The 72,089-nt window shown below is 44.2% G+C and overlaps 3 protein-coding genes across 3 annotated transcripts; 2 read left to right on the top strand and 1 right to left on the bottom strand.

Annotated features, from left to right (window-relative positions):
• Positions 1 to 18,242: 18,242 nt before the first annotated feature.
• On the top strand, positions 18,243 to 49,100 carry ITPKC (inositol-trisphosphate 3-kinase C). Its single transcript, XM_088450113.1, has 7 exons — positions 18,243 to 19,740; positions 41,216 to 41,315; positions 41,720 to 41,933; positions 42,216 to 42,420; positions 43,652 to 43,753; positions 44,122 to 44,193; positions 45,996 to 49,100. The coding sequence occupies exons 1-7, from the start codon at positions 18,292 to 18,294 to the stop codon at positions 46,197 to 46,199; spliced, it is 2,346 nt and encodes a 781-aa protein (XP_088306239.1). The 5' UTR covers positions 18,243 to 18,291; the 3' UTR covers positions 46,200 to 49,100.
• A 183-nt stretch (positions 49,101 to 49,283) lies between these two features.
• ACTMAP (actin maturation protease) lies at positions 49,284 to 62,605 on the bottom strand. Its single transcript, XM_088450114.1, has 7 exons — positions 62,451 to 62,605; positions 57,246 to 57,435; positions 57,087 to 57,155; positions 56,238 to 56,362; positions 55,272 to 55,401; positions 53,119 to 53,189; positions 49,284 to 53,011 (listed from the first exon to the last, which is right to left on the bottom strand). Exons 1-7 carry the CDS (start codon positions 62,452 to 62,454, stop codon positions 52,704 to 52,706), a joined length of 897 nt encoding a protein of 298 aa, XP_088306240.1. The 5' UTR covers positions 62,455 to 62,605; the 3' UTR covers positions 49,284 to 52,703.
• A 59-nt stretch (positions 62,606 to 62,664) lies between these two features.
• Positions 62,665 to 67,172, top strand: SNRPA (small nuclear ribonucleoprotein polypeptide A). Its single transcript, XM_088450115.1, has 7 exons — positions 62,665 to 62,824; positions 63,316 to 63,399; positions 63,624 to 63,796; positions 65,828 to 66,001; positions 66,077 to 66,256; positions 66,501 to 66,589; positions 66,739 to 67,172. The coding sequence occupies exons 2-7, from the start codon at positions 63,327 to 63,329 to the stop codon at positions 66,896 to 66,898; spliced, it is 849 nt and encodes a 282-aa protein (XP_088306241.1). The 5' UTR covers positions 62,665 to 62,824; positions 63,316 to 63,326; the 3' UTR covers positions 66,899 to 67,172.
• Positions 67,173 to 72,089: the final 4,917 nt, after the last annotated feature.

Here is a 72,089-nt window from a genome sequence, read left to right as displayed (position 1 = left end):
ACAGACACTCAGTATTATTATACAGTGCACAGCATAGTTATTATTAGTGTAACAATATTCAGTATAATTATATAGTGCAGCATATGATCCCTGTCATTGTACAGACACTCAGTATTATTATACAGTGCACAGCATGGTTATTATTAGTGTAACAATACTCAGTATAATTATATAGTGCAGCATATGATCCCTGTCATTGTACAGACACTCAGTATTATTATACAGTGCACAGCATAGTTATTATTAGTGTAACAATACTCAGTATAATTATATAGTGCAGCATATGATCCCTGTCATTGTACAGACACTCAGTATTATTATACAGTGCACAGCATGGTTATTATTAGTGTAACAATACTCAGTATAATTACACAGCACAGTGTATGATCCCTGTCATTGTACAGACACTCAGTATTATTATACAGTGCACAGCATGGTTATTATTAGTGTAACAATACTCAGTATAATTATATAGTGCGGCGTATGAACTCTGTCATTGTACAGACACTCAGTATTATGATACAGTGCACAGCATGGTTATTATTAGTGTAACAATACTCAGTATAATTATATAGTGCAGCGTATGAACTCTGTCATTGTACAGACACTCAGTATTATTATACAGTGCACAGCATGGTTATTATTAGTGTAACAATACTCAGTATAATTATTATACAGCACAGTGTATGATCCCTGTCATTGTACAGACACTCAGTATTATTATACAGTGCACAGCATGGTTATTATTAGTGTAACAATACTCAGTATAATTATATAGTGCAGCATATGATCCCTGTCATTGTACAGACACTCAGTATTATTATACAGTGCACAGCATGGTTATTATTAGTGTAACAATACTCAGTATAATTATATAGTGCAGCATATGATCCCTGTCATTGTACAGACACTCAGTATTATTATACAGTGCACAGCATGGTTATTATTAGTGTAACAATACTCAGTATAATTATATAGTGCAGCATATGATCCCTGTCATTGTACAGACACTCAGTATTATTATACAGTGCACAGCATGGTTATTATTAGTGTAACAATACTCAGTATAATTATTATACAGCACAGTGTATGATCCCTGTCATTGTACAGACACTCAGTATTATTATACAATGTGCACACAGCATGATCATTATAAGTATTTGCTAACTGAGTATTATTATACAGTGCATTGTTATCATTAGTGTATATATTTCTATTGCTATTATGCAGTATAATTGTACAGTATCTGTATATATGCTTATAAACCAAACCTTTTTCACAACATTTCAAAGTCCATTTCCTAATTCATTAGGAACATTATGTTTTTGAGGTGTTTATCTGTTAAATCATACTTCCTCCTGTATCATAGACATACGTAAGAGTCGTTGTTACTTCATGTAAATGAAAACTGCTTGCGTAAGACTGTGATCTGACTTAGCGGTATCAGGAAGTCATGTCTGTCACAGAAGTCTCTCAGCCGCTGTATGTGACCTGCATGTGACAGCTGTGTATCTTCACCATCGGGGTTATCCAAGTGCTGGTAACCAGTACCATTTCCATTCTGAATACCTTTAAAGTCACGGGGTTTCATGTAAAAGTGATATTGTGTCTCAATTTCCTATATATTGAGATTTTGCTAGGCTGATTGCTCTCTGTTTTGCTATTTTGCAAGAAGCCACTTTTAGTAAATATCTCTTCGGACATCAGAGTGTATGATCATTATCAGTGTATTGATGTATAGATATCACTATCGATTTTAAGCTCTGAGGAGCAGGGTCCTATTCCCTTTGTTTTCTTTACAGTATTATGTTAACTGCATACTATAATTCTGTATTTGTGTAAAATGGAATTTTATGTATCTATTTGTACATATAAACCTTGTTGTGTATTCTATCCCATTTGTGCTGCTCTAAGAAAAAAACAAGAAAAACATCCATTTGAAAAGCCAAACTTTGTCCAATACCATGTAGTGAAGTATTAAACTGGGATGTAGTTATATTGCTGGGGGACAGGATGCCGGCCGCCGATATACCGACGCTGCAAGATCAGCCCAAAATGCCGGAATCCCGAATGTCCACACTCAGGTAAGTATACCAGTTTCCTTGGGGATGGGGGGGGGTTAGGTTTAGGCATCCCCGGGAGGAAATTAGGGTTTGGCACCCCCTGGGAGGGTTAATATTAGGCTACGGGGAGGTGGGGTTAGGGTTAGGCACCACGGGGGGGAGGTTAGGGTTAGGCACCACCAGGGGGGAGGTTAGGGTTATGCACCCCTCTTGAGGGTTAAGCTACGGAGAGGGGGGTTTAGGGTTAGGCACCATCAGGGCGAGGTTAGGGTGGGGGCAGGAGAAGGTTAGCATACTTACCAGCCCCAGTCGGGATGTTTAGTTTTCGGGCTTCCAGTGTCTGTATTTCATACCCATTCCATTAAAACATCCACATCATAAAGTGTATGATATGCGTCAGAGTGTGAGGAGTCTTGTTAATAGCATAAAGTGCATAATGTAGCCAAGTCAGATACTTATCAAGAAGCAGCAAATTCATAAGTCCCCATTAAGTGTAATACTTCACTACACGGAATTGGATAAAGTTTGGCTTTCCAAATGGATGTGGTGGTTCGCGTTTTTTTTAATTAACATTTTATGTGCCCTGCACTCTGACATATTAGTGTGCGCTGCTGGTGTACATTGAATATATATCTATATATATATATTATCCACAAGCAAGAGGCGACACTCAGAGGCTACAAATCAGTGTACCCGGTCTCGGGTGTTTATTGCGTGATCGACTTTTCGAGGATCGCATCCCCTTCCTCAGGACAGTGGTGGTATATATATAAATATGTATATATATATATATATATATATATACAGTCAGGTGCATAAATATTGGGACATTGACAGAATTTTTCATATTTTGGCCTCTATTCACCACCACAATGGCTTTGAGATGAAACAAACAAGATGTGCTTTAACTGCAGACTTTCAGATTTAATTTGAGGGTAATTACATCCAAATCAGGTGAACGGTGTAGGAATTACAACGGTTTCTATATGTGCCTCACACTTTTTAAGGGGCCAAAAGTAATGGGACTATCAACTCAAAAGCTATTTCATGGACAGGTGTGGGCTATTCCCTTGTTATTTCATTATCAATTAAGCAGGTAAAAGGTCTGGAGTTGATTCTAGGTGTGACATTTGCATTTGGAATCAGTTGCTGTTGACTCTCAATATGAGATCCAAAGAACTGTCACTATCAGTGAAGCAAGCCATCATTAGGCTGAAAAATCAAAACAAACCTATCAGAGAGATAGCAAAAACATTAGGTGTGGCCAAATCAACTGTTTGGAACATTCTTAAAAAGAAAGAACGCACTGGAGAGCTCAGCAACACCAAAAGACCCGGAAGACCACGGAAAACAACTGTTGTGGATGACAGAAGAAGTATTTCCCTGGTGAAGAAAAACCCCTTCACAACAGTTGGCCAAATCAAGAACACTCTCCAGGAGGTAGGTGTATATGTGTCAAAGTCAACAATCAAGAGAAGACTTCACAAGAATGAATATAGAGGGTTCACCACAAGATGTAAACCATTGGTGAGCCTCAAAAACAGGAAGACCAGATTAGAGTTTGACATACAACATTTAAAAAAGCCATTACAGTTCTGGAACAACGCCCTAAGGACAGATGAGACAAATATCAACTTGTACCAGAGTGATGGGAAGAGAAGAGTATGGAGAAGGAAAGGAACTGCTCATGAACCAAAACATACCACCTCATCAGTGAAGCATGGTGGTGGTAGTGTCATGGCGTGGGCATGTATGGCTGCCAATGGAACTGGTTCCCTTGTATTTATTGATGATGTGACTGCTGACAAAAGCAGCAGAATAAATTCTGAAGTGTTTTGGGCAATATTATATGCTCATATTCAGTCAAATGCTTCAGAACTCATTGGACGGCGCTTTACAGTGCAGATGGACAATAACCCGAAGCATACTGCAAAAGCAACCAAAGAGTTTTTTAAGGCTAAAAAGTGGAATGTTATGCAATGGCCAAGTCAATCCCCTGACCTGAATCCGATTGAGCATGTATTTCACTTGATGAAGACAAAACTGAAGGGAAAATTCCCCAAGAACAAGCAGGAACTGAAGACATTTGCAGTAGAGGCCTGGCAGAGCATCACCAGGGATGAAACCCAGCGTCTGGTGATGTCTATGCGTTCCAGACTTCAGGCTGTAATTGCCTGCAAAGGATTTGCAACAAAGTATTAAAAAGTGAAAGTTAGTTAAATTGTTCTAGATAATAACATTAATGCCTAACTGAATACTGATAACGTTTAGGTTACCTAATATTTTGGACCAAGGTAATGGTCACGATGTCCTATATAATGTTAATATAACTATTCTCTATTTTGAATCATATATGTGGCTTAAAGAGATCTATTTTAAGTATTATCTAGAAATTTGCTTAGTTTATCAATTGATACTGGAAATGCTTAATGCTAATCTTTTTGTGTAATACATATTGTGTTCTTTACCTTGAAAATTAATAAAAAAGTATATTAAAAAAAAAAAAAAAAAAGTGAAAGTTAGATTTAGGATTGTTTAGTTTGTCCCATTAGTTTTGGCCCCTTAAAAAGTGGGAGGCACATATAGAAACTGTTGTAATTCCTACACCGTTCACCTGATTTGGATGTAATTACCCTCAAATGAAATCTGAAAGTCTGCAGTTAAAGCACATCTTGTTAGTTTCAGTTCTAAGCCATTGTGGTGGTGAATAGAGGCCAAAATCTGAAAATTCTGTCATTGTCTCAATATTTATGCACCTGACTGTATATATAAGACCCTTCTGATGCCTTATAAATAAAATAATTATCAATAATACATTATAATTAAACAAAACAGTTTAATGTCAGTGCCATACATACACTGATATAATCTCCAAATGTGCTGAACTATTAAATAAAGAGAAAAATACTTGGGGCTCCTTGTCAGTCTTAAACCTAATATAGCAGGGGAGATCGTGAAAACAATTGGCCTTACAGATGGGACTGCTGTGCTTTGGTTATGAACACTATTAACATGTGAGTGCTTTCTGGGGCTTAACACTAGCACACTGTGCACCAACGCATTACGGTATGGCCAAACCCTGATACAGTGTTGGCAGATGTTGTTTCAGATATTTTGTTGTTGTGCTTTTAATTTTTTTTACAGTTCAATAAAAAGGAAAAAAGTGAGTGACAATTCAAGTGGGTATGGGATCATTGGTAATAATTAGAGATGAGCGGGTCCGGTTCTCTGAGAACCGGACCCACCTGAACTTCCAGATCTCAGGAGAGAACCGAGCTAGGCTCAGGTTTTTCCGCGTGACTCGGATCTCAAAACTATACAATACGTCATCCTCCCGCTGTCGGATTCTCGCGGGTTTTGGATTATATATAGGTCCCCGCAATCAGCGCCTTTTTCACTCCGGCTGTAGAGAAAGAAGCTAGCAGACGTAGCCAGTCACTGTCAGTCACTCAGTGTGTGTGTTTCCAGTCGGGGTCTTGGCCTGAAGGCTGCTCCTGTGTTGCCCATAAAGGGGCTTAGGCTGCAGTATATAAAGGGGGGCTTCAGTGGGTGCTGCAGCTGCTGTGTCACTTGTCCTCTCAATTAACTGTGGCTGCTGCTGTTTTTTTGTCCTGCCCATCAGGCTAGGGCTGCAGTCCATAAAGGGGTGCTGTGTTGTACAGGGGGAGCGCTCTGTCAGTTAGAGTTGCTCTTCCCCAGTTTAAAAAAAGTGCTTTTTTTTCTGTATGTGTGTTAGCAACTTAGCTGCGCTATTATTGTACGGTGAAACTGCCACAGTTTATCGTCCACATATTTGTGACTCTGCATGTGGTCTGTCTGCACTCGGCAGGGGTGATTTGTTGGCCACCAAAAAGGGGTGCTGTCTGTGTTGTTCATTAAGGGGCTGCTGCCTCATTCAGGGGTGCTTCCTCAGTGTGAAAAAAATAAAAGTGAAATTAAATTAATAATATCAATATCCACAAAAAAATAAAGTAATTTTTTTTGTGTGTGTTAGCAACTTAGTTGCGTTATTATTGTACGGTGACACGGCTGCAGTTATCGTCCACGTATTTGTGACTCTGCAGGTGGTCTGTCCACACTCAGCAAGGGTGCTTTGTTGTCCATCAAAAAGGGGTTGCTGTCTGTGTTGTTCATCAAGAGGCTGCTGCCTCATTCAGGGGTGCTCTTCCTCAGTGTAAAAAAAAAACATTGTTCGGTGACACTGCCGGTCAGACCACAGTGTAAGTTTGTTGATATGGAGGACAATCAAATGAGAGGACTGCAGGAACCACATACCAGTCTTGCAGCTGCAGCTGATGCAAGCCCGTCAACATAATCTACGAAGGCCGATGGCCAAGGGCTTAAGTCAAAATCAAACAAGCAATGTTTTAAAGTGTTAAAGAAAAAAAAATTGAAAGCTACACTACCGTTCAAAAGTTTTGGGTTACCCAGACAATTTCGTGTTTTACATGAAAACTGACTAATATTTATCAAATGAGTTGCAAAATGAATAGAACATGTAGTCAAGACATTGGCAAGGTTAGAAATAATGATTTTTATTTGAAATAGTAATTTTGTCCTTCAAACTTTGCTTTTGTCAAAGAATGCTCCTTTTGCAGCAATTACAGCATTGCAGACCTTTGGCATTATAGCTGTTAAATTGTTGAAGTAATCTGAAGAAATTTCACCCCACACTTCCTGAAGCACCTCCCACAAGTTGGATTGGCTTGATGGGCACTTCTTGCGTACCATACGGTGAAGCTGCTCCCACAACAGCTCAATGGGGTTGAGATCTGGGGACTGCACTGGCCACTCCATTACAGACAGAATACCAGCTGCCTGCTTCTTCCCTAAATAGTTCTTGCATAATTTGGAGGTGTGATTTGGGTCATTGTCCTGTTGGAGGTGGAAATTGGTCCAATCAAGCGCTGTCCACAGGGTATGGCATGGCGTTGCAAAATGGAGTGATGGCCTTCCTTATTCAAAATCCCTTTTACCATGTACAAATCTCCCACTTTACCAGCACCAAAGCAGCCCCAGACCATTAGATTACCTCCACCATGCTTGACAGATGGCGACAGGCACTCTTCCAGCATCTTTTCACTTGTTCTGCGTCTCACAAATGTTCTTCTGTGTGATCCAAACACCTCAAACTTTGATTCTTCTGTCCATAACACTTTTTTCCAATCTTCATCTGTCCAATGTCTGTGTTCTTTTGCCAATATTAATCTTTTCCTTTTATTGGCCAGTCTCAGATATGGCTTTTTCTTTGCCACTCTGCCTAGAAGGCCAGCATCCCGGAGTCGCCTCTTCACTGTAGACGTTGACACTGGCGTTTTGCGGGTACCATTTAATGAAGCTGCCAGTTGTGGACTTGTGAGGCGTCTATTTCTCAAGCTAGAGACTCTAATGTACTTCTCTTCTTGCATAGTTGTGCATCAGGGCCTCTCACTTCTCTTTCTACTCTGGTTAGAGCCTGTTTGTGCTGTTCTCTGAAGGGAGTAGTACACACCGTTGTAGGAAATGTTCAGTTTCTTGGCAAATTCTTGCATGGGATAGCCTTAATTTCTAAGAACAAGAAAAGACTGTCGAGCTTCACATGAAAGTTCTCTTTTTGTGGCCATTTGGAGAGTATAATCGAACCCACAAATGTGATGCTCCAGAGACTCAACTAGCTCAAAGGAAGGCCAGTTTTATAGCTTTTCTAACGAGAAAACCCCTTTTTAAGCTGTGCTTACATAATTGCACAAAGGTTTTCAAGGGTTTTCTAATCATCCATTAGTCTTCTAACGCGCTTAATAGATTTTTAATAGATGTCCTATATTAGCAAACACAATGTACCATTAGAACACTGGAGTGATGGTTGCTGGAAATGGGCCTCTGTACACCTATGTAGATATTCCTTTAAAAACTAAACGTTTGCAGCTAGTATAGTCATTTACCACATTAACAATGTGTAGAGTGTATTTCTGATTAATTTAATGTTATCTTCATTGAAAAAAAACAGTGCTTTTCTTCAAAAATAAGGACATTTCTAAGTGACCCCAAACTTTTGAACAGTAGTGTATCTGCAGAGAAACAAAAAAAATGGCAATATGCCATTTACTACACAAAGTGGCAAGGAAAGGATAAGGCTTTGGTCTTTAATTATGACTGGTGTTTCTGCATCTTATTATGATGTAAGCCCTTCTCCCTGTAGAAGTGTCAATAAAATTTAAATCACTAAGGCACATGAAGCAACTGTGTGCTCAGAAAAGTCACAGATTCCCGAGGAGAGTCCAAGTGTGACTGCGGTTGCCATGTGTGAGCCTGACCTTTCTAATACTGTACTTGAAGAGGATCCTCCTTCCACCATTTGTGTGCCCTCTGCAACTGTGGGGATGAGCAGCACAAGTCAACATGCTGACGTAGAAATCAAGGATGCTTCTGTGGAATTGCACCAGGAGGATGAGGATATTTCTGTAGTTGTCGCTAACAAGGATGATGAGGATGTTGATGTTGAGGATGTTGTTTGTGAAAATCAGGCAACAGTTGTTGCCCATGGTAGGAAAAAGTAAAAGCCCATTGCTGTCACGCCGGGGCAAAAGACAAAAAAAATCCACTTCTCATGTGTGGAATTATTTCCACCCAAATCTGGACAACAGTTGTCAAGCTATCTGTAACCTTTGCAAAGCAAGAGTGAGTAGAGGTAAGGATCTTAACCATCTAGGAACCTACTCCCTGTTATGTCACTTGCAGCACATTCATCAAATTGAAAAGTGTGTTTCAAATTCAGAAACTTTGGCTAAAAAAAATGTAACAATCAGTCCAGTGTCAACTAGCTGCTCCCTTCTCTCTGTTAGATCCAAGTGCCTGCAATCGCCACCACTAACACCTGCATCATCAACATCCTCAATCATGATCTGAAGTAGTCCTGCTGCATCCAATTTCATAAGCATGACTCCTCTCCTATTCATGATTCCTCAGAAGGATCCTTGAGTGCTACGCCTGTTGCTGCTGATGCTGCTGGGGGTGGATCTTAATCCGAGAAAGGGACCAAGAAGACAACTACTAATAGTAATTTACAAAAAAAATTTACTATTACAGTCCTTTGATAGAAGAAGTAAGTATAACAGCTGTGACCCAGTTGCACAGCGAATCACTGAAGCCATGACGGCTGTGCTAGAAAATCAGGATGATAGTGTGGAGGAAGTGCAAAAGGAGGATGAGGGGGAAATTTGTGTCCTATCTGATGCTAATGTGGATGTTGATGATAAGGATGTGGTTTGCGTAAATCAGCCACCAGTGGCAGCAGTTCTTGCTCGTGATAAAAAGACAGAAAAGCCACGTCTTGGGTGTGGAATTATTTTAATCTAAATTCTGACAACAGTTGTGAAAGCATCTGTTCCATTTGTAACGCCAAAGTTAGCAGAGGAAGGGACGTTAACCATCTAGGCACCTCCTCCCTGTTACGTCATTTGCAGCGAGTTCATGTAATTTGTTTAAAAAAATTATAATAATTTGTAAATTAATAACAAGCAGTCCAGTATCAGCTACCAGCAGTTTGGACCAGCACATGCAATTTCCACCACCAACACCCTCATCATCAATCTCCTCCTTAATAATTGAAGGTAGTCCTTCCAAAAAACAAACCAAGGATTTCAGCCAGAAAAGTGTCAGTCTTTGTTGCTAAAGTGCTTGGTTTGTTAAACTGCATTTCCTTTTTAATATCCCACATAAGAATGTGTGGGAGGGCCCAAGGTCAATTCCATCTTGCCTCTCTTTTCTTTACATTTTGCACAATTTGGGGCATTGCCGACTGACATTATTATAGTTTATTAAACTGCCATCCTGTCTGCCACTGCTTTGTGGCAATGTTTAATAGATGTCCTATATTTTTTAAACTGCCTTGCGTTTGTGCCACTGCTCTGTTGCTTACTTTAGCCAGCTCGTTGCCAGGGCCGGTGCAAGGTTTCTTGGCACCCTCGGCATTTCTTCAGCCTTGCGCCCCCCCACCCTCGGATAGCTACACAAGCCTTTATACAGTGCCCCCAGTAGTGGCCCCCTATGCAATGCTCCCAGTAGTAGGCCCCCTTTGCAGTGCCCCTTATATAATGTCCCCAGTAGTAGTACCCCTATGCAGTGCCCCTTATATAATGCCCCCAGTAGTAGTTCCACCTACGCATTGCCCCAGGTAGTGGTCCCCCTATGCAGTGCCCCTTATATGATTCCCCCAGTAGTAGTCCCCCCTGTGCAGTGCTCCTTATATAGTGCCCCCAGTACTAGTCCCCCCTGTTCAGTGCCCCTTATATAGTGCACCCAGTACTAGTCCCCCCTGTGCAGTGCCCTTAGTAGTAGCCCCCCAGCAGTGCCCCCAGTAGTAGCCTCCCTCCAGCAATGCCCCCATAGTAATCATGCCCCCAGTAGTAACCTCCCCCCAGCAGTGCCACCAGTAGTAACCTCCCCCCAGCAGTTATCTCCCCCCAGCAGTGCCCCCAGTAGTGATCTCCCCCCCAGCAGTGCCCCCAGTAGTGATCTCCCCCCCAGCAGTGCCCCCAGTAGTGATCTCCCCCCCAGCAGTGCCCCCAGTAGTGATCTTCCCCCAGCAGTGCCCCCAGTAGTAGTCGTGCGGTGTCCCCAGTAGTAGCCTCCCCCCAGCAGTGATCTCCCCCCAGCAGTGCCCCCAGTAGTAGTCGTGCGGTGTCCCCAGTAGTAACCTCCCCCCAGCAGTTATCTCCCCCCAGCAGTGCCCCCAGTAGTGATCTCCCCCCCAGCAGTGCCCCCAGTAGTGATCTTCCCCCAGCAGTGTCCCCAGTAGTAGCCTCCCCCCAGCAGTGATCTCCCCCCAGCAGTAATCCCAATCACACATGTAAAAAATAAAACAAAACTCCACTAACCTAATCCCCGCTCCGACATCCGCTCCTCTGTCCCCCGGGCGGGCCCGCTCTGCATGATGGGAGAGACGTCATGACGTCTCTCCCATCAGCCTCTGCGACAGCCGGAAGATGGAGCTTATGAGTGAGCTCCAGCCCGGCTCCGGCAGTGGGTGCAGCAGCTGATGAGAGTCTGTCTGACGCTCATCGGCTGCTAAAACAAACACACTGCTGCCGGCGCCTGTGTTTGTTCTTAGTAGGTAGTGCTTATGTGCAGTCCACACTACCGCCCTGCAGGGCCGGCGCTCTTAGACAAATGCCTAAGTTTGCCTAGTGGTAGCGCCGGCCCTGCTCGTTGCAGCCTTGGGTATCACGGGTGTCACGGCCAGGGTTTCTCGGCATGGTAGTCACCGGGTATTACCTGTGAGATCGTTATAGCAGGGGGTCTCTGGCAGCGGTGCTGGTGTTTGGCAAGGGGCATTGGCTGCGCGTGGTTCTGTGCGGGCACATTGTCACTAGGCCTGGCGAGGTCTGGCGGTGTTTCCGTTTCGTTGGCATGGGCGCCGCCATCTTGCCTGCGGCCATGTGATCCCTGCTGTCCAATTCTGGTAGGTCATGTGCTCATTCCAGCCAGTCACAGCGCGGCACTGAGTATTTAGGAAGGTCCAGAGCCTTCCTTCCTTTGCCAGTGCAACGTGTTTCTCAACTGCGGCTGAGAGAGAGTACCTGTGCCTTATCTGCCGGCTTGTATACGCCCCTAGCCTGAACCTTGTCTGCTCCAACCTGCTGGACTTACCCTGCACCCTCCATATACCTTCTTACCTGCCTGAGTACCTGCTGTTTCCCTGCACCTTGCTTCATTTCACTCCCAGCTGGACTTCACTACCTCTGTCTGCATCAGTTACAGCTCACCAAACCTGCATTCAGTTACAGCTCATCATACCTGCATTCTGTTTTAGCTCACCATACTTATACTGGACTGTTCCTGTCTGTCACTATCTGGACATTTGTTCATTAACCCTCACTACAGTTATCAAGTGCACTGTAGTGCTATACCTGGACTTTTTGTTTGCCATTCCCATGTCTTCTCAGTCACTTATTAAAAACCCCACTCCTGTGTCTGCTTCTATCACCACCCCGGGTCCACAACAAATTCAGAAACTCACATTGGGCCTATATTGGTGAAAAATAGTGAAATCAATATTGTGAGTTGTGAGGTGGTTAAAAATGCTTGGAAATGCCTGAAATTTATTGTTATTAAGGTTAATATTACTGTAGGAACAAAAACAGGCCCAAATTATGTGGTTTTAGCTGTTTGTATAATTTTTGGGAAAAAAATACATATCCAAAACCAAAACACGCAAGGGTGGTTTTGTAAAACCAAATCCAGATCCAAAACCTTGAAGGAGATACAGATCCAATTCCAAACCAAAACACGGGGGTCGGCCACACTTCTCTAGTCATAATGGGTACCATTGTTCATTCGTCTATTGTTAGAACACGCTTTGTACAAGAATAAAAAATGCTACTAAAACCGCATGTAATGTAATGCCTATGGGCAGTGGATCAGTCGCTTGGTGGTGTCTTGTGCGAGGCAGAGATATTTACAGGCGTGATCATTAATAGTGTATTTGTAATGGAACTGGCACAATGCTGCCTACACTCTATATTTGGGGTAGAACATAACATCCTGTTGTATAATGATTAGGTGTCAGCAATGCATTGTATTGTCTTCCACTTGGGCAGTAGTGATACATCGTCTCAGTTCTATTCCTGGCAGTTGCACGTTTGTATGAATCACAAAGAAACTGCCTGTTAGCATGAAAGTCATGTCATCGTCACACACAGACACATTTGCCAAATCAGCGCAGCTACACTAAGTGCCCAGCTGGGATTGTGTCACTGGGACAAGTTCATACATAAAACAAGTTACAACATTAGTATGAGCATGAGGAGCTGACACATGGATCTATGCGTGTTTCCTTGTTTGCACTCCCATCATAGACTGATGTCTATGGTGTATCTCAGCACAAAATCATTTCATACAGCAGGGTTTGTTATTGATGCTTTATGATGCTTATCATAGTTTTAGCATGTTGTACCTGATCTCACTTTATGGTAAAATAAAGGGTTTTCCTCCTATGTCCAGTTAACCGTATACTTATTTTCCCCATAACCAGTCCTTGTGCTATTATTATGCCCAATTCCCAGAGCCGACCCAATTTGGTGCCCTAGGTAAGATTTTTGGTGGTGCCCCCTAGCAGGTAATCCCACCCCCAAGCACTAATCACAAAGGGCTGCCCTGATATGCCTAAGCTGCATGTGTGTAACCCAGAAGCCTGTCCATGAAATCAGTGCAGCACTTTCTGATTAACCAGCAGTAGAAGACTGATTGATATCCCCACCCTGATTGGATGGTTAAGTGTGACATCAACACAACATAACATACCTGAAATATAGCAAGAATACCCCTATATATTGGGGAGAGGGGTCAAGGAGATGCTTTAAACTGAATATGTGTTGACTGGCTGAGAATTACCCTGTAGAGGAGGACATAATCATCAATGGGGAATAACAACACTTTTCGCTAATATCCTAACACCATACTTGCCTACCCTCCCGATTTGGTCGCTCCCGATTTGGGTGCCGCTCCCGACCTTCCGGCAATGCAGGCAATTCTCCCGGCTGCCGCCCACCCCTCCTCTCCCCCCCGCAATAACCCCTGAAACCCACGCAGCGGGGGGGCTGGTGATGCGATTTGCGTCATTTTGGCCCCGCCCCCTGCTTCAGAATGCCTATTTTATCAGCATTGTGTAGCGGGGGCGGGGCCAAACTGATGGGATTTTTGCCCATTCCTCAAGGCAAAACTTCATGTTGGATGGTTTCCGCTTGTGAACAGCAATCTTCAAGTCTGACCACAGATTCTCAATTGGATTGAGATCTGGGCTTTGACTAGGCCATTCCAACACATTTAAATGTTTCTCCTTAAACCACTCGAGTGTTGCTTTAGCAGTATGCTTCGGGTCATTGTCCTGCTGGAAGGTGATCCTCCGTCCCAGTCTCAAATCACAGGCAGACTGAAACAGGTTTTGCTCAAGAATATCCCTGTATTTAGCACAATCCATCTTTCCCTCGACTCAAATCAGTTTCCCAGTCCCTGCTGCTGAAAAACATCCCCACAGCATGATGCTGCCACCACGTTTCACTGTGGGGATGGTGTTCTTGGGGTGATGGGATGTGTTGGGTTTGCGCCAGACAGCGTTTTCCTTGGTGTCCGAAAAGTTAAATTTTAGTCTCATCTGACCAGAGCACCTTCCTCCGTACATTTGGGGAGTCGCCCACATGCCTTTTGGCAAACTCAAATCGTGTCTTCTTATTTTTATCACTAAGTAATGTTTTTTTTTCTGGACACTCTTCCACAGCTCTATGGAGTGTATTATTGTGGTCACATGCACAGATACATCAGTCTCTGAACTCTGCAGCTCCTTCAGGGTTACCTTTGGTCTCTGTGCTGTCTCTCTGATTAATGCCCTCCTTGCCCGGTATGTGAGTTTTGGTGGGCGGCCCTCTCTCGGCAGGTTTGTTGTGGTACTATGTTCTTTCCATTTGATGATGATGGATTTGATGGTGCTTCGGGGGATCATCAAAGATTTGGATATTTTTTTTATAACCCAACCCAGAATTGTACTTCTCAACAACTTTCTCCCTGACTTGTTTGTAGAGCTCCTTGGTCTTCATGGTGTGATGCCTCTTGCTTAGTGGTGTTACAGCCTCTGGGACCTTTCAGAAAAGGTGTGTTTATACTGACAGATCATGTGACACTTAGATGTCACACAGGTGGACTTCATTTCACTAATTATGTGACTTCTGAAGGTAATTGGTTGCACCAGAACTTTTGAGGGGCTTCATAGCAAAGGGGGTGATTACATATGCACATGCCAATTTTCCGAATGTTATTTATAAAGATTATTTTTTATATATAGTTTTCTCATTTCACATCACCCACTTAGCAGATCCATCACATAAAATTCAGATAAAAAAAAAAAATACAGGTTGTAATGTAACAAAAAAGGTAAAAAGCCAAGGGGATGAATACTTTTGCAAGGCACTGTAGCTACATATATATAATACACACACTGGCCCAGTTACTGCCCAACTCACAGCACTCACTGACCCTCCTCACAGCACCACATACTGCCCCCTTCACTGCCCGCCTCACAGCACAGCACCCCTCTCCTAACACAGCACCCCTCTGCCAGCACAGCAGCCCTCTGCCAGCACAGCACTCCTTTCCCAGCACAGCACCCCTGGCCTCATTATGCACCTTTCAAATGATTAACTCCTTCATCCTAATCACTTATTACTCCCTGCATCATTAATAAATTAATATTCATTGACTTTCTCATTACCTCACTCAGTCTAATAAAATAAAAATCTTCACCCCCAATAAAAGCACAAACCCCTCCATCTTAACTCTGTTAAAGAGATAACCCGTTAACCCCTTCACCCACATAAAACGTATCCCTTTATACTTATCAACTTTCCTAAACTATAAACATTATCCCTCCTACTCAATTATCTCAGACATAGTTCTGCTCAACTTGCGGTCTAGGGGGGTAATTCAGCATCGGAGGGAATTGCAAAGCTGCATGCAGGCAGCTTTGCAATTCCGTCCTTACAAATATTATGACACTCCCTGCTTGGTCAGGCTGGCCAGCTTGCAAGGCCAGGAATCTGCAAAAGTCGACGCAGTCTCTGGCCTTGCCACTCCCGGAAAACGGGGAGGACACGCCCCCGTTCCTGGGAATGCCGGCCGCCCCTTAAAGCTTCTACCTGTCAAGCAGAGGCATCGAAGGGGCTGCGTTCGATTACCAGGACCCATTCTGCACATTCGCAGAATGGGTCCTGCGCACGCGCAGATTCCTGATAGTCGGGATTCTGCATTCAGCATTGCACTTGCGTGCAAACTTATTACTCTGTGCTCCTAACATATTATTGTCCCTCCTAATACTCACTTACCAGTTCCTCACACACCTGAAGGTCTAGCGAAGTGTGACTGGTGCACTGGAGCGACTGGTGCAGTGTGATGGGGCATTGGATGGGCTGGTACACTATAGTGGAGGCATAGGAGGAGTTGGCAAAGTGTAATTGGAGCAGAGGAGGGGCTGGAGTAGCATGATGGAAGCAGAGGACTAACTGGCAGTGTAATTGGGGCACAGGGGAGGCTGCTGGGGTCACAGGAAGGGCTGTTACAGTGTGATGGGAGCACAGGAGGAGCTGATACAGTGTGAAGGGGGCATTAATAGATCCGCACCACAGGAGTTTGCCGTGGCGCCATAGGATGGAGCTCCAACATAGCGCACACTGTGCTGCTGCTGACATTGCCTGAGTAATAAGGCAATAAAGTTCTCCTGGTTGTCTGGATCCAGTCCCATTAAATTCTATAAATAAATAACACTGCTGGACCTATATCTGAGGGTCAACCTGGAGCTGTAGCTTCACCAACTACATCTTCAATCCCACACTGGCTGCTGATCAGCTCCATTATTAAAACTTTCATTCACACACACACATTAATATTCACACTGACTGCCAATAACCAGACTTTCATCCCTAGGGGTAAATTTACTAAAGTTAGAGTTTTTAGAAATGGAGATGTTGCCCATAGCAACCAATCAGATTCTAGCTATTATCTTCTAGAAGGTGCTAGTTAAATGTTAAGTAGAATCTGATTGGTTGCCATTTGGAACATCTCCACTTCTAAATATACCCCCTACAGTTGTGAATGTATTGCTTAGAGTAATTTACCTTGCAAAACGTTTCCTCCATTCCTTCCACTTTGTGAAGTGACTACATTAGAGGTTACTTCTCTCCTCTCTGGAGACCTCAACAGAGCTACTTGCGTGTGCCCGGTCTACTGACCACACACGTGCGGCGGCCGTTAATTTTGCAGGACAGCCCATAGTCTACAGCGGCTTCGCCATCTTCAGATGACGGGCCTCATTTACTAACGAGTTTTATCACCAAGACGAGTGATAACTGTCACTGTGTATGATAAATGGTGCTCCAACCAATCAGCTCCCAACTGTCATTTTTCTAACAGATGACAGTTGGGAGCTGATTGGCTGGAGCACCATTTATCATACACAGTTACATTTATCACTCGTTTTGGTGATAAAACTTGTTAGTAAATGGGGGGCCAGTGTTAGCCGCCGGGACCAAAGCCCCCCTAGAATGCTGTCAGAAATGGATGGACCATGGCAGATATGGAGATATCTGCTGCGGTCCCTCCATGGTACATTGGGGGATCCTTAATATTTACGGGTATCCCCAGTAAATTGATGTTTTCGGGGGGATATGGTGCAAGTATTGAATGATAAATAGTCCTCTAGGCCCCTTAGTGCTCTGTGGAGTTTAGTGTTCAGAAACTTGATGGCAAGGAGGGGATGTAGTTAATAGAGCGGCGGACTAAATGCCGCCGGTCTATATCACGACACCTCAAGACCGGCAAGGGACAGAAGATAGACCCCTATCTTCATCCCGATGACGGAGTGCCGAAGGACCCGGGACCGATCGAGGTGAGTCCGGCCGTCCCTAACGGGGGGGGGTTAGGTTTAGGCACCCCCGGGGAGGGTTAGGCTAGGGGAAGGGGGGGATTAGGGTTTGGCCCCCCCGGGAAGGTTAGGTTTAGGGGTGGGGGGGGTTAGGTACCACCCCTGAAGTTTAGGGTTAGGCATCCCTAAGGGAGAGTTAGGTGGCTTACCTGCCGCTGTCAGGATTTCCTCTTGTCGGGACTATGCTGTTGGGATTTGACCCGCCGGCATTTCAATCCCAGCAGATGGAACATGTTTGCATGATAATCAGGATTCTTTAGCACCTATCAAATATTTGCAACATGGGACAATTGCTGTAAATAGTAGGACACTTGGCTTAATAGTGAACAACTTGTGCAAAAATAGACGTGTTTAGTCTGCGTTTTATTTTTCGCTCTTAAATTACTTCAAATTTCATTTATTACCTTCAGTACTTTCTATTAACAAAAGTTTCAACTTTGTGTCCTGTTTATGTCTCCACAGATAAACTGTTTGGATTTGTGTCTGGAAAGCATGCACAGAGCAGAGGAAGCGCCCACTAGAGAACAGAAGCGAGACCAATGTTTACATTTTCGTTGAGTCCCCACGGACTATTTCCTTTTTTAAGAGACAATTTTTCGGTGCGGATGTATCACGATCCCCAGCCGTACACGGGGACGTATCTCACCTCGCGCACTGATACCTTACCACACCATCCATAGTTGAATGCGTTGCCTTGGGGGCCCTTCCAGCGGCTTATGATTGGTCGGCTGTGAAGTGACGTCAGCAGAAGCAGGAGGGAGTCTCCGGGCGACAGGGCCCGCGATGGGACAAAACTATTCGAGTCGCGCAGCCGAGACTGCAGCTGGGTCCTCCCGAGCTGGGGAGTGGAAGAAGCGCATCACAGCACAGAGGAGGAGGCGAAGGAGGGAAGATAGGAGCCGCCATAAGACCGAACAGGGCAGAGTGCAGAGTATACAGCCGCCTGAGTTACAGAGATGTTCAGCAGAGGGCTCAGGGCAAGGTACAGAGCAGACTGCTGCACAATCAGAGCTATTGGTAGGTGCAGTGCAGGAAACACCATCTGACTCTGGCACAGCACCGAGTACAAGTGGCTTGTTGTCTGTTGAAGTTGCTCAGAGTAACCCATGGGGCACAGCACATTGTACTCCAGCTGATCTACAGAGAAGAGACCCTGGAACTGTTCTCTCATCAAACTTGCTGGAATCAGGAGGTGAAGAGAGTACACTGACAGCTGGCCAAGGCATAACCCCTGGTGCGCAAGTTGCCGCGGCTCCTGACATGAGACTGGAAGGGCAGGGGGTGCGGCTCAGAAGGGATATGTCCAAGTGTGATGCCGCCAAACCCGTCATGAACGCTAAAGAAAAAGTGTGGGGCGACGATGTTGGGAAAATTTTTTTGGGGTCACCGAGTGACGGTCTCAAAAAAGTATCGTGTGACGCAGAACCGGGAGACGAGCGGAGGGCGGAGGCGGCTAGTAGAAAGAGTGCCGATCTGGAAAGCGGGACCTTGGAAGACGGCAAGGAGACCTGGAGGAGAGAAACCGTGTTTCGTGGTAGTGTGGAGAAGCCGGGGATACACGGCATTGTTGGTATATGTACTGGTGACCAAGCTTCAGATCTGTATGAGATACCCTTGGATAGAGGTCCCAATGATATAATATCTGGATCCCATTGCACCAAAGTATTTTCACACACCAGCAACATCTCCGCAACCCCGTCATCAGGGACCGGCCAACAAATGGGGCCAAACTTTTATCCCCACCATTGTACTGTGGAGGAATTGTGGGGCAGTGACTTGGGAATTGCTGGCCTTAGACTAACTGTCACCCCACCTGACACAGAAAACACCCCAGGATCAGCTCAGAGAGGTGAGCACTCCAGAGAGACTCTATTGAATAGAAGAGGGCCTTTGCTAATGACCTCCGACACCCATAGCTATTCCATACCCAGACTTATTATCACCCGGGACGCAAGTCCCAAGTGCTGCTTCCCATCTTCATCATCTCCTCAACCCCATGAAATGGGCTTTAGCCTGGACGTTCCCCTCTGTGGAGACGCAGAGTCCCCTTGCTCAGATAGTGGCTGCGGTGGGTCCCCTGTCCCTTCCCTCTACCTACGCAAGTTGTCCAGCTCCTCTGGTCTGTCCAGTGCTTCGTCCTTTGAGGAATCTGAAGACGATTTCATAGGCAGCGATGTGGAACCCAATGGGTTACAGCTAATCATCTGCAGTCCAGATGAGCAAGGAGCACCGGTAGGTATACATGTATATGCCTTAGTGGTGTGTGTTTTTACTTGAGGGTAAACATTACATACTCTTTATTTAGTGCAGATTGTCTTTGTCTGGTTTAGTATAAATGATAACCCAACTCCATAGGGTACCGGAGAGCATTCCATGCCTTGTCTGTCTTTCTCCTGTTTCTTCACCTGGTATGTAGAGATGCAATTCTACAGAATAACATATGTAGTTTGTGTGTTATTTAGTCCATACTAAGTCTTAATGTAACTTGCATTTGCCATTACTCGCACTTCTTGTGCCATTTTAGCTTCTGATATTTACACTACTCACTTGATACATTGTTACATGCAGCTAGTATCCTGATTGGTTACACTAGTTGCCGTTCCTTCCTTAAACTGGATCGGCCAATCAGATTTCAGAGAACTTTGGTGTGTTTTGGTGGAAATGCTATACTCTCTTTTTGGCTTCTGGGTTCTGCGGAGCTTCTCCAGTGCAACCACCAGAACCTCTGACGTAAGCGCTCAGTATTATACAGTGCAGTGCGGACCGTATCAGTGTATAGAGGGTAAATATCTACATCCCATGATCACGCAGCTCTGCAAATAAAGAATCTCTATGCAAATCCGTATGATGCCAATATATAATTACTAAGGGTCTGATGCAGATGTTGGTCGAGATGGCTTTCACATTGCGAGATGCAGAGTTGTATGCATCCTTGCGGACTGGTCACCCAAGCTTGGTTTCATCATTATCGGTGACATCCTTGCGGACTGGTCACCCAAGCTTGGTTTCATCATTATCGGTGAGCACTTGCATAGGCCCAATCTTTAGTGCAAAAGTCTTAAAACAGACGACATTCTGCTTATGCAAAACTCTACAGAGTCCACAATTCCGGCGACACATTGCTTATGTGCGAACTCTGTGTTACAACCCAATTACGCCTCTTCAGTCGTGAGTGGAGATGTGAATAGCGTACGCCTCTGCGTCTCCTGTACTAACGTGTTCTGCTCCGGAACATGCGCAGTGCAAAAAAACACGAAAGATACGCTAAGCAAATGGGTTTGCGTTCAGCTCCTGCATCAGCCCCTAAATGTCTCTTTAAATGTTGTATGCAACTGTACATATTTTTGGATGGTGGTTACATGAGAGGAGCAATTCAATCTGTGGCGGCTGTTTTAGGAACCATTGATGACCAATTCTGTCTCCCATAAAAAACTTGAAATTCTAAAAATGCCTCTATTGTACCGAGCTCTCGCCAGTATTTTATATCATTCTCGTTTATTTGTATGGCGCCACCAAGTGACCGTAGTTCTGTACAGGAAAAGTTACAGTGATAGAGTTACAACATCAAAAAAAAGTCAAACACTCATTACATGAGGAAATATCAGTGAGATATTTAGACAACCAAGTGAGTGTCTGTTAGTAACTGTAGCTCTGAGGGGTCTATTTACTAAGCCTTGGATGGAAATAAAGTGCCAGCCAATCAGCTCCTAACTACCATGTCACAGGCTGTGTTTAAAAAATGACAGAAGCTGATTGGCTGGTACTTTGGTCTCTATTCAATTGAACACGAATTAAATAGCACCGGGAGGGAGTTCACGGAGATATTCAATTCAGCGCGCTGTTAGGTCGGAGAATGCCCGTTTTCTCGCGCCTTAAACAGGGTGTTTAGTCACGAGAACGGGCATTCTCCGACTAAACTTCCCGGTGCAATGCTGTTTCCGCGGCACTAAGGGCAGAAAACAGCATCACGCCTGTAGTTTTGTTGGCTTTCTGCTCGCAACCCTGCAAGAAAAAAATCCTCCCGACGCTATTTAATTTACGTTCAATTGAATCGAGCCCTTTATCTCCATCCAAGGCTTGGTAAATAGACCCCTTAGTGATTAAAGGATCACAGTTGCTGTGAGAAGCAAGAGGGTGGACGGACCTGTCAATGAGAGCTTACGGTCTAGGGCACGTCGCAAAATGTCGCCATTAACCACATTGCTCTATTTCGAATGATTATCATCTTAAGAGACCTTATTGAGGATTTATGTATGAGATACTGACTAAGAGTTCTAAATGTAAGTCTTTAATATTCCTGTACTCATATGGGGAGTGTGTAGATAATCTATATTAGAAACGCCTGGGCGGATATGTACTTTTTGCTCTCCTAACCACCACCCATGCTAAGTCACATGTTATGTGTACGTTCTTGGTTTGCTACCACCTAATGACTATTATTGTTATTATTTTATTTGTGACTCAACTAATCCGATAGAGTATTCCTGGAGCAGTTTGTATGTAGCTGATGTACTATTTAGTGCTGTCACGTTGTGGCATTTAATCTGCCATCACGTATGTGTCATATTGGCACGTTAACAGGTCTATGCTGCAACATAACTGTGCCCTGTACCTCGAGGAAGTATTAGCCCATTTGTTCTTGTAAATTCACAGTATGGATAATGGAAACGTTCTGCTTCCTGTAGTTCAGGTTTTAAATTCCACCAAACTAATTTCCCCTGGTTCCAGGAAACTCTAACTGGAGCATGGCTTGCAGAGAGAGATGTGGAGTACACACACTGCTGATGGATCGGCTGGCAGACCGACCGATTCAGCAAGAATGCGGCTATGCATCCACACTTGCCAATCGGTTCGACCGATATGTTTGGCCGCAGAAACCAGTTGTGACGTCATTGTTGCTGGTTCCTGCAGCCAGCATATGGGTCAGCCTCCCATACACACAGGCAGATGTACGGGATATATATCTTTCAGATATATTGCCTCTGCAGCACTGTGAGGCCAACGCAATATATCTGTGACCAACGTGGTTCACAGATCTATCGCGTGTACAAAATGGCCAGTGGTCCGGATGATCTATTGTTTGCAGGCTGTACGAACGATGTATAGTCCAGTGTGTACCCAGCAATACACCACAAGTACATCTAATTAAAGTCAACAAAAACTAGCCGTACATTCAGAGATGTTCGAAAGCCCAACTTGTTTACGTACATCTCCCATGGTGTGAGATCTGCGCAGATGCAGATCTTGTTCTGCGAGACCGCCCTGGACGCCACAGCCTGACTGACAAGCTGCAGTTCGTTTGGGGGTGGGGGGGGGCGACGACAGGCAGCGTAGCAGAAAACTGGGGCGTTCTGAAGCCTGCGGCGGCGTTCTTGGACGCAGCTTCACTGGCTTTAGCAGCGTGAATTTCCCCGGTCATCCTGAGTAACCTTAGAGCTACGGAGATGATCCGATTCTGCAGCAGCGGATCAGAGAAGCTGGCAGGAGGCGCCTATTTACTCAAGACTCCTCCCGCGACATAAGCTTATTATTGCACAGCCGCTGCGTTCAAAGACACTGCGGCTGATTACTGTACATCTCTGAATCGAGCCCTTTGTTTCTTGTTGGGTGGCCGTGAATCCGTGGAACACAATGAAGAGTTTTCAGAGTTCTGTCACAATTATTACGGGGTTCCTGGGTGCCATTGCTTGCCATTTAGTTTAATGACAGCTCCCTTTGTGGGTTGAGACTCTGTGTAAGGTGCAGTAAATAGGACTATATATAATTCTCATTTTTTATCTAATCTTCACACTGTAGGGTGTGCCACAAATGACTAAACTCTGGTTATAAAAAGACCGTCATCACGTGCTTCATGTACAGTGATTTTATTTTTTTTTCTTTAAGAACTTTCCATTAACTATAATAAAGATTTTTACATTAAGATGTATTCTGCTAGATCATTTAGCATCACATACGGTGGCAATATGCACTGGAATATTACAGCTCCATACAGTTATTTCAAGCAAAAATGGCCTTTATCATTGTTTACTTATATAGCACTGATAATATTGGGCCTGATTCAGCAAGGATCGCTATTCTGCTTATACGCGCACAATGCAGTTGCTAATATCAGCGGTGCTATGCAAATGTTTGCAATGCGATCGCAGCCTAACATGAGGACACCCACTTCCCCTTACTCACATCTGTATACTTTGGCAATATAGCAAAACAATCTGTAACATCGGACCCATACGAATAGATAAGGCAGGTCAGACCTAACTCAGGAATTGCTAACTTTAGCGCACGCTCTGAGGCCTCAGGCTGTGTATGGCATTGCAGTGGCTAATTAATGCACACCCAAGCAACGGCGTTGAAACGCACTGGCACGCCTATGTTCGCCCAACCACCCCCCCATCACCACCCACAAACGGCACTTCCTGTCAATCACTCTGCCATGGGTCTGCGTACACACTGCAATCTCATTCCCGATCGCATTGGCTAGTTTCGCATGCGCACTGCGATGCATGGGCAGATCGCGAAAATCGTCTTGGCACTTGGGATCCTTGTTGAAATCAGGCCCATTATGCGGTGTTATACATATATTTATTAATTACATCGGTCCCTGCCCCATTGGAGCTTACAGTCTATGAGGGGGAATTTACTTCCCGGCATCAACGTCTGCTGGTATCGCAAGTTTTCCCTGGCAACTCATAGTGTGAGGGGAAATTTGCGTTGTCGCCTCTACCTACAGTATGGGAAGAAACCAGAGTACCCAGGGGTATGCAAACACAGGGAAATCATACAAACGCCACACACAGAGGTATCTGGTTGGAACAGAACCCCAGTGTGGGAGGCAGCAATGCCCACCTTTGTGCCACCATGTCAGTTGATAACACATAAGTCCAGAGTGTTTTTGCACAACTATGTCCTATAATTGTAAAATGTCAATATAGCTTATTCTATGCTTTTAGCACTTATCTGTGGAAATATGATCATGTATATTCAGCTGTGTGGATGTAATAAAAGGGCACTTATAGTATTGAAGTATGTTAGAGTATTTTTATAGGTTGAGTATTATTATTTTTTTCTTCCTGAAGTTCTACTGCACAATAGATAAAAGCTGAGCTTAGATCACGTTACATGTGGCAGCTGAGTACAGTGCTTGATAATAATAGAGATGTATGGCCGGGCTTTATTGTCTAGTGAATGTTATTTACATGCTTCTAAAAATAGGCACAATAAATGTCCCTGTTCCTCACCTTGGACACTATTTTCAGAATAACTTGGAAAACCTGTTCATAAAGCATAGGGTGAGGATGTCAGTCGGTTACACCCCAAATCCACAGAGACCTCTCGCATACATCGGAGATGAAGTAACATGTTTTGTTAGCAAATATTGGGGCGTAAATGATGGAATTGAGCTTTTACATTAGAGTACAGCATCTGAGCTGTAATACAAGGCGATACAGAGGTGTGTGTGTGTGTGTGTGTGTGTGTGTGTGTGTGTGTCTGTCTGTCTGTCTGTCTGTCTGTCTGTCTGTCTGTCTGTCTGTCTGTCTGTCTGTGTGTCTGATCACCTCCATTTTAGTTGAAAAACTTTTTTTTGTTTCTTCCCCACAGTTTCCTGGTGTCTGGGGAACTTTCTGCTTAGCAGTAAATCCCACCTGATCTGCATTACGCAATCATTTCTACCTACACATGACTTATTGTCACTTTCTCCTGTTTCCTGTACTGCTCAAACTTTTTTTTTTTCTTTTTGTATTTCATGTTTTTCTGTGTGCTCTTTTGTTACTGTGCTGTTATTTCCCTCAGGCTTATTTTTTTAGTGAATGCTGGGAAAATCAGTTGTTGTTTTTTTTTTCTGGGTTATTCCAGAGATGACACAGGAGGGCGTGCCAATTATTGTGATGCCTCACTAACATTGAAAAGCATTGCACCCTGTGACAGCAGCCACTAAGCAGCCTACTGTTTAGTGACCTCATTGCTTATAATATAAAAATGCTGAGGGAAGGATGAGTGTTCAGTTTCTGCGCTGTCGACGTCTGACGTTACATGACATCTTGCTTATCTGTAATGGCAGCCATTTTGTGGGCTAAAGCCATGTTACTGCATGTTTGACTCATTGGGAACCATTGACGTTACTCATCTCTTCTCACAAAAGTATCTATTCTCTATTTTTTTTTTTTTTACCTCATTATTACATTGTGTTTTGTCTTCACAATAAGAGCAGTTCCTTATATTATTGGTACATATTGTTATAATTTACAAAAGCACCTTCTAGAAGATAATAGCTAGAATCTGCTATTAATTGCTATGGGCAACATCTCCACTTCTAAAAACTCTCACTTTAGTAAATTTACTCCATGGTGTCTTCTGAGCTCTCTGCAGAATGTTACAGAATACCATGCAGTGAGATGTTGTGCTTTGCTTAAGAGCTGACTAAAGGTGCATACACACTAGACGATATGCTCCCTGAGCGATATCGTCTAGTGTGTCCCCGGCAGGCTGTGCTCAATGTCGTTTATGACAATGAGCACAGCCGCTGAACGATATCATTAACGATATCGTTCAGCGCCGGGCTCTCTCCCCCATTCCCTGACATGCAGCAACCTGACAAGGTCGTCAGGTTGGCCTGCATGTCAGCCCGATGAACGATGATGACGAACGACCCGCGGGAACGCGCGTCGTCGTCATCGTTCATCTTTTTGGGCTTAAAAATGGTGTATAAAGTGGACGACTGAACGATAACGAATTCGTTATCGTTCAGTCGTCCACTTTATCGCCCAGTGTGTACGCACCTTCTGGCCAGGTACACTACCTGGTAGTGCTGCACGGTCAGTCAGAAGATATCGTGAACGATGTGGTGTACAAGGTGTAGTGTGTACAACCAGCCCGGACGACCAGGCGATATGTCATTCCGATTTAGCATCTAAAGACGTTCCCTTTTAAAGATGGTTGTTCTAGCGCAGGGGTGGGCAATAAGTGGCCCTCCAGCTGTTGTTGAACTACACTGTACAGGAGCAACAATAAATCGTATACAGCCAAATGACACGTTAAATTGTTCCGTCACTTCAAGGATTGTACAGTGTATACGCTCAACATCGTTTGTTCTGGGATGGTGGAAAATTGGAGCGACTGTTGCCTCGTTTTGGCATCGCTCTAACGTGTACCCGTCCTAAATTGTGGTTCTGTATGTGCTCCATGCAGGGAGTGGTTTACTTGTGAATATTTGTTCTGTCTGTTATAGTGTGTACTCAGAGTATTAAGTTAAATGAATGTCTCTTTCTTAAAAAACAAAGTAAATATATTTTTTATGGACAGTGAGTGTATGAGCTGAATATGAGAAACTCTTTGTGTGGTCTCTTTTTCTATCAGACTTAAATGACATAGGCATAGGTACAGTGAGAGACCAGGGACAAATACTCACTGTGCCTTACTCACTGAGGTACTTTCTAATCGATCTCAGTAGTGCAACTCTCCCTTTAGGGGTCTATTTATTAAGCCTTGGCTGGAGATAAAGTACCAGCCAATCAACTCCTAACTGCCATGTGTCAGGCTGAAAAATGACAGGAGCTGATTGGCTGGTACTTTATCTCCGTTCACTTTATCTCCATCCAAAGCTTAGTAAATAGACCCCTTAAGCTGGTTAAAATGACAAGTTGTCTCTGAAGTGTGATATTTTGCAATAGGACAACTTGTCAGGAACTGTGATTGGAGGATTACATGGCACTGTTGGGAAGACCTGTATGGAGTACTGACTATATGGATTATGGGGTAACCTAATGAGTTCCTATGGTAAAATAGGAGTACATATGGGGTCTATTGTTCATAGGCACTATGGGGGGGATTTGATTAGATGTGAACAGTACATTTCAGCCAGTAATATCTAGTGTTCACTCTAGGTCCGGTGCCGGGCAGGAGGACAGGGCGCTTTTTGCCGTTTAGAAATAGGGCAGGGCGCGGCGCCCTGCTAAAACTGCGTAGCGGGACTGCTAAATATCTCTAGTTTTCCTGCACATATCTATGGAGTGTGATGGAAAAACTAGCTCTATACCAGCAATGCGGGGATGCACATACCGTCAAATTGAAAAAAGCATTTGTACTTAGTACTATGTATCATCGCTTACTGCAGTGATACAGAGTGTTGTGCCACTGTCATTTATCAAATTATAGTCCCCTTGTGATTTTGTGAATTGGGGGGGAGGGGTCCTATGCGAAGTAATGACTACTTATAAGAAGAGGTTACAGAAATGTAGTGATTGTTTATGTACAATAACAATGCAATGTTTTGGTAGAGAGTATATGAAGTATTAGAAGATAAAGGAACAGGAAAGTGGAGTATAAATTGGATAAAGGGAGATGCTAATTAACAAAGCTCTTAGAGGTCATTTATTAAACGGTGGCTTTTGAAAGCAGAAGATTATCAGCATTTTTGCCCACAGATTTTAAAGCCGCAATACCTTTAGGTACAAAACCAGGTGCGTCTTGCATATAATATTATTGCTGTTTTAAATTCTGCAGGCAAAAATGCAGGTAACTGGCGACTTTTAGTAGCCGCAGCTTGGTAAGCAAACCCCTTATGGTGCGTACATACGTAGCGATTTAAATGATCGCTAACTATATCGTTATCGTTCAATTTGGTCATTTAATTTGTCCCTACCAATTTACCATCGACCAGCGATGCACGGCCACGTATGGACAATAGCGATATCGTGCATGTCGGTCAACTTGCTAGATAACGAACAGGTTACTATAGGGATCGGTCGCTATAGTCGTCGGTAAGTATGTGGTGTGCTGGGTGATCGATATAGTTCATCCAACACACCAGGGAGGGTGCATGACTATCGTCCAGCGATATCGTATTACTGGCTGATCGCTATGTGTGTATGCACCATTAGTATGTAGAGGGCTGTGCAGTATGTGTGCTATGTAAAGGGTGATGATAATGGCCATGGCGTAGTAGGAGGAGCTATGACGGGATGCACACATTGGTGTCCTCTCTGCGCCTGTTGGATGGAGCTGGCAGGAATTCCTTAGTTCTGTGTCAGAAATTCCTGTCCTTGCTGAACAAACAGCAGGGTGTGCTCTCTCCACCTTCCTGGGGAGGCGCATGAGTCCCCAGCAGCTGGTTCCCCAGGTCTAGCAGCAACATCTCAGCTATACAGTTCATGTTAACCCTTTCCTTTTTATATCATGCACCACCATATCTCACCTCCACCATGACAGTACTTCGGATTAGGCATTACCCCTGATGCTGGATAATACAGTGAGGGTCAGGGTAAAGCTATTTATCTTCTCTAGTCAAACTTATACATTATTTGTGTGAGGCAAGAAATACCTGCTTCTACCTGTACTTTTTATTTCTGGGCACCTCAATACCAATTTTACCAAGTTATTGGAAAAGTTGTGTATTACTATTAGGCCCACATGTAATCTCCTGCGATTTTGGCGAGTTAGTCGCCAGATTGAAAGCAGCATTTAGTATTCAGGTGAAACCAGGTTGCTTTTGCCTTCAAACGAATCCGCTGTTTAAACATAGCGGCAAAATCGCGCCAGAGCCCTCAAATTGCAAGCGATTGCATTTGGGCCTTCATTACTACTGTAGTTTACTTCTGGTTACAAAGCGGCTTTAGCCTTCGATGGTTTTCGGGATCAGCGATACAGATGTTAATCTGCATTTGTGAAGTATTATCTGTCTGTCCCGGTGAGAGTGTTTAATCTCTTCCAGTCCCCATGTATGCAGCCACCGCCTGGACACGCTCCCTGCTGATCTAAACATAACGATTTTCATTAAGGAACATTTTTCGTTCATCGTTGTAAAAATCGTTCATTACAATTCAAAAATCGGTCACTTTTTCAAGGGAAAATCTGACAGAAAATCGTTGGATACAAAATCGTTACGTGTGTGCACCTTTACTGATGGTAAGAATAGAATAACTTTTTTTATTTATTTTGTAAACGTGGCACCAATTAATAAATAGGTCAGTGATAATGTGACATCCTTCTGAAACCATTTGTCTATGCACAAATGTATCACACAAAGTATGTGCAAGTTTACAAGTTGTTGCTCATAGCAACCAATCAGATTTCAGCTATTCTCTTCTAGAAGGTGCTAGATAAATAAGTAGAATCTGATTGGTTGCTATGGGCAACAACTCCACTCCTAAAAACCCGAACTTTAGTAAATATTCCTAAGTGTCAGTAACCATTTATAATGTGTGGCATCAGTTGTCTCCCTCCGTTAATGCCAGTGGCATAGGTTCAATGCATTTTGTATGTTTATTTTTGTTCCTCCTGTCCAGTTTTTGCTGAGCTTTTTCCCTTACCCCTTCTTACCTCTCCTGGCCCTCTGCTTGCAGGGCTACAGGTCATGTACCTGAACCAGCAGGTCTGCAGGAGGAGGTCAGGGGTTAACCGGTTGCCAAACACTCATTTTCTCCTCTGTCATGGAAAAATTCTCCTGGGGGTTGCAGTTACTGAGCAACTTTACAACGTCAGCACCAACCCCTCCCCTCTGCCACCGGTTATTGTGTTTTCAGAGAGCATGCTGTAGCGGAGGCCAGTCTGAGAGGTGTAAGAGTGGTATGTCCTGGTTATTCATCCCCTGGTCACCTACCGTCACCAGTGTTACTCGGGCATGTCCGTTTATAGAGGGTGATTATTTTTGTATGGTGCATTTTAGCTGATGTCGCTCTTTTACCATTCATTGTATCTACCTGCTGTGTGCTGACTGTGGCGTCCCTTTAGCTAGCTGCAGTGTTTATGTACTAAAGATGGGGAGAAGGGGTTTGTACTTGCCTGCAGTGTGTAGTCTTTACCTGCCTGCAGTGTTTTTTTTACATACTTATAGCATGTGTGCCAATGCTTGACTGTGGGCTCTGTGCCCACCTAAAGTGAGTGTGCCTGGGTTATGTGTGGGTAATGCTCCATGGAGCCTGCAGACTTGCAGTTATTCATACCCTGGTAGGTTGCAAACCCCACACGTGACTGTGGTGCATGCTAGTGACCCATATCAGGATGGTTTTCCTTGCAGCAAGTACTACGTGCACTTGTTAATGTTATGGGGCTCGATGTTTGCATTTGCCCATCTGTCTGGCTAACAGTCTGGTTATATTACATCTACTTTCCAGTGACTGAGTCCAACAGATAGCCGTAAGATGTGGAGTTTTATCCCCCACCCGAAAAAATGTATGGAATTGTCTCTGCATATATAAATTATAGTGGCTGGCCCATCTTTTTTGATATTGGAATTTTAATGTATTTTTATTTTTATATTGCTATTAATTTAATAGAAGCAAAAAGCCCAATCTACAGCCAAATATTACTCTGTTCAGTCACGTGTTCATTGTAAGAAACCAACACAAAGGTCTGCACTGTTGGTGAAGTAACACAGCTGTAATACTCCAGCCTGAGTCACATAATTATCATTGCTCAGGGTATTAATGTGCAGATATGTGAAGTTCCCTGAATGCCAGCGATTATTAGGCTTCATGTGTACTGTTGCTGCTTATTCTGGTGAGGTAAAATTCTCTGTGCAAATTATGGTGGCCTACATAAATTCCATCTGTTGGGACTCTTATTTTAACCCACCAGCCTCCTAAACAATGACTCTAGCATTTAACGTCAGGGATTACCTCACTACCCCTCTCCTCTGGAACCAGCGACTGGAGGCGCCATCTTGATGGCATGAATCCTGAGTGTGTGAATTCTCATTATGATTCCAGTGCTCTCATAAGTTAACTCTTGTGTATGCTCCTAGCCTTTAACCCATTAAACTCAACTACCATGAGGTCATGTCGAATTTAGGAGCTATGCAACCAAATTTAAAAGCCAGCTGGTTCTTTTAAGGCGTCGGGGAAGATGTGCATCCATTGGCATTGATTGAAATGGCTACCAAAAGTCATGCACCAGCGGATATTCTTCTCAGGTGCATTGGCTGCTTGGCTCCTGGGAATTGTCTGGTCCTGTATTAACGTTGTTTTATTCAAACGTTGGATTCGTTACAGATGAGCAGTCTTATTGGAGTGATTGGTTCCCCTACTTTCTGCTGGGGGAATGTGTCCTTAAGTGTTCCCAGTCCTACCCTAACCACACCACACAGCAGATGAACAGACCGTCCTCATCCCATTTCTATTAATAGACTAAAGTTCTTGAAAATGTGAATTTACAAATACAATATGGATTTCCGCAGAGCGCGCAGTGTGTATCGCTGGAACTTCGCATCTCTGCAAACTGACCTTTTCCTCTGCAAAACTCTGTTTCCATCATCTACTGATCCATGTTCTTATAATTTGATTACTACACTATTATTGAGAACCAATGTGGGCAGCTGTGAAATTCACAGTGCATGCCAGTTAGTTTCATTTACATGTATGGAGCTTCCCCCATTAATCTCTGACACATGTAGCCAGGTATGGTGACACAAATAGGTGGTGGTTCTTTGGTTGGGAATCATATCTCTAAGTCATTACATACAAACGCCACACGTATAGGGCTTGGGTTGGCATCGAACCCAGTGCTGAGTCAGCAATGCTAACCACTTTGCTGTCCTGTTGCCCATACGGTATCATCTAGCAAACTGCATGATATGATAGCAGGAAAATATCTTAAATATAGACTATTTAAAAAAAAAAAATACCTAGGGGTATTTTAGGAGTTTGTTTTTTATTTTCAAAAACAGTATAAAAATACAGAATGGTAACATTCAACATAGGCCATTTGGGCAGCAGGAGAACATACATACAAGAGAGTTTGGAGATAACCAGGTGAGGAGCACAACTGGAGAATAACACACCGTAACAGTATGGCTAATGAAGAACCAACCTAAAATATTTAATAGTATAAGTACCAAAGGAAAAATAGAATTGGATGTGGGTGGGGATGAGAGACGTGGAGAACGAGAGGCAGAGTCTGGCTGTACATAGGAGAACGTGAAACGTCTGAGAAGCTCTGGGAAGGATCTTTGTTGGCTGTGGACCTATTGTAAATGAGCCAATCCCACCAAACTTGGATATATTTTATAGGACTTGTTGTGGAGGTAACATGATATTTTCTCCATGGTTGCCAAATCATGTTTAAAATCAGTCGTCAGGTGCACTGGGTGTTTCTAGTGCCTGGCCACCACGTTGAGAATTTGTTTGCAAAGTTTGTCTGGACTACGTTGTTGAGAAGATTGGTTTCAACATCCCAAAAGCATACAGACATTGAGCAGGACCACCAGATGTGGCTTTACTAAAGCTTTTATTATGGAAAAGTGTGTGTGTGTGTTGCACATTGCAACCAATTAAATTCTAGTTATTTTATAGAATGCACTGGATAGATCAGGGGTAGATAACCTGCAGCACTCCAGCTGCTGTGGAACTACACCTCCCAGCATGCCCTAATGGCAAAACTGTGGCAGGGCATGCTGGCCTGTGTAGTTCCACAACATCTGAAATGCCACAGGTTGCTTACCCCTGGAATAGATGATGGATAAAGTCTGGTTGCTATGGACAACAGCCCAATTGGTTTAGCCAAAGTTTTAGTAACTCTACCCACTATCTTGAGATCTATGTAGATGATGGGTCTTTATAGCGTTTCCATATACTAGTGAATAGGAAATGTTTTCAGTTCAACGTAGATCACTGTTTTAATATGTTTAGTGGACGCTGGGGGAGTATATTTAGATCTGGTGAGCAGAGTGTACAAATAAGTTTGACCACCAGTTCCTCCAGGAAGCTATGGTGAAACTACAGCACTGGAGTGAGTGCCCCTGTCTGCCCCTCGCGGTCTCTCCTTGCTCTCACAGCCTGCACATGCTGATTGGTAGGAACAGGGTTTTTATTCCTCTTTAGGGCACTGTTGTGAACAGTTGATAATCTGGAGTGATTAGTGGGGTTACAGGCCTGGCGAGGAAGCTGTCATATACACAGGCAGCATGCGGTGGGCCCATTGTCCCGTCTTTTCTCTATTATGCAAAGTACAACTTTGGTAGAGCAGCATTGTAACCGCAGAGCCCTAGGGACCTGGCCTCTAGGGCTGATACTTGGGCATCTAATGTCACCATGTTTGGTGAGGATCTGCATGCATCGCACACGTTTTCCCTGCTGTTATGTTTCCATCATACCTGAGGGTCATGTAAGGCGGTGTCATAGGTCTCTGTATTTTTGTTGCTGCCATGTTGTACCATAGAGATATATAATGATCCTGTGTGTGTGTCTCTCTCTCTGTACACAGAGTTCACTCATCACCTCACAAACCTCTAACCACAACCCAGCCGCAGTGGAAATAATCTCTCACAATGTGTTAGTTTGTTGTAGGGGGGGGAGGATTGTCCGCCCATCTCTGACACCTTTATACATTATTTGTGTTTTCTGTTTATACTTTATATTTGTACTGACTGTGATGGATTTTTGGACGGTGCTGATGTAGGGGTAAATCAGGGCAAGGCTGCCAGTCTCACAGCTGTGGTGTAAAGGATCTTTCCTTATGCCCTATGACGATAAGAGGGACTCACTCGATTCTCACTTCTCTATGTTATCTATGGGGTGTGTGGCCATGCCTCAGTGCTGCACATGTCAGCTAAGCAGCGCACAATCCCAGGTAATGGCTGCTTTCTGCATGTCATGAGCCCATATGAGCAATCCCAGCAGATGTCACTTGAAGGCTTCAGGAGAGAGGGAATAATCATAAATAGGACAATACTGCAGGAGGCCCTGGCTACAGAACCACCATAGCTTGTGGTGCATTAGTACTGTGGTGCCATAGGCCACCGCCTGTGCATCCTACGCACACACACACGTACGCTCCGCTCTCCGTGTCCCTTATCTACATAATCTGCAAATATTGAATTTGTATCGCAACAATCATTTAGACTCGCGCTGTAGAATTCTCTTTTTTTACTTCTATCAGTCTGCAAACACAGCCTTCTGTTTATCAACATTGGCTAAACCATGGGTGTTTAGTTAGGTTAGAGCTGACATCGTGCTGTGTAATAAGCCTCCGCTATTCCAGGCAGGAATAATACTAAGTGTTTGTTTCCTGCCTCCATCCTACCCCTATATTGGGCTGGACGGTCTGTTTCCAAAGTCTTCTCCCTCTATCACAATGCCTATTATTATACATCTCGTACAGTAACGTGAATTGGGTATATGACGCAGGTATTTCTGGGGCTGCTTCCATGTGACCCCGTTTTTAAGTCTTTCTTAACATTTGTTTTATATAGCACCAGTATGTAATGAATCCAGACTGGATATTAACGGACATACAGAGCGGTTACAGTGGCCTGCTCACATTCTGATAATCTATGGGAAATTAAATATGGTCACCAATCAAATTATAGCAATCATTTTCTACAATGTACTAATACATATAAGATGCAATCTGATTGGTTGCTATGAGCAACACTTCCACTCTTTTCTTTTTAGAAGTGTTCGTAAATCTACCCCCTGTATGTCATTGATTTGTGACTTGAAAGTGTCTAGTACTATACCTTTTTGTATAATATTATTTTTTCCTTTTGTGTATTTCTATATTAACATTTTATTTGCATTTCTGTGTATTGGGCAATCATTTAAAAGGGTCTAGGTTACAAGCATCTCGTGTTTATCGATATGGATCTTCCGTCCACATTACATTTGACCATGTGACTTCCATTACATAGAACTTTTCTCTCATTTAAATAACCCCATACTGACTGCAATCCCCAATGGAACCAAGACTAATGCAATATTCCTTTTGAAAGCGCCACGTGATAATGAGGCACTATACCAATAAATGATAATGATAAAACCATGGACGATGCCAGGGAGGCTGGAGAATAGGGTGTCTGTGTACATTAGTCTTCGGACAAGACAATGGCAATAACCCCCCCCCCTCACTCCCACTCAGTCTAAACAATTCACTCTTTATGTAAGAAATTGCTGCTGACTGAGATGCTGTTTCTTTAGCATTAATTAAATTCATTAACTAAGACCTATAAATAGACGGTGGAAGTTGAGACTTGCTGGTTAATGAATCCATGTGTGAGAACTCAAATCAATGTGTCATTTCATAATTTAATCCAATTAAAGACGATTTTTGGTATTTTTACCGAGGCAGTCCTCTGACTATACGAGTCATGGCAAGGTATCGCTAATTGATTTGCTTATAGTTTCTCAATGTGTAATTAAGCGAGGAATGTCCCTTGGTGTTTTTCTTTCCATCAAATAAAAGAAGGAATTGCTTTCCCTGATTTATCTCCGTGTTCAGACATGAAATGATTCCTTATGAAGTCTTAATTATAGATTAGCTGCCACTCAAAAGTGTAAGAGTGGGTCACGGCACAGCCAAACCCTCTCTATAAATCAGGCAGTTCCTGGGATCGCCGCTGTTAGGGTGAGTGACATTGTGATCTGTGTGACAGCCCCTGACGGTGTTTTGTTGTGAAATGTGGTATATCCTGCCATCTGCTGAATGGCAGAGGTGTATGGGCATGTAGCTCGATGATACAATTTTCAGGGCGGGGAAGGTTTGGTTCATATCATGCCCCCCTGGAACATGGCATGTGCAAGTTTTGACACTTGTCTCAACAAGCCCTTTACTTGGCGGTGTACAACAATCCCTTCATCTGATTTGGTCATGCGCTACCAAACTGGCCAGATCCCAAACATCCACATCTAAAAAAGTTGGTGATCTTGTGCCTACGTTTCTGAACAACTCAATCTCCGGGCCTGATGCAGAGTTGTATGCTATTGCATTAGCAGCTGTGATCACGTGCGCAATTTATGTGCCAACACCTGCCAACAGACTCCTGGCCTGAAATAGTGTGCGACAGACTGTGCAGATGTTGCTACACCCACTTTCCCCATCTGCGTTGTGTGCAGATCCGCCAAGGGTTGGGAGCACACCACCATCAAGTCCTACTCTGACGCACACCCCCTCCTCCAGTAAGTCCTGGGCTGCGGAGATTCCGGATCTCTAAAAATGACCTCTGAGACTGCAAAGATGCCCCCCTTGGAACTCCCATAACACGCACACTGACCGGCCACTTTTTACAAACCCTTTCAGCTCCCTCCCGGACTCCACCCAGGAACATCCATGGATCACAGAGGTCTACTCAGGACCTTGCGATCACTGAGACATTGCGAATGGCCGTCTCAAACTGCAGCTCGCACGTGTGCAGTGAGACTTTCCTTGGCGTCTCGCACTTGCACAGTAGCAAAACAATTGCTCAAATGCAAAAACATAGGCACAGCGTACAAGACTGAGTCGGGGCCCTCTGTGCAGCGGTCCAGGGGAAGTTGATTATTGGGGTGGGGAAGTGTTTGTTTGCTGAAAGAATAATGGATGCTTTATCGGCACAGGACAGCCCAAACCATAGAGCATAGGTGTATATGCTCAGCGGCTGACCAAAGTACTTGTTTGTCTTTCGGGCCGTTAGATGGAACATAGCGGCCAGCGTGATAAATGGCTACCTTTCACCGCTGTCTATAATTGTACCTATAGACGAAAGCTGCTCCCCTTTGTAACAAGTTCTTGGTAAACACTTCCCCTGAAGAGCAAACAGGGAACATAGGTCTGGCTATTTCCGTAGCCTTGTTTACTGATTAGATTTTTTCTTTTCTTTACTATACATTTTGTTCATTCCTCTCCAACAAAAGTCACGCTTGTATAACAGTGTGACAACCGTGCGCTGACCTGAGGAAGACAAATAAGCTCTGTATTTGAATACGTTTCAAGTGGATGAGTCACAGTTGGGTGTTCTAAACTGATAAAGAGTCCTGTACATGTCAGAAGTGGATTGTTTTTAATACCACCTTAATTTTAGCCTAGGGCAGTGATTTTCAACCTTTTTCAACTTGCGGCACTCCGAACAAGATTTTAAAATTGCTAAGGCGCAGCATCCGTCCCTCACGGGGGAAAAAAAACACACGGACATTGGCCCCCACAGAAAAAAAAAAAACATTGGCCCCCATGGAACAAAATCAAACACATTGGGCTCCACAGAAAAAGATATAAAACAAAATGCTCTGTAACGCCTCTTGCATAATGCATTGGCCCAGCCAATGTGCCAGGGGGCCACGGCAGAGTGGCACGGTGGATGGAAAAACGCAGAGTGCCAAGCTTATGGCACGTTGGGATAGAGGACCAAGACAATATTGCAAATGTATGTTAGGATATTACATTGTGTTTAATTGTAGTGTGGCTTTAGTCATCCCTACTCCGTGCTACCAGTAGAGAAGTGCTGACAGAATGAGTGTGCATGTTGACCGTATGTTAACTTTTTTTTTTCTTTTTCTGAAGTGGTTATTACAAGAAAACTTTTTAGCTGCGAAGCATCTTCCACCTCCTACGTGTGGACACTGCTGTGTGAAATGCCTGTGAAGTCTCATGCGTGCCCCCTGCACACCAGAAGCCTTGTCATTGGTAATGAAATGACCCATACGGTCGTGTACAGGAACAGGCATCCCTGGCGAGTACTCTGTAACGAAAGGCTGGACACTGGTAATGCCTGTGTAGGCCGAGCCTGTGATTCACGTAGGTCCCAGGACAAGCCGCACAAACTGGCCGTGCTGTGGAATGTAGTGATTTACACAAACTATGCAGCATTTTAGAGCAGCGATTTCCTCCTAGCTACACAAAATAAATATTGTCATTGCGGGAAACCTGTATTAGCTGAACGAGGCGAAACTGAATTTCATGTTGTTTTTGAACCCTCAGTCACTCGGGTTTCAGCCTATCTCCGGCACACCTGTGTCACACTTTGGTTGTGATGGGAGAGCTAGTCGGGACAGGGCATACAGGCGTGGTGGCCATTTGATCTCCCACAATGCTTTCCACCACTGTTTCGCCAGTTGATCCGGAATTACTGTTGTTTTGGTATCGAGCACTTGTTCGCGTTCCCTCCGCTTTTGACGGTAAGTAAAAGGCGAAGTGAATCTCGTGATTGGCTGGTCTGTGACTCCGCACACTTTCACCATGTACGTCTGCATTTGCATCACAGGTGGCTGTAAATGTACATTTAGCAAATACTGTAGCTGTTTCCACTGTTTATTTGGATGCCGTGTAACAGCTGCATTTTTATTCTTTTTTTCTTTTGCTCGTCCTTCAGAATGCCTCATCATATAAACAGTGGTGTTGAAACACACTATTCATTTTACGGATTTAGTCATCCTGACAGGAAAAATGCAATTATCAAACGCCAAAGCATTGTGTAACGGGGACTAGTCACGACTCCCGGCTCTGGGCTCCGGATACACTCAGGAAGCTGGAAATGGAGTTGGAGACTCTCCACATAATTATACACAAACTAGAATGGAGACTGCTGAAGAGCTGTGTGATTCTATGCAGCAGCTTGTCTTGTAGCGCTGGGTTTTCTGTTTTTTTTTTTTTTTTTGTTACGAGGAAGTTTCTATTATGGCAAAAGCTTCAAATGGAAAAATTGTCTTACTCTGTTTTCGTATCTGTTTTTTTGTTCTTTTTTTTTTTTACCTATATGTATAAGCTTTTAGGAAGTGCATAAGTTCTTCTGCTAAGAGTTTCCCCCTGTACTGCTGACTGGTGGCAGGAGTGTCCCTTATCTCCTGTCATTTTATGCCTGTGTGCTCAGCGCTGGACTTTGTGCAATCACTGCAGTAAGTGACCCAGCACGCAGTCACGTGACCAGCGTACAGCCCTTAGGCGAATAGGGATAATCATAATTTCCCTCCTACATCTCTCTTTTAGCTTTGCTGACCTAAAACTACTATTTGTGTTTTGTTAAGAGGGAAAATAATTTATTTTTTATTTTTTGTGGGGACTTTTATCTATTTTGTGCATTGTGCCCGACTAGTTAGTTTGCTTCCAGTCAGGGCATCGATGGCTCTGCCCCTTGTTCTCAAGCAGGGCTGGCAGTGGAGTTAGGACTTTGCCCTGCCATGACACAGTCTAACACTTGGAGAATGCATGTTTTCGGCTTTGTTTTTTTACTCACACGGACGCTATGTCCAGCTCTTCTTCAGTGGATTGTGCTAAGCTGCGGCCATCTGATTACCGCGGCCAGATACCCATGTAGGCGTCCTGCTGATGGATTTGTCCAGTGATGAGGTAATAGGTTGTAGACGGGTCATGTTCTGCAGTTTGGGCACGTTTATGCTGCAGCTCATGTCGTAACTTTCCCCTTTTTGTTTTGTGTGTGTGTGTGTGTGTGTGTGTGTGTGTGTGTGTGTTTTATACGCCTCTCACAAGCTCCTACATGTTGCTTGAATTCATTTGAATCTAGTTTGAGTAAATGATTTCACGTGCAGCCCCCGCATTGTTCCTGTGTTGATGGCTTTTGGCAATGAAAGTGTTAACAGCCAATCCATAAAATGCCCACAACAGTCACCTGAGTGACTGCAATCCTTGTCCATATACAGAATCACCGGTTCTGGGATCCTGTTTCTTTGGTCATAGCTGGACCACTGTATCATTGTGTATGTCCGGTAACATCTGACTGACTGGGGTGGGGGGAGGGAACTAGAAAGGGTTAGGGGCAGAATGATAAGAGAGCCCACTGGTACCTCATTTTAAACATCACCTGTCGTGGAAGCAGCCTTTGCCTGTGCTTTGAGTCATGAGACTTTTACTTCATAGAGCCTGGTTGCCCATGAGGATAGGTGTGAACCTGGTCTCAAGTGGTATTGTTCTAAGACAATGCCCCCAATATGCCTGGTGCCTTATTGCTCTGGTAACTGAAGGTGGGAGCTCCGTGGCTGACCTGCTGACAGGAGTAGTGACTGGATAGGGAGATGCAGTATCTTCCATTGCTCCTCTCTCTTGCGTCAGTCCCTGCTCACATCTGCAGGGTGTACAGGGCTGGAATAACCGGGGATAGTAGCGTGGTGGAGTATTAATGCTGGAACACCCTTTGTACATCGTTACAGGTGCAAATGATGCATCCATCACAGTGTAGCTCGTGGCTGAGTAATATATACACATAGCTGTTACCATCATTATTTCTTTTATACCGATAAATGCAGTATGCTGGAGGGGCCCATAGTGTACGTTCCCACCGGTGGTTAGAGAGCCACCAGTAGGACATTGCGTTGATCACTATAATGAATGTATTTACTTGCAAACCTAATGGAAATACAAGACACACAAAAAAAAAAAAAAATGAAGCCTGCTGCTTCCAGTATTTCAGCCCCCAAGCATGTGGTCCCCTTCGCTGGTTTGAGGAACGCTCTGACTGTGTTCACCTCCGGGTGGACCAACCAGGAGGTGACTCTATAGCGCACTAAACAGCATGGTATGAATGGGGTATCCTGTATAGCAGTCTTGGCACATGAACGCTGCGTCTGACATGTTGTATGTATATTGTGACCAGTTGCATTGTTTTAAATGTCAACAATCCACAGATGCCTGGCTCAGCGTGCACATACCTCCAGTGAGGGCTTGGGGACCAGCCAAACACACCATTGTTCTCTTCATTTGGAAGTGTTTCCAGCCGTTTAACTTATTTGCAGATATGTATAATAGGATCTTGCGGCCGTTTCCTCCTGCCAAACACTGCTCAGCCCCAGGTCACAAACTAATTAGAAGACTTCCAAATTGTCAGCCACAACATCTACCCTTATGTGTTCCTTCTCAAATTCGTTGATGTTGCAGAGGCCATTACACAGTCCATAGCGTCTTCTAGTATATGTAATGCAAAGCATAATTCACCTTTCCAAACTATACTCGTGCTTGTGTATACAGATTCCTGCACTGATCGGGCTTAGACATCTATTTTTTCCCCCCTGTCTTTCAGAACACATCCTGGAGGAAACTCAAGAACATGGTCCACTGGTCACCATTTGTGGTGTCCTTCAAAAAGCACTATCCATGGGTCCAGCTGGCTGGACATGCAGGTAACAGGACATGACTGTTCAAGTCCCACTATTTCAGATGCTGTATGCAGTTTCCTTTTATGCTGGTGGCAAAAATTATGGCCCACTTCCTGTACACGCTACGTAAATAGTCTCCCCAGGAAATGAGGGTTGAGAGGTCATTTGCATTCCCCAAGTTAATACAGTAAAGTGACTGTCTCAAGACGCATCAAGGTTTTTCAATTATTCGTAAATGTCCTTTCAAAGAAAAGTTTCTGAGAGATGAGTATGCGAACCAGAGTCTTTTCTGACTAATGACTGACTGCAAACTCATCTGGTGAGCAGTAAAATATTGTCTGTACAGTGTAGATTGACTATAATAAAACACAGGGAGCTCAGTGTACTGGGGAAATGTGATGCCATGACTCACAGCTGTTTCCCTGCAGGTAACTTCAAGGCTGGAGAGTATGGGAAAATCCTGAAGAAGTTCTGTCATTGCGAGCAGCAGTGCTTAGAGTGGCTAAACCGCGACTCGCTGCAGCCGTTTGTCCCCGGATACTTTGGTGTGGTAGAAAAGGAGGGACAGACCTACAACCAGATGGAGGATCTACTATCTGAGTTTGATTCCCCATCTATCATGGACTGCAAAATGGGCATTAGGTGAGGGATGGATGAAAGTCTGTACTGTGGTGTTTGTGTTTTGTGCACCAACCATTGCAAAAAAACGTCGTATTTATAAAGGCGTTTTTGTTTCTTGTACCAGTTATCATGTAGGATATGCAGGTTGTCTTGTTAGGTGGTGGTTTACAAAGTAGTTCTCTGGCATGTGGTGGGAATGGAGAGCCACGTGCCCAACCTGTTATCAGACTAGAGATTCGTGGTTGTTTTGGGGAGGTGGAGATATTGGACTCGGTCTCATTTGTTTCTTCCCCTTAACTTCAGGACATATCTAGAGGAGGAGCTGGTCAAAGCTCGGGAAAAGCCCAAGCTCCGAAAGGACATGTATGATAAGATGATCGCTGTAGACCCTGAAGCACCCACTGAAGAGGAGCACAGACAGAGGGCAGTCCTGAAGCCCCGATACATGCAATGGCGAGAGACCCTGAGTTCTACTGCTACCATGGGCTTTAGGATAGAGGGCATCAAGGTGAGCCAGGCAGAGTCCCTGAACGGAATTCTTTCTCCGTAAAACTTACAAAAACAAGCCAAAACACAAACCTGTGGAGAGCAACACTGCATGGCTGTCTCCCTATGATTGGTACAGAGCTAGTGTGTACCCCGTGCCTAGGAGATGGATGGGAGGCATCACAGTAGCGAGGTCGGCACACATCCCAGATCATATAGTATAACCTAAACTGATCAATGGGCGGATATGATGGTGGTAAATATCACAATTAGTGAGGAAAGGTTTAATAAAGTCATACCTAAAATAAGTTAGGACATGGGGGTAAGGACTTGCCCACTGGGCCATGTGTAGGAGGCCTCTAGAAGGGAGTAGTACGCTGGCAGCTCATGTAGCATGGGCAGGCAAGGAGATGTGGGTCTAATGAGCATCTAGGATCCTTGAGATTACAGGGCTCATTGTATCATGCATGAGCTACAGGACATGACCATGGTGTGTGGATAGAAGTGGTGAAAAGTAGTCTAATAAGTTGGTCTCTTACATAAGGGGATTGATGGTTTTACTATTAGTATATAGCAGCCATATATCATCTGACGTTGTGTCTATCAACTTTAGGGCATCTAGTAGATACTCTGCAAAACTATTTTACAAAACCAGGTGGAAATAAAAATCTAGAAAGGGAGGATTCTTGCTAACAACCCCTCCTAGGTGCTGATGGCAGTTACACAGCACAGCTGATTGGGGAATATTTATTGTCTTGACACCAGAACCGCTACTTTCTTAGGATATATATATATATATATATTTTTTATATTTAGTCCTGTTGGGGAAGAGTAGTCTTTGGTGACTGGCAGAAAATTACTCCATGGTGCAATTAATGCATTACAGCTACAGTAAACTGTATCTTACACTCCTCTGTTACCTAACCACTACCTGTCCTTTGGTCCTGACACTACAGCACTAATCGCTGCAGTGAAGATAATCTAGTACTACCCCCTGCGGAGAGGGCACCGCTGGGCTAGCCCCTGCGGAGAGGGTAATGAAGTTTGGAGTGGAAAAGGGTGGAGTATAGTTCTAAGGTCACATATCATTGTCAAATGTGTATATTTGGGCCTGAAGGATCTGTTTTTTTTATTTTTTTTTTATTGTTTCAGTCCCTCCTTGACCAAAAGGCGCATACTAATGACAACATGTTTAGTGAACTATTATACCGATGAATGTGACATGTACGTTAAATATTGTTTTTTCCATGCAGAGAGCTGACGGAACATGTAACACAAACTTCAAGAAGACCAAACAGCGGGAGCAGGTGATGAGAGCGCTGGAAGACTTTGTAGATGGCAATAAAAATATTTTGGTGAGAACCGTTATGCAGAACTTGATTTGTTGATCGTATTGTGTGTGTGTGTGTGTCCTGACTACTTCTTGTGGTGTGTTGCCTGTTGTGTGATCACTGTAAAGAACATGTCTGTACTCGCTTCAGTTTTATAATAGCTAAATGGAGCAGCAGTGACCAGGGTCCGTCTGGTATTAGAAATAGTTCAATGAGTACAAACAATACGTTTCTCACAGTGATTAATAGATCACTGTCGGGCGGAAAGGCAAATCGCCAGTGAGACCAATCCCTTAAGCCGCCTACATCAGTTAGCGACAAAAATAAAATGGATTGTCAGTTGAGATCAGAAGAGATGTGTGACCATGTTTTGTCCTCTCGTTTAATTGCAGAAAAATTACTTAACGAGATTGAAAGAGCTTCGGACAGAGCTGGAGAAGTCTGAGTTTTTTAAGCAACACGAGGTATTTATCATGCAATAGAATTATTCACACTCCCTGCTTCCCTACATATTACCCACATGGATCAGCTTCTTGATGTCCAGCATTGTGTTCTAGAATCTGCCCACAGTCTCTGGTCTCACTAAAGTAAAAACAAAACGGGTGGTTCAATAAGCGCTGTCTTCCAAGACCATACGAAAGTCCATACGAAAAGTCCTTCTTGATTGGGACTGTCACTCAAAAGATAAAAAGAAAATACACGAGCAAAATTTTTGCTAATCTTGTTAAATATTTCTGTTGATATGGAGTCTTGATTCCACGACTCACCTCCTTAATAAACAATGCGTTCCTATCAAGGTATCTTTGTATTCACAATTTTCTCATACACTATATTGAGATGTTTTCATGCATTCCCACCAGGAACCCTTCAGTATACCAACTCACCTGGAATCAGGCATCGATATCCACATAAAGGTATCTTTATTCAGGATAGTAGGTGGTACTTGGCAATCAGAAAAAATTCTTTGTCCAAAATCATTCAAAAGTATGGAATTTATTGAGACAAAACCATGTGAAAATAGTACATGCGTAAAACACAGACTCCACTAAAACTAAGTGGAAAGTAAAATAACAAGAATAAAAAATGGAAGAAATACCAATAGTCTCAGTAAAAGCAAACACCAACGCGTTTCTGACATAACGTCCTTCCTCAGGGTGTACTGAGACACAATACCTATGGGGGTATATATACCACTCAAAGGTCACATGACCTCTATGGCCTGGAGAAAACCCGAAATGGATCCAATTATTCTCCATCTTATTACAGCAATAATAACATAATGAAACTCTAATATAATAAATGCATAAAAACATCCAATAATACACATATGATTATATTGCCACATATTAACCACATCAAGGGAAATTAGCAAGTATAGTAAGTAGATCCAGTCCATATATTCAGAGGAACCTCCAATCCCAAGAGATTTTGGCGCCAACCACAGCGATCCTCATTATACGGGTGAATACAAAGATACCTTGATAGGAACGCATTGTTTATTAAGGAGGTGAGTCGTGGAATCAAGACTCCATATCAACAGAAATATTTAACAAGATTAGCAAAAATTTTGCTCGTGTATTTTTTTTATCTTTTGAGTGACAGTCCCAATCAAGAAGGACTTTTCGTATGGACTTTCGTATGGTCTTGGAAGACAGCGCTTATTGAACCACCCGTTTTGTTTTTACTTTAAGGTTTGGAGTTGTGGTGCACTCTGGGTGTGTGACTGAGCTGCAGTCTGAACAGAGGGCGCAGGTTGCCTCTACAACATTGTATTTTGATATCGGGTCTCACTAAGTTTCCTAGCCCACTATCTATCAGAATAATGATTCATGATCTCGTCAGGGCAGCACCTTGTAACTGTCCACAAATCTAGTTCCCATGTGAGGTCCCGAATCCCACATTACTGCAGTCACAGTGAATAATTGGAGGTGGTTACATGCATATATTGCTCTCATCCAAGTAAGCATCTGCATACATAATGCTTCTATGAGCAATTTCCAGACACTGCTGCCCAGTACAAGCTGTAGAACTCGGCAACGTACAGTTTCGGCAGTCTTCTAGGTAGGGCTTCGGTGATCAGTGGAAGCAGCTGTTTTGTGGCACAATAATGAATATAAATTTACTAGGATCAAGTAACCTCACTGCGGCATGAGACCTGCTCCTTCACCCTCCCAAATTAGAGACCTGTCCCCCTAAAAGGAGTTTTCCCCCAATTGCTTGGCTCCCATAATTTCTGATCTTATGTTATCCTCTCCCCTTCCCCCAGGTGGTTGGAAGCTCTCTACTCTTCGTCCATGACTCCTCCGAGCTTGCCAAGGTTTGGATGATTGACTTTGGAAAGACTGTTCGATTACCAAACAAGCAGACACTAAATCACCGGGTGCCTTGGGTAGAAGGTAACCGGGAAGATGGCTACCTATGGGGGCTGGACAATCTCATTACCATCTTCTCCGATCTGGTGCACGACTAAGAAACTGATTAAATACCCAAGATTGGCTCCATTATTCGAGCATAAAAGGGCACCAGCATCTGGCACTCCGGCAGTGGAATTACTAGCGAAAGACAATCTCTGGATATTAGATTTTACGCCTCATCTCTAAAGACTAGTATCCACTTCAGTCTAATGTATTATAATTGTATTTTATTTATGATTTTTGTAGCCTCATAGAAACATAACACTGGAAATTGTGTACAGTTTAATGCTGGGTGATGCACATAGCTCCGTTCATTTTATAATTTGTATGCGTGTGTGTGTGCGCGCGTGTGTGTGTATATATATATATATATATCTATATTTTATTACATATTTGAAAACTGGTTCTTTATATTAATATTTTTTTTATATTTTTAATAAGGGGAATATTTTTTTTATCTCCTTTTTAGGATGTGAGTGTTCTGGTTTTGATTTTTGTTAACCAAAGAAATGATAGTTCATGTAAGCTGTTGCCCTTTCCAAATAATAAGAGCCCGCAATTGGCCATCCACTCGGGTGAGGTCAAGTGTTTCTACTTGCTGTATTTTCATTGGTTGTCAGCCCCTATAAAGCTGTACTATCACCTATAAAAATATCTCACCGACCTGCCCCTTGCACCCCCTCAGCCAGTGACCCGAGGACAAATTTCTCTTTGGACCCTGGGTAAAAACTGGAAGGGTGCAAGTGGGAGGACCAATCACAAGCAAGAGATTGCTGCTTGTGATTGGTCTTCCTGCTCACAGCTGCCCTCCGTCACCAACTAAACCAAACAAAGCCATGTAGGAGCCCCCACCACGACTGTGGCTAGGCTGAGGGAGCACATTAAAATGCAAAGGCAGCTTTAAGACATCTTTTCCCCCCTTTTCTTGGTTATGTAGAATGACACATTTTTAGGATTTTTGAATTCTCTAAAGAAAATCGTTCATACAGTTCCAGCAGAGATTAATGAGAGCCTTCTGTGGAGCCCATTTGAAAAAGTCGAAATATGCTAAAGAAAAACAGTCTGTGGGGACAGAGCCTTAATTATATAGATGGGGAATAGAGATTGGCAAGTGGTTTAGTATTCACAACACACATACTTTCTGCATAGACCTGAGGTCTTGTATCTGATCTTTGCACTACTCTCCTCCTGGGTCATGCTGCTCTTTGTAAACTAGGGGGAAATTTTGGCCTGGAATTAAGGGTTTTAGCTTAACCTGGCACAAACGTGTCTGAAGGAGCCGAACCTGTCTGATATTTACTGTAATCACAGCTAACTTTGGCTAAAACTTCAGAAAATGGAAGGAGAACCTTTGCTCTATGTGCTTGGGTCCTTTAGATGACATTAGAGTGTACCCATTGCCCACACGCAGATGTGGGAGCATGTTTGTGGGCTCAGTCAGTATATAACGTGTGGCCTTCTCTCTGTGTTCTGGTTGTACTCCCAGGCCAAATAGGTTTGGTGCAAAGTAACTGCATCCATTGGGTCCACTGCATTCTACGAGATGGATCAACTGCATAGCAGGAAGTCTCCAATAAGGAATTTTAAGTAGCACTCCAGATCAGTAAGTGATACACATCTTACAGTGGACCCGTCGCCTATACACCATGGAGTTTGGTGGCTGCAAAACAAGTATTCTGGAAAAGCCAGTGGGCCAAGTAACTCCCCCCAACTTGGGATGTCGCCAGTTTCTTACCACTATAGGTTCAGGCAGATTGGCGGCGGGCTCTACTGTAGGTGTAGAAGTGACTGTCGCACCCTTGGGGGTGTGTACCACTTCCTGATTTTGAGTAAAAGCTACATTGCCAACTTTCTGCCCTGTTTTTTTTGTTTATTTCACTTGTGATCTAATGTAACGATTGCTCAGGTGCTAGTTAAACTTTAGCATGACAAATTACTCTAGATCAGTAACCATAGAAACACAGTTCCTACCCTCAGGACTCCTCTCCACCACAAGTTCCAGTCCACCATGTTTTGGATACTCCTGGCATCTGTGATTCTTCATTTGGGTGGATTTTGTCTCTGTAGACCAGTGGTTCTCAAACTCGGTCCTCGGGACCCCACACAGGTCACGTTTTGCAGGTCACCCAACAGGTGCACAGGTGTATTCATCACTCACTGTCACATTTTAAGAGATCCACAGGTGCAGCGAATATCTCACTTGTGATTGTGTGAGGAGACCTGGAAAACATGCACTGTTTGGGGTCCTGATGACTGAGTTTGAGAACCTGTGCTGTAGACTGAATGGATGGGAACAGTGGCTAAGCCAATATGGTTGTAGAGAGTCAGTCCAATCGGGTTCATTTACCTTTCCCAGGGGAAACCTAGGTTGTGTTATGCTGGGTACACAGCCGATGCAGGTCCGATGGGCGATGGCGCTGACGACGCGTGGGTACACACTGCCCAATGTGAACGATATGATGTTCGATCCGCCGTATCGGACGACTTATCGTCTAGTGTGCGCCCGGCTTAAGTCTCCCAATCTGCATATGTTTTCTGTTTAGCAATAATTACCATACAATACAAATTGGTTATAGTGTAGTGTGCAGACATGAGTTACCGGACGTAGATTCTATTTCCAGAACAGAAGAAAGTTTTACTTGTAGCCAGTCTGTAGCACATCACGTTATTTTGCATACAGCGTCATCACCCATAGCCCAGGGTTGACCAACACCTACGGATCTCCTGCTGGTGTGCCTGGCAGGGACTGGCAGCTCCTTACCAGCGGAAGATACGCAAGTTGTCTACCTCTTTTCTAGACTAAAGATATTACTGATCTAGAACATTTCATCATAATATTTGTAGTTTTATACAAAGTAATATGACTGATGCAGGGTGAAGCGACGGCTAGGCTCAATGACTGATATATATTTAGATCTATTTTTTTTTGTTCCTTTTTAATGAGAAATGACTTTTTACACTATTCCTGTAATGTGTTTGGAATATATGGTTTTTATAATAAACAAGACCCTTAAAAAGGACGGACTGCGTGGAACTATTTATACGCGGAAATTGTCCCTTGCACATTGTTTGGATACCAAAAAAAAAAAAAAGTTTATACTGTGCAAAATATCACAACTGCAAATAGACGTCAGCCGTGGTCATAAAAAAAAACTTTTTTGTTTATTTTTAGTTTTTTAACTCCATAACCAAATTGAAATCTAGTTTAACAGAACAGATGACATAGGATGTGCTGCGGCTGTAGTATCTGAACAGGAAACTGCAAATAGACCAACATGAAGTGAAACGTACAATACAAAATATCTTCCCCCAGCTTCTTAAGTCACTTTTATATATACAGTATTCTTTCTATGCTTGGAAACCACAATGTAAGTGAGTACAGCAAATGATAAACACAGAATGCATTGCTATGGCTGGTGTTTGTATAATTATTGGCTGTGTTTCAGATGCCACAGACAGGTTCAGCCATGCCGGGTAGTGCCAGGTCAGCAGTTTCTGCCCTGCCCGACTGCAAATGTCTCCATGTATTCTGAAACTAGAAGACTCACTGCCCGCTTGTCAATGTCACTATGTATTCTGACACTAGAAGACTCACTGCCCAACTGCAAATGTCTCCATGTATTCTGACACTAGAAGACTCACTGCCCGCTTGTCAATGTCACTATGTATTCTGACACTTGAAGACTCACTGCCCAACTGCAAATGTCTCCATTGTATTCTGACACTAGAAGACTCACTGCCTGCTTGTCAATGTCACTATGTATTCTGACACTAGAAGACTCACTGCCCAACTGCAAATGTCTCCATGTATTCTGACACTAGAAGACTCACTGCCCGCTTGTCAATGTCACTATGTATTCTGACACTTGAAGACTCACTGCCCAACTGCAAATGTCTCCATTGTATTCTGACACTAGAAGACTCACTGCCTGCTTGTCAATGTCACTATGTATTCTGACACTAGAAGACTCACTGCCCAACTGCAAATGTCTCCATTGTATTCTGACACTAGAAGACTCACTGCCCGCTTGTAAATGTCACTATGTATTGTGACACTAAAAGACTCACTGCCCGCTTGTCAATGTCACTATGTATTCTGACACTAGAAGACTCACTGCCCAACTGCAAATGTCTCCATGTATTCTGACACTAGAAGACTCACTGCCCGCTTGTCAATGTCACTATGTATTCTGACACTTGAAGACTCACTGCCCAACTGCAAATGTCTCCATTGTATTCTGACACTAGAAGACTCACTGCCTGCTTGTCAATGTCACTATGTATTCTGACACTAGAAGACTCACTGCCCAACTGCAAATGTCTCCATTGTATTCTGACACTAGAAGACTCACTGCCCGCTTGTAAATGTCACTATGTATTGTGACACTAAAAGACTCACTGCCCGCTTGTCAATGTCACTATGTATTCTGACACTAGAAGACTCACTGCCCAACTGCAAATGTCTCCATTGTATTCTGACACTAGAAGACTCACTGCCCGCTTGTCAATGTCACTATGTATTCTGACACTTGAAGACTCACTGCCCAACTGCAAATGTCTCCATTGTATTCTGACACTAGAAGACTCACTGCCCGCTTGTCAATGTCACTATGTATTCTGACACTAGAAGACTCACTGCCCAACTGCAAATGTCTCCATGTATTCTGACACTAGAAGACTCACTGCCCGCTTGTCAATGTCACTATGTATTCTGACACTTGAAGACTCACTGCCCAACTGCAAATGTCTCCATTGTATTCTGACACTAGAAGACTCACTGCCCGCTTGTCAATGTCACTATGTATTCTGACACTTGAAGACTCACTGCCCAACTGCAAATGTCTCCATTGTATTCTGACACTAGAAGACTCACTGCCTGCTTGTCAATGTCACTATGTATTCTGACACTAGAAGACTCACTGCCCAACTGCAAATGTCTCCATTGTATTCTGACACTAGAAGACTCACTGCCCGCTTGTAAATGTCACTATGTATTCTGACACTAAAAGACTCACTGCCCGCTTGTCAATGTCACTATGTATTCTGACACTAGAAGACTCACTGCCCAACTGCAAATGTCTCCATTGTATTCTGACACTAGAAGACTCACTGCCCGCTTGTCAATGTCACTATGTATTCTGACACTGAAAGACTCACTGCCCAGCTGTAAATGTCTCCATGTGTGCTCACACCACAGGGGGGTAATTAAAGTCCCAACATCAACGCAATGTGCCATTCTGTAACTGCATATCACGTCCTGCATGCAAGTTTTATGGTCCCACCTCCACAAGTAAACTTATGATGTTGGCACTACCGTAGTTAGCTGCTATGCCTGGCGGCAATTCATTCTGAACTAAATTCCTCCCCTATAAGACTCGCTGCCTGGCTGGGTGCAGTTAAGTCACGTCACTTGGGTGTTTTATTTCTTCACCATTTAAATATCTCAAGCCTTTGGGTAAACTAAAATCTTTATATAAATGATGTCTATAGCTGCAGGTCTGGTTTCTGTATTCTTTAAATTGATGGTTCAAGTAAGAGAGCTGCAGCTGATGTACACATCACAGTGTACAATGGGCAGACACTTCTCTTTAAGGGAACACTAAGAAAAGTGAAGGAACAGAAACCATTTTGGCATAAGGTTTCCATATACTATGAGGAATAGTTTTGAAATGCACTCGGCTGGCAGGGGTGAAGATCCCGACTGCTGCTAAAGGTAAGTAACCCCAATCTTTTCCCCCAACCCTCCCTTAGAGGTGCCTAACACTAATCCCCCCCCCTTCCCCGCTGCCTAAATCGAAGGGGGGGGGGGGGGGTGCCTGGCCTTAACACCCCCTAGCCTAAACCACCCCCCCACCCTGGCTTACCTTCGATCGGGATGTCTGGCTCCCGGCGTAGGTCTAATGACAGGCGTCGGGATTTTGATGCCTGTCATTAGACCCTTGCCGGGATTAGACAGTCAGGAAGCTGACTGTCCGTCGGCTTCCCACTCAGCCAGAGAGTTGAACCTAAAATGTCTCATTAAGTAGGATTATTCCTGTAATTGCTGTGGGGAACTGTTGCATAGTAAAAGCCTTCGCTGCTTTCAAGGTATGGAAAGCTATACAATAATATTTAAACTTTGCAAATTCTGTTCACATTGTATATTCGATAATCTGACACAACCAATTACCACATACAGTAATTGCCCAGACGTTACATATAGTGTGATACTAGCAGCTATGCATAGGAGGAACACAGACTTAATAATCAAATCCGGTTTACTTTATATAAAATCGCTACTAACACTATACACTGATGTCCCAGGGGTGCGTTACTGGAGTTTAGGGGACGAGGTAGTGATCCTGGAGTAGGCACTTATTCCTATGTACTTCCAGTCCCATATACACAACAATACATGAACATTTCTATGGCATAAATAGCCGATAAAGACCATAAATTGCAGTAAATTAGACATGTCCCCATATAGTTACAATAAACCCCCCAATTTTTTCTTCTTGGGTCAAATTGTATTTTAGGGTTGTTTGACCTGTATAAAAAGTCAGCCCAACGCTCTTCAGCTTTCAATTCTCTGAGCATTTTAGGAGCAATACTCTACCACTTAGCCCGTCTTGCATCCCACCCTCAGGAATCACGTAGGTATTCCCATCACAGGCTCTCTTAGGATCCAGGTGGAGAAGCTGGATGTTACTGCGGGTCACACACCCATATTCCCACAGCTGATAACGAAGGCTCTTGCCCTGCTTGGCAATGAGGTATATCTGTTCTATGTCATCTGAGTGCAGGGCAGGAGGGTTGGTTGGTGGATAATACAGTCCAGGAATTTCAGGATCTGGATGTAATGAGCCGTTCCACGTGCCAAATAATACACCTTAAAAAAAATGGAGCATATTCATTAGATACTTAATAATATCTATATAAAATTCAGCTTCTCAAGCGATTGTGCCAATTCTGGAGACTGGCATCGTATGTCTGTACCTGAGATAACCGCCCAATGTGCTCGGTACCCATGTCTCTGGCATGGCTCATGGTTAAAGTCCTCATCATATCTGCACAGCTTGTTAAGTAAATGGCTTTTCTGTGCGCCTGCTCAATGTACAGAACTTGTTGTGATCTGTTATGTGCACAGTGACACAAACGTGGCAGCACAGAGTGTGTGGAGTTTGTATATTCTCCCCGTCATGGGTTTCCTCTTGGTACTCTGGTTACCTTACTCCAAAAATATACCGGTAGGTTAATTGGCTTATGACAGAAGAAAAAAATATTCCTAGTGTGTATGTGTACATGTGGTAGGGAATACAGATTGTAAGCTTCACTGGGGCAGATGTGAATATGTGTGCGCTATATAAATAAATGGTAATAATAATAATAAATAGTGACCCTTCGAATATGGTGCACCGCTATTTATATTCTAAAGGTGCGTACACACGTAACTATTTTTTGAACGATTTAACTATAACGACGTCAGTTAAAAAATCTTTCATTTTTTTTGGGGGGGACGATAATCGTCCAAGCGCGCTCCCCTTTGTAGTTCATTGTCCATTCTGACTGTCCAATATAATGATTTTCGTTCAGAAAATCGTTCATGTTGTACAGAATGAACGATGTCCATTCACTGTAAACTTGATTAAAAAATTGTTCATGAAAATCATTGACAAAATCGTTCATTAATTTAGTAACCAAAGATTTTTCTAAACTATTTTCGTTCACTTTTTCAAGGTAAAATCTGAACGAAAATCATTGGTTTCTAAAATCGTTACGTGTGTATGCAGCTTAAACGCTAACCGAAACTATACCAACTAGTGTACATTCAGCATATGGCTACTGCCACCTGGTGGTCATTATACAGAATACATACATTATGTTCCCCAATGGCTTCTACTCATGTATCTAAGGGGTCTATTTATCATTAAATACTTGCAGCATATTCCCCCAAAACACCTGCAAATATTAAGTATCCTGCAGATGTACTAGGGAGGAATCGCAGCACATATCTTAGATATCTGTTGCGGACCCTAAATATGATGCTATCATATTTACCAAGCTCTAGAATCCAAAGCATATGGAGTTTCACCTGCACAGCTATCTGGAGATGGCAACTGCCGCTGTACCCTATAAATTTACTGGGACAGGGTTCTCCTGGTACCCTACCTGGCAATGGCCGCCGCACATGCCTGGGCAGTAGAGCGCTCATGTGCAGTAGTCTCCATAGACGAGTGAAGAGACAGCTAATGAGACACTAAGCACATCTCAGGGAAGGGCTCCTGTGTTATTTCATACATTCTGGCGGTATAATCCCATATTGAAATGCAGTTTTGGTCACTAATATCGTGCCCGGATCACGTAGCGTATGTTATTGTAGATAAATGGGCCCCAAACAGAGGTGTTGGCTGCCACATATACGTTTTAGCAATTGTACCGTTTCAACATATAGTCAGTTAAAAAGAAAAGGCACCATTGCTAGGCTGCTAGTACATATAGCTCCCATTCACTTCACTATACCAGTGTTTTCCAACTCCATTCCTCAGTGCATGTTTCCCATACTGCATGCTGGAAAACATGTGTAGATAAATTACTGACTGACACATTATAAATGATCCATAGGTAATACAAATTATTTCACTTGTGGTTCAGTAAGGAGACCTGGAAAACATGCACTGTAATGGAGCATACTCACGGTCAGATTTGTCAGATCAACGATTTGAACGATTTTACCAAAGATTTGAACGATTTTTGACTCCATTAAAATTAATGGAATCGTCCAAGTCTGACTGCAAACACATCAGATGTCAGATATCGTTATCTGACCATCGGGAACGCGCATCGTTCATCTGACAGATATGTCAGATTTTCCGTCAGATATGAACGATTGAACGATTTTTTAAAATCGTTAGCGTTCAGATCTGAAGAAAAATTTGACCGTGTGTATGCACCATTAGGGTTCCTTGAGGGCTGGAGTGGAAAATATTGCCCTATACAATGTTATTACACTGCCCCAATTTGTTTTCTTTCCTATGCAGATATTTAGGCGGAAACGGCAGCCTCTTTATTACACAGCGGTGCAAGGATCATCATCATCAACAACCATACCAAAAGGAGCTGTAAAGAGAATACATTATAGGAAAGGATACGGAATTAGAACGGGCAGCCCGTCAGTCAGGTGACGCAGGATCCGCTCTCTGTTCTCTCCTTCCATACCTCCTGTAAGGAGCGCACAGTGACAGCCGTACACCTCTTCTGCCAGGCAGGCCATATTAGCAGCTAAGATAGAGTAGTAAGGGTTAACATTCCAAGTTACCTCGGCCGACATAGTGATCTGTTCAGGGACTGTTCCCTCAGCTACAGCAGTGACCTCCTCATTATAAGGCATCAGATGTATTCTGTATCGCTGTACAATCAGGAGACTACAGACCGTGTCACACACTGATTCAGAGGGGCAGGTTATTGCAGCGTGACAGCGGCTTTATGCTAATGCCCCAGCATTATGGATTTCGCTGATAGACGCCAACTGGCTGCGGTGCTTATCCGCCGATGTGCGTATTAGGACGCACTATCAGAGATTGCCCCAGCCCTGCAGTGGTGCAGAATCTCCGTCTGAACATGGCAGCCAGTGTCAGTGCAACTGCAGCAAACATGCCCGCATCTTGCTAGCCACCCCGTTACCACCCAGAATCTCCCACTGCAATTGCCTCTCTCTGCGTCTGTTAGTGGTAACCATCAGGATGCTTGGTGCAGACTGAAAACATCGGCCACTTGCGTATGGCATTCACACTGCGAGCACCTCTAACTCAGGCCCACAAACCCTAGATGCCCTACCACTATCATAGATTGTACGTACAGGGTCGGCGCTGGGTTTCTCTGCACCCAGCACCGTCCTACTGCCCCCTCCGCCCCTTCCCTCCCCTGAGGTTATATCCTAATAGCTCCAGCTTGTGGGTGGAGGGCGGTGTTCTGTTCTCCTGGAGCCAGTTAGGCTGTGGTCCTGGAGCCTTTGTGCGGCCTAACAGACAGAACATCCCATGAGCTGACGCCACGTATGTAGGTGCAACCTGAAGGTGTCAAGTAACGTGTTGGGTAAGGCTGGATTGTGCACTCACCTGAGAACATTTCCCCCAGCTTGGTGTATCCTCTAGACATGGCTATTTGTGCAATTGTGTCCAGGGGGACCTCATGTTTAATACCCAATAGTCCTCCCGCCATCCATAGAGCAACCAGACCACACCTGGGGGGGAAGGGGGAGGTTAGAAAGTTTGGTACAGATTTTATTTTGTTACATTTTTTCAGGTGCAAAACATTAGATGAACAACATAACACCTGGAGCTTATTCAGAGTTACAGGCATTGTATGTAGGTCTTCGCCCATATTCAGAGCAAGGTGCACCACCTCTATCCTGCCGCGTGTAGAAATAGCCATCATCATTATTAGTGCGCATTTATCCATGGTGCAAGAGATCTGTCTGAAATGAGACGATTCTCTGCAAGCACTCAACTCTAAATAGCCCGCAATTGCGCCTACATGCCCCCAGAACACTTTGCATATGTGCAAATGCCTTGTTGCCCAGTTAAACCCATTCGCCTGCAAGTGAGATGCGTCTGTGATGCGTACAACTCAGAATCGCTCGTAGATGCCTGCACTTACTATAAATTGCAAGATCGTCCTCAAAGCGGACTTGCTTGCGACTCTGCCCCCATCTGTCCAGTGCAAGTAGGACGATGAAAGCATGTGTTTGATAGGTAGCAAAAGGTTACTATGCACAGGAACCTGAGTGCACGGTTTATAGTTCCAGCCTTGAAACCAACATACGAGATGAATCCACATTTTTATTAAAAGAACGCTGGTACTGGGGTCATTTTTTGGAGTACAAGTGAATCTGTACTTTCCTGCTGCCATCTTTGTGCCCCACTTGTGTTCTATATACAGTACACTGTGCATGTGTTTTTACTTACTGCGGCCCCTCCTGTATCAAAGATGGTATGTGCTGGTTATACAGGATCCACTTTAACTTCTCGCAGCATCTGAAACAGAAAAAGAAAGCTCTAACTATCCAAGCTCACAGTCACCTTCCCCAAACTACTACCTACTATATGTGCACCACAGAGATTTACCTGTCCTGTAGTTTCTTTATCAACTTTTTTAACTCTTCACATCCTCCAACCGATGGGTCGCTGCTGTCCGCCACCTTTTTAAAGAACTTGCTCTTCACCAGCGATGGAGGTGGGCAGAGGGTTGGCATTGGCGGTGGAGGTACAGGAATGGCAGGGGTAGCAGCATTCGACCCACCTTCTGGCATGAGTGCTGCAGAAACACCATGTACAAACTATCAGCCTCAGACTACAAAAATCGGATTTGAGCACCTCCACATTGACCTGCCAGAGAAAGAAATGTGAGTCTAACTATAATATAACAGTCGGCCAATCAGCTGATCATTACCAAGAACTAGCAATCTACAGCTCCGATTGGTCGATGAAATCCAACATGTTGGACAACTTAATTTACAGATTACAATCACTTTTTGGTCGAAATCGGTAATCGGTGTTCCCATACATTGGCGATTTTTTTTTTCTCCCAATCATCTGCAAAACGGAACTGTGCTGACCCGTCGCATATGTATAGGGGCCTCTAGTCTGTCACACCTAGGTTGGTGTATACAAAATCAATGACTTTTGCACTCTCTTCTGGGCAGCTTTAGCAATTAGGTAGAGGTATCCCACCTCCGGTCAGTTTTATTCTTATTGGCATTCGGTAGGGCAACAGATAAGCTCAGTTCTGTGCACTGGATACAGTTGTATGTAAACTTCAGATTTCATATATTTCTTTTCATTGTTATTACATATAATGTCTGCCCGGAAGACAATGTAGTCTGAAGGTGTTCTCCTTTCAAGAATGCTCTACTAAAGTGGTGGCACTCAAGCTGCTGGGGACCTTTACATCCCCTAACAGCAAAACTGTGGAGGGCATGCTGGGATTTGTAGTTCCACAGCAGCTGGCATCCCACAGGTTGTGTACCCCTGCTCTACTTATATACAGTAAACAAGATTCATAGCATCGAGCACAGATAACGACAACTAGTAAATTCCTTTTAATGCTTCTTCTCAGCCGTCCTTGGTGGATTTCGGGACCGATAACATACGTAAGTCTGGCAGACCTAGACACATCTATTTCCAGGGGGACGTGGGAAAATGCAGGTGACGCAATAGTGAGAACAAAATCTGTTCTTTCCTAATGGACAATACAGCATCTATTCCACTTATTGTGCATCGCTGGATGTTATTGGCCTTTCATTCAGCCATAGGACACTAGATGCTGGGCTTCAGTTTACTCTCTACTAGTATTCCTAAATAAGGTCCCTTCTCAGAGTGCTTGGGTGCAGGATGTATTTAACAGTATTGGTGGAGACTCATGGAAGTTTAAAAAGAATGAAAGGGATGTATAATACTATTGTTAAGTTTTTTTTGTTTGTTTTGTTTTTTTAAAACAATTTTATTCATTTGAATAAAGTGTCATGAAAGATGTATACAAAAAATACATGTGAACATTAGCATAAGAATTGATCATAATAGCAGACGTGGTAAAAGACAGAGGCATATTACAACATTGTAAAGATATCATACAATCTGCTAGAAGTATTAGAAGGACTAACAAAACATTGTTCACAATGATCACACTTCAAAAACAAAAGTGTTATAGTGTTTGGTGGGGGGTAAAGAGGGGAGAGGAAAAGACACACGAGGATAAAACAGGTCATTACAAGCACCAGACAGCAGAATACATCTGGTAGCAGTCTGATGTATCGGGGGGTACAATTTCTGTATGTTGACCAACTGGTGTAAACAGCTGGAGTGAGAATATGGATCTAACCTTCCGCCTCTATACGTCTCAAAAGGAACCAGGTAGTTGTCTCAAAAATTTGTATACCTTAGCCTGATAGGAGTCATCTAATTGATCAATAAATATGCCCTGTTTCTTGTGGAATCGTACGATTCCCTTATCAACATCAGGCAGCATGGCCTGTCTCTCATAGTGATATCGAGGAGTGAAGTTTCTATGGCTGAAATGGTAGAGGGGATGACTTAGAGAGCCATTTACATAGTATGAGTTTCTTGGCAGCTTTTAAAATAACACATAACAAGGGTGTAATAGTTTTCTTTTCAGGGCCTAAATCCCAGTGTACAAAATTAAGAAATAAACAAGGGCTGGGACGGCAGGTGAGGTGCAGTGAAAATAGTCGATTGACATAGTGAATCAGTTTAATCCAAAAAATATCTAATCTTGCCACATTCCCAAAAACAGTGAAAAAAGGAGGCATTCATCATCCTACATTTTGGGCAGGACCCATATGTCTCCTTTGAGAAGGGGAAATAAATGCTCTACAAAGAAATTTCAGGTGGGTCTCTTGTAATTTAGCAGACTAAGGGCCTGATTCAGATCTGCTCGCTAGATGCGGCCGCTCGCTCCCAGCGTATGGAAATTTAGCTAAGTGACGTCAAGGCAGGCGATCACACAGCAAGGCATAAGCACGCCCACTATGTCTTGGCGAGCGATCACTTTGTGTTTATAGACGCCCACCAGCCTGTCTTTAGCTGCACATTAGCGTATGTCATCTCCAGGAAGTATATACAACCATCGGGTTCCATCGAATCTGACCGCAGCGCTTGTGATTGACTGTACCCGACCGCAAGCACTGCGAGCATTTCAGTGTATTATTCAACCAGGTGACATGCACTATGACGCTGCCTGTTAATTATGCACGCCCCAGAAACGGAGTGAAAACACTCAGGCACGCCGGCGTCCGCAACTCCACTCCCCATTACTACTGGCCTGCCCCTGTTACCAGCCACAAACGGCCTCTCCTGTCACTCATTCCACTGGGCTGTCTTTTCAGCACAGCGAGCACATTCCGATCGCTCGTAGTAGTTTGCACATGCGCACTGCGAACTACACACATGCGCACATTAGCGAACATAGTCTGCAACGAGCGGCCACTTGCTAGCGAGCGAGTCTGAATCAGGCCCTAAATACTTTAGCACTGAGCCACACCTACGCAGCCATATTTCATGGGTGTCAATAGCAGGAATATCAGCAGTCCATTTCGCAAGTGAGCATTGCCAGAGCTTATCTCTAGAGGGGAGCAATAAGGTATGATATAGGTGACGAAATCTATATGGTATTCAGATAGTGTAGAAAACATATTGGAGAAGAGGGGGACCCCACCCTGATCAGGTGGATCTTTTACTGAAAGTGATTGAGTGAAATTCTGCGCCTGTAAGAACATATAAAAAATTGGTATGCGGCAAGTGAAGTTTATCCTGTAATGACCTGAAACCAAGCATGGAACCTCCGCGGTCGAAAACATCGCGCACGGCAGAAATCCCAATAACCTTCCAATAGTTAAAATTAGCGTTGTCTAATCCCGGGGAAAAGCACGGATTGCCCCAGAAACTAGTAAAGGGGGAAAGTGCGCTTAAGTATTTTATTAATATAACACCGTGCCTTGTAAACGTCATGAAACAAAATATTAGTCGACAAGACCGGGGACAGTAAATTGTTAGGTGTAACAGCGCTACTATTGTTAAGTTTAATAAAAGGGATGGCACTCAACACTAGAATGACTGTTCGTGAGTACAGGGCTGCATGTAACATGGTGTTCAGAGGGGAATGGAGGCAACAGGAAGCAAAAGACTGAGCGATAGTGGAAGGAACAGGCATAGCTTCCAAGAGTAATCTTGGGCCCTGGTGCAGCCATCACAGTGATTACACAAAGCCATGAGTGGTCCTGTCCCCTCTCCTCTAATAAATTTGATAAGTAACATAATAATCCCACCTCTAGGCCAGAGTGCTGCAGATTATACTCGCCCACTTTTTGAACGAAGGGGGTGAACTGATGCGGTTTGCAATCATCATGTTCCACCCACTACTGTGTGATGTCGTGGTTGGAGCTCTCATACTTTCTTCACAAAAAAGGGGGAGCACAATGGGCATTGTGGTATTACTGCCTCACAGCACTGAGGTCTTGGGTTCAAGGCCCTATCTGTATGTATATTCTCCTTGTGTTTGCATGGGTTTCCTCACACAATAAAAGAAAAGTAAAAACATACTGGCAGATTAATTGGATACTAAAAAAGCAAACTAAAAACACCCTGGTGTGACATAGGGAAGGTCCTGGTGGTTAGGGACAGGAAGTGGTTCCCCCCCTTCACCAATTAAACAAATGGCAATTCATATTTTTATTTTGGGAGGGGGGGTGTCTACCTTCCTGGAAGCTGGAAGACCCTCTCAAATTTGCAACCATTGCCCACAGAGTAGGCAACTGCAACACCGTGATTCTACTGTGTGTCCATGTGATAGGGTATATAGGGCATAAGCTCCACTGGTGCAGGACTGATGTGAGTGAATAATATGTGTGTTCTATATAAATAACTGCTAATAAATAATACATGAGCAGCAGTAGCACAGCTACAGGTGGGGAGGGGTCACAACGGGATCAATATCCCGGCAGTGGGGAGGCCGGCGCCCGAAACCCAACACCAGTCAGAATCCACGGTACGTAGTAGGGTTAGGTTTAACCTGCAGGGGGGCGGGGGTTAGGTTTAGGCACTAGAGGGGAGGGTTATGTTTAGGTTGCAGGGGTGGGTTTGGTCACTCTGGGGGTGGGTTAGGTTTAGGCACTGGGGGGGGGGGGGGAGTGTTGGATTTAGGCACTAGGGGGAAGGGTTAGGTTTAGGCACTAGGGGGGAGGGTTAGGATACCTGACAGGTGTCGGTATCCTAAACCTGTAGGGATGCCAGCGTTGTGGATCTGACATCTGGCTTCCCGTACCCAACCCGTAACAACCACCCATGGGAGAAGCAGCTAATAATTCCATGTAATCAGAGGCCATTACCAGCATATTGTACGGCTGCCTGTATAACACATGTATGTATGTATGTACAGCACCCACCCCTCCCACTACAGTGTATTATTGTGATGCATTATGATTAGAGCAGTGATAGGCAACATGATGCAGCTCAGAGGCCACATCGGGCCGTCCTCTAACCCTAAATTCAGTACAAGTTACACCCATACATATAATCAATGACAGAGACACCTATATAAGCATTAGAAGTAATAACACACAATTATGACAACAAAGTAGGATGGAGCTGGAGGCTGCTAGTGAAGGCCTGGGGTGCTGCCTGTGGCCTATCACTGCATTAGAGGCTGCCGGGGGCATGCTGGCACTTGTAGTTCTACACTCTATATGCCTCTCCCCAGTATGACACTACACCTCCAGCTGACAGAGAACATGGGATAGCGGGGACACAGCTACGGACCCATGACAGAAGAGCGGCCGGGTAATGGTCTCAACCTGCGTGGGGGGCTCGGCTGCCGCACGCACACGGGGGGTCACTCTGTCTGGCTCCAGCCAGCGGCGGGTGACGGACATCTCGCTCAGCCAATTGGCTCCTCTCTATTCCAGCACTCCATCACGTGACGCGAGCGAGAGGCGGGCCGCGGCAGCACCAATCAGCTGCGTGCTAGTGTACGTGATAGGGGCGTGGTCACGCTGCGCTATATGGTTTCCCGCCGGCCGCTCGCGCTCTGATTACTACTATAGCACCGCGGCCTAGTACTCACTGACCGACCGACCGACCCACCCCGCTGTGTGACTCCGCCGTACACCGACCCCAGCATCATCCGCATACAGGTAACGTGTCCGTATTCCGCCATTTTAGGTCAGGGCGTGCTGCCAGCGCTTAGTTACATGGGTGGCTCAGTGCTACAATGCCGGGTGTAGGGGCCTGGCTGCGAGAGTAACGTGCAGCCGCCATCTTGCCTGTAAGAACAAGGCCTTGCTGAGGTCTGGACTGGTGGGGTTTCTCCATGACTAGCTGGGGATAGGGATAGGTCTGTGAGGAGGTCTCCATGTGGGTCTGCTCCTAGTAGTGATAATGATTTGTATAGTTCCTTGCTATGTGTAACCCCTATCTGAGCCCCCCAATAGTGATCAGGTCACTAGGATTATTACTGCATGTGCTATATTCTCACTTGTGTGTAATATAATAAGACAGATCTCTTCATGAAATGCTAGAGATCATTGACTGTTCTGGTTAATAATATATATATATATATATATATATATATATATATATATATATATATATATATATATATGGTTCTGTATGCTTTTCCTTCTAGCCTCTGGTACAATGGCTGTCCAGGAGAGCCGACCCAACAATACCATCTACATCAACAATCTGAATGAGAAGATAAAGAAGGATGGTGAGTTCTACTGTCCTTTATATGTAGGGGGTTGTTTGCTCGTGGTAAGTGGATTGGGGGGTGGAGGTGGTGGTCTGTGCATGGGCGTTCCATAGCTGAGTCCGGGGTGTGATTATGAGAGGTAGAGGAATGGCTGGTGTTACTGGCAGGCTAGCTATGTGGGATTTGTGTTATAATATGCTGGTTTAATCACCGTTGTATTAATGGGTTCGCCTTTCTTACAGAGCTGAAGAAGTCCCTGTATGCCATCTTCTCCCAGTTCGGACAAATCCTTGACATCCTGGTGTCTCGCAATCTGAAGATGAGAGGACAGGCGTTCGTGATCTTTAAAGAAGTGAGCAGCGCAACCAATGCCCTGAGGTCAATGCAGGGATTCCCGTTCTACGATAAGCCCATGGTTGGTATTCTGATTCTGTCAGATTAGAATAAACAAACTTTTGCTATTTCTTCGATTCGTGAAGCCAGTTCATAGTGCTTTGTGTTCTCGGCAACTCATTGATCCAGATTCTTTATGCCAGTGACCAGTTGCCTGTAGTCAGGCTTCCTGCGAAACGTCCTGAATTAAATGTTTTAGATTGATGTCACGTGGATTTGTTGTACAAAGGTATTCTGTCATAGTATGTTCTAGTGGCCAACACTTCCCAGTGCTATACCAGTAGCGATGCTCTCTAGGAGGCATGTAGTGACTATGTTGACATGAGCACACCAGAGCCAGTTTCTCTACAGGGTTGCAATACTAAAAGCATTTTAACTATGCAGGCATTATAATTGGTTAAAGTAATACCATAGTGGCATTTTTTTAAGTTCTAATGCCTGCACAGTTAAAATGCTTTGCTTAGCGATACAACAATGGCCTGTATTCAACTAGAGGCAAAAAGTTTTCACCGTTGCGCGATTTTCGTCTGTTTCCGCAGTATCTCCCTATTCGATCCCAGGACGTTTCCGCCTAGGCGAGCAGGGCCCTCTACCCTCTTGTGCTTCTCCCTACTGTAATTTAATTTATCTCTTACTAGCCACTAGGGCAACTAACACTTGGCTGCTTATGCCGGTGTTAATGTCACTAATATAGCAATGTTTATCCATGTCCTGTATTGTATTGTAAGTCAATGGCTACTTTTTTGTCTATGTACTTTGTAAGGCGCTGCGGAACACTTGTGGCGCCATATAAATAAATAATAATAATAATAGACTTAAACTCCATAGGCAAAAGCAGGTGGAAAAGTTTCTCCACCCAAAGGCAGGAGAAATGTGTAAAATCCATACTTTGGGGTAAAAATGTGGGGACTTAGGTGAATGCGAAAAAAGTGTTTGAAAATTGGGTTAAAGTACTGGGATAGGTATTTTGGGGTGCCCTATGGATGGGACAGTTGTTTTTAGGATTGCAGCTGGCTGCAGCAGGTTTTTATTTTTTGTTCATTCTACACTTAACAAACACCAAAATATACTAGTATCCGTGTTCTCCCAGGCTGTCTTTTGCGGGTGCACCACCCGGCAAGAAACAGCCTACCACCCGGCACTTTGGGAGCCTGCAAGTGGGGACAGTATCTGGGAGCTGTATAAACAGGACCAGATCCTACAGACTTTGCAGCTTTTTCATAATCAGATGACAATTGATATATAAAATGTTATTTCATGTTTAAATCATAAGGTCAGGGTTTAAAACATTTTATTATTGCAAAGGCCCCCACCCGGCTACTTCTTGAAGAAACCTGGCTGGAAACATTTTCTGTGGAGAACACTGTAGTATCCATTTACATGTACTCCAAATTTAACTACAGCAATTTATTTTTCAAAAGACATTGCTTAATATAATTTTTCCACACTTATGCAAATATGCATATAACAGCCCTTTGACTCAAAATAAGATCCCCAATTACTTTTATTATGGCTAGTACACTTCTATATTGATGATGAGTTAGGCTTTATTGGGGGTACAGACTGTTTTTCCCCAAAAAACTGACCATTTCGCCTGTTCCGCTATTCACTGCCTTTGCCCATATGCTTTTTCGCCTGTTTTACAATTGAATAGGGCGAAAAGCGGGTGTGCACATTGAGTGAGCACGCGAAAACTTAGCCTCAAAACAGGCGAATGAGGCGAAAACTTCACACTTAGCCGATCTCTGCTTTTCACGACTAATTGAATCCGACCCAATGTATAGATGCTAGAGCTGGCCTTCTAGTCTGTATATAAGGTCTACATAACCTATGTATCCCCTATAGGAGCTCTGAAAGCAGAAGTACTCACACTGCAGTTTAAGAGCAGGCAACTAGGCTAAAATACATGGCTGCACAAATCTCAAGTCAGGAGTAGATGCTGCATTATGGAGACTTTCAGGGCATTGTAGATTGATTTTGGGGAACTTACTCTGCCCCTAATAAGACTTTACGTTAACCCTTTTTTGGTCTTTTCATTCTTTTTCACTAACAGAGAATACAATACGCAAAGTCTGACTCCGACATCATTGCCAAAATGAAAGGTACTTTTGTAGAGCGAGACCGGAAGAGGCAGGAGAAGAGAAAGGTGAAGGGACAGGAGGCAGCAGCTGCCAAGAAAGCTGTGCCAGGGGCACCTGTAGTGCCAGGCTTACCTGGGCAAATGCCAGTAAGTTTATATCTGAGATTTTTCGATTCATCCCCTCTCTACAGACTACGTCTTATAAGTGTTTTGTGACTTTAGGGAATGCAGAATATCCATGGAATGACCCAGGCTCCTCGTATGATGCACATGGCTGGACAGACACCATATATGCACCATCCTGGCATGATGCCACCTCCAGGTATTGCTCCAGGACAGATCCCACCTGGTGGCATGCCTCATGGACAGATGATGCCAGGACAGCTTGCACCAATGCAGCCAGTAAGTGATTCCTAATACATACAATAGGTCTTCTCTGTGCCTTGTGGTATTCAGGCCTCACTCCTGTCCTGTCTCCTGCATGGACAAATGGGTCTGTAGAACTTGTACTGTGTACCTACTTTGTATATGGTGTATTAGTAGCTTCCTGTAATAGATCTGAATTCTACATTTGTTTTAATGCTGTATTGATGGCCTGTCCGCACACACAGATGAGCTAACATCCACATTCTGTCTTGCCCTTCAGATTTCTGAAAACCCACCAAACCACATTCTCTTCCTCACCAACCTCCCAGAAGAGACAAATGAGTTGATGTTGTCTATGCTCTTTAACCAGTGAGTATCTCCAACCTCTCTCCCCTGATGTTACATGCACTTTCTCGGTTTACCTTAAACATTTAAATTAAATGGTTTTTTTAAAGTCAGTGATTTGTCCAATTTGATCCAGTTAACACGTCTTTACGCCCCCTAATCTCCTCTTTCAGGTTCCCTGGCTTCAAGGAGGTCCGTCTAGTTCCTGGGCGTCACGACATTGCGTTTGTTGAGTTTGACAATGAAGTTCAGGCTGGCGCTGCCAGAGAATCGCTACAAGGGTTCAAGATCACCCAGAGCAACGCCATGAAGATCTCATTTGCTAAGAAATAGTCTAATATGGGCTCTGGAAGTTCTCTCAAGCTTCAGTTGGTCGTCTGGGTTTCGGAAAATCTCTCCAACTCGTTGTACGGTTGGTTGAGTCAAATATTGTTCAGACTTTTAAAATTTTACGTTTATTGCCATCTTTCATCCAGCATTTTAAGTGGGTGAGTATGGACTGGTTTATTTTATATTTTTGTATTATGAGCATGTTGAAAGCATTGCACCCAGAGTCTGCCTGCCAGACATTGTACCTGGAGCTTTTGAATAAAGACTTTTATTTCCATTTCTTTGTTCTTATTGAAGTAAGAACAATGCAAGCCCTTGGGGCACTCTATCCTGCATTTATTATAATATGTAGCTACATTATTTTTAAGAGCCTTTGGGGAGTCTTACAGACTTGGGGAGAAGCGGGCAGTTCAGCATACTGTGAGACTATACTTTGTATAAAGTGAGCACCCAGTCAGTTACTGAAGGGGACTGGATGACTAGGAGTGTAGGTAGAATAGTGCCAGGGATGAAACATGAGGAAGGAGGGCCCTGCCCATGAGAGCTTGCATGAACATATGTACCTCAGGGAGGGGGCAGCGATGGCCTCAGTGTCCCGAAACGGAGACAGGTCCCCATGTTGGGAGAGGGAAGAGACCAGGATCTACGTTGTCTGACTGAGATTTCCTGGCTTCTCCCTCTCATCTGCGGAGGCCGTCTGTGTGACCCCATGGGTCACTTTAGCCGGCCGATGTTCCACAGATTATCCGAAACGTCGTTGGACAACGCAGCTCATATGGTAATGCAGCAGGAGGCAATACTTATATCTGCACAGACGGCATTGCTTGCGAGCAGCTTTGCAATTACATCTGAAACCGAATAAGGCCCAAAATCCTCAAATGAAAAAAGATGAAACAAATGACTGCGCTGGTGTGCAAGTTTCTTTTTCATTAATACTAATATATGATAAATCAAGGTTTGCTCTCTATTAATGAACAGGAGGCTTGTTCAGTTACACCAATAACTACACATATATAACAGCAATCCTCATATGACACCAATGTCTGGACATATACATATACAAATATAGATTTAACATATGGGTACCACAGAAAATTTATATTGCTTTTGATCAAATCTATCCTATATACCAGAGGTTCCCAAATGCAGTCATCAAGGCTCCCCAACAGTTCAGGTTTTAGAGATATCCATGGTTAAGCACAGGTGGTTATATCAAAATGACTTTGGTACTAATTAAATCACCTGTGCTCATACCATTAGTGGTTGTATGAAATGAAACACATAAAATACCCATTATAAGCTGTGTGTATGTAAGGGATCGGCACTCACGTGTGCTAGTTCAAATCTTCAGAAGACCGGGGTGCACAAAATCCTTAACCTGGCACGGGGCAGACACTAAATACAAGACTTGGCTTAGGCAGCACTCCACAGACAACAGATGAGCAAGGCTTGCTTACAGCAACGTTTCAGATGTTTATTACATCTTCAAGGCATATACCTTGAAGAAAGATGTAATAAACATCTGAAATGCTGCTGTAAATAAGCCTTGCTCATCTGTCTGGAGTGCTGCCTAAACCAAGTCGTGTGTATATGTATGTACACAGATCTTGAGTCTCTTTTGCTATTTTGAGTGTTTGAAAAATGCAAGTTCCTCAACAAGTTACTGTAGTTTGGCACAAACAGTGTCTTTAGACTACAACCACACACAGCAGAAATAATTGCATTCACAAGAGAGCAGCTTTAGAATATAATATCCAAGCCTTGCAGGCCTGTCTCTGCAGTCACTGGAATGTGTGCATTCTATACTAAGCAATGCAGCAGCTCCTACCTCCAAGCAAGACTCTGCAGGATTCTATAACTCTGTTCTGTTTCTAAGAGTAGGTCAGTGTTTCCCAACTGCAGTAGGAAAAAAGAACTCTTAAGGAGATCTGTAAATCATGCGCTGTTAGTGGTCCTTAGGACTGGCGGTTGGGTGATAAACCTGAGATCAATTTGGGGGAGCAAGTTATGAAAGGTGTCTGCATGAATATGTGCTAATGCGATTTTTTTTTTTTTTTTTTTTTTTGTACTGGAGCTGTGATGTAAGTCTGGGTGTGCTTTTGTCTTGGTGCTCTGGAAAAGGGCAAGGGTTTATTTTTACATTTCCAAAATGAACGTAGTGATGCAACAGCTGAGCGCAAAACACCTAAACCGTGTATGAAACACACACAAGTGCATATGGAAAACACTGGATATAAGCGCACACAGTATAACACTACGTTTTGCTGATCATAGGCTAAAAAAAAAAACTGACTTGAAGGCAAAGCAAGCATCCTGCTGCCATGGCAACACCATTAAGTTTTAGGTCTTAACATAAATCTGAGGATAACAGCAATTTATTAGCAACTGTGTTGCACTGCTTATCAAGATTTCAATCCCATTACTAGTCAGACCCTCACCCTATGAGGACTGTTCTCATGCATCAGCTGACCAATCTGCTCACAATGTACTTATTTTGGGGGGGTTCAATTGTTTTTGCGTGCCAGATTGTACCTTATCCCCCATCTAAACTGATGGGGGATATATTCAATATTTCTACTTCAGGGTCCATAGGGTATCCACAGGATACCTTGGGGTATAGGTGATGACGTCAGTCTTCAGGCACCACAGAGTTAAAGTTTTCAGCCTCCCAGGATGCATCTGGGTCCCTCTCCTATACCCCGCCCCCGGGCCAAGGCATCTCAGTTTCGTCGGTGCCTGGCCGGAGTCGGAGGCACTGTGCAGAGGGGGGCTATGAAGAGCCCCTGAAGTTTCTTTTAAAGGCAGCGCTGGCTGCACATCTGGGAGTACAGCATGGACAGTCAGTACTGACGTCCATGCCGTCTCCCCTACACCCCGCCGGTACCAGAACGCCGGTACTGATCCGGGGATGCTGGTAGACATCTGGGGTCACGGCTAGCGGTGTCCCCAGATGTTTTGGACCATGGCCGGATCCAAGGGGATGCAGGTAAGCAGCGGGGTCCCGCGGTGGGTCCCCGCTGGTCACATGGTCCTGAGTCCCCAGGCAGGGGGCTCCCTGGGGACTGGCTGCAGCGTGGAGCCAGGCGACCAACCTGCGCTTCCACTACCCCCTGGGACAGCGGGCCGCTGCTGAGCGGCATGCGCTGCGGCGTCCCAGGGGTTAAATGCATGCCAGGGGAGCGCGCTTTCCCTGTCTCACAGCCGGCGCCTCCCCTGCTGCACACAGCCTCTCTGCTCTGCCTGATTGGCCAGTGTGTCAGCTGTCCTCCCCAGGCCGGCCTCCTTCTTCTTCTGCTCCTCGGTGGCCATCTTTAAAGCATGGTGAACACTGCTGGAAGCCTGTGAGCGGTGGCATTGCGGTCTGGGTCCCCCAGCATACCTCTCCTCTGTCACAGGTCAGTGTGTGCAGCGCTGAGTCCTACCAGCCTGAGGGTCTGAGTAGTTGAGAATCAGCGCTAATAGTGCAGGGATTTGTTTCTTCTGCATTGTATGTGACTGAACTGCTAGCCTGCTGTCTGTACTTTCACTTTCTACTGTCAGCTTTATTACTGTCCCTGATCTTGCTCTGCTCAAAGCCCTTGCGGTGTGCAGGGTGTTATTCACACTATACCAATACGTATAGGTGTGAGTGTCACATACTTACCATCATGTCTGAGACTGATTTTCCTCTCCAGCTCATGTGTACTAAATGTAAGGTACCAATAGCGGAGGGGGAGGGTAACGCGGAGGGGTTATGCCCCCAGTGCCTGGCACTGTCACGGCCGATTATGGTCCCGGTACAGGAACCTCCCTGGGCTTGTTTCGCTAAGGCGTTTACAACCCTTGTGGGCCAGCTAGCTCCGCCACCTGCGTTTACCCAGACGGGTTTGTCCCAGCAGTCAGTGTCGTCACCCATGCGGGAGTTCCCGAGACAATTGATGGTACCCCACAGTCTCCCTGTCCCTTCCCAGGTTTCTCCGGAGCCTGCGTGGGTTAATACTCTTAACTACATCGGTTCAGCAATTGTCCGATGTTTTACAGGGGGAGTCTGTGTTGCGGCCTCATAACGGCCGGTGGCGTCTTTATCTGCTCCTTATGGGGATGACGATGAGACGTCAGATCATGGGGAGATTCTGGATCTATCTGACCAAGAACCTCTCCGTACCAAAGAGCCGGACGCTAAGTCCAAGGTGTATATCCCTGGTCTTATTCCAGCGGTCCGCTCGGCTTTAGTTATTGAGGATATTGATCCTTTGGTGGCCACATTCATATATGCCTTTTTAAGGATATTAAGGGTGAGGCTACGGTTTCCCTCTTTCTGATCAATTAGTGGATCATTTAGAGGAGGCGTGGAAAAATCCAGGTAAACGGTTTCAGCCCCAGAGACGCTTAGCCGTGGCTTATCCGTTTGCGGTCAATTATTTTTCTAAGCGGGAATCCCCTACGCAAGTGGATTCACATGTCACACGCCTAGTCAAAAGTGCCACATTGCCTATGCCTTCGATGTCATCCTTGAAGGATGTCACTGACCGCAAGGTGGAGATCTGCCTCAAATCCGTTTATTCCCTTGCAGGGAAGCATCCAGACCGGCTCTGGCCGTGTGTTGGGTAGCCAGAGCTATGGAGCGCTGGGCGGATAATTTGGAGGCGTCTTTGGACTCTGACTGTTCGGCTGAACAGACCGAGTTGGTGGGCAATCTCCGAGACTCGGCCACTTACATTAATGAAGCGGCTTTAGATATTTGTATGCTCACCTCTAGGATCTCCTCTGCAGCTGTGGCTGCTCGTCGCACCTTATGGTTGCGTTCTTGGAAAGCGGACGCGGATTCCAAAAAGGGATTAGAAGGTCTGGACAGGTACTATTTGGTCCAGATCTGGACAAAATTGTAGTTACGTTGGCAGCAGCAAAATCTGCATGTCTTCTGACTGCTACGATTCCTTCTAGTGCTGGTGGGTCGTCCTTTTGGCCTCACAGGGCCCAAGGTAGGCCTAAAGTACAGTCCTTTCCAGGCAGGTTGGGGCCAAGAAATTGTCCAAGCCTAAGAAACAGGTCTGGAGTACCAGACGTCCGGCTCCTAGGTCAGATAACAAACCTGCGGCCTGACGGTCCAGGCCTCCTTTTGGGGGTCCCCAAAGTGGGGGGCGCCTGCTTCAGTTCGCCCGGTGCTGGTCACAGTGCATGTTCCAATTTCCCAGAGGGGCCTGGGTTTCTATTC

The sequence above is a fragment of the Taudactylus pleione genome, unplaced genomic scaffold, assembly GCF_031769625.1.
Source record: "Taudactylus pleione unplaced genomic scaffold, aTauple2 ptg000507l, whole genome shotgun sequence".
Classification (NCBI taxonomy): Eukaryota; Metazoa; Chordata; class Amphibia; order Anura; family Myobatrachidae; genus Taudactylus; species Taudactylus pleione.
This window is presented reverse-complemented; position numbering and strand designations above follow the sequence as displayed.

What these genes read in the sequence shown, in the direction of transcription:
- ITPKC (XM_088450113.1), top strand. Translation starts at nt 18,292, where the DNA reads ATGGGACAAAACTATTCGAGTCGCGCAGCCGAGACTGCAGCTGGGTCC. An exon ending in CAGATGAGCAAGGAGCACCG is followed by an intron (nt 19,741 to 41,215) that starts GTAGGTATACAT and finishes CCTGTCTTTCAG; the next exon opens with AACACATCCTGGAGGAAACT. An exon ending in CCAGCTGGCTGGACATGCAG is followed by an intron (nt 41,316 to 41,719) that starts GTAACAGGACAT and finishes GTTTCCCTGCAG; the next exon opens with GTAACTTCAAGGCTGGAGAG.
- ACTMAP (XM_088450114.1), bottom strand. An exon ending in ATAAAGAAACTACAGGACAG is followed by an intron (nt 57,156 to 57,245) that starts GTAAATCTCTGT and finishes TTTCTGTTTCAG; the next exon opens with ATGCTGCGAGAAGTTAAAGT. An exon ending in GCTGGGGGAAATGTTCTCAG is followed by an intron (nt 55,402 to 56,237) that starts GTGAGTGCACAA and finishes ACTCTATCTTAG; the next exon opens with CTGCTAATATGGCCTGCCTG.
- SNRPA (XM_088450115.1), top strand. Translation starts at nt 63,327, where the DNA reads ATGGCTGTCCAGGAGAGCCGACCCAACAATACCATCTACATCAACAAT. An exon ending in TGAGAAGATAAAGAAGGATG is followed by an intron (nt 63,400 to 63,623) that starts GTGAGTTCTACT and finishes CCTTTCTTACAG; the next exon opens with AGCTGAAGAAGTCCCTGTAT. An exon ending in GCTTACCTGGGCAAATGCCA is followed by an intron (nt 66,002 to 66,076) that starts GTAAGTTTATAT and finishes TTGTGACTTTAG; the next exon opens with GGAATGCAGAATATCCATGG.